The following is a 72,089-nucleotide window of genomic DNA, read 5'->3' as shown; positions in this document are numbered from 1 at the left end:
GCAACTTTTTGCGTTCAAAAAAGTCCCTGACCCTTTCCAAATAACACGCCGGCTGAAAACGCGGAAATGTGAACGTGTCCCATAGGAAATCATGTTAAATGGCCTGTAGTGCGTTTCTGGAACACGCGTAGGTGTGAACCTGGGGTAACAGTTCTGAGATTGAAGATGTTTTCCAGGCTGCGTTCTAGTTATAAAGACAGTGGTGTAGCAGAGCTCAGCATAGTCGGCTTCTCTGTCTTCAGTTCAGTCTGGCACTTGACATCCACAATATTGTAGTTTATGTTAGGCATATCACACAAGTATTTTGCCTTTTGACAAATTAGTTTTATGAATGTAGCTGTCAACATGCAGAATCCTAAAGGAACACGGTCAGTTACGGTCAGTTACCCAAAAAACGTTTGGTGCAGAAGAAGTAATCTACTCACCTCTTGTTCTATTTGAGTGCTGCAGCCTTCATCAGACACGTCAACATGGTCGCCTCTGTCCTACGTTTGTCTGACCAAAGCTGCAGAGCTTGAACACCGCACTGAGACAAACGCCTTCTCTGAATTTACTATTCCTAATCCTACTTAAGGAAGGGGCCTATTCTTCTCTGATGTGGTCAGGCTACAGGTTAATGTCTAACCCTGCTTTGAAGAATGATTATAGTGGTATCTTAGCAATGGAATGATTACTGTTCTTGTCACACTCCGCTTTTCTCTGGAAACCTTTGCAGTGTGTGTTTGCTTTTCCCCCTAATTTTCCCATTTTGTTCAATAAATTTGCAGTGGAAGGTTTAGGTTTGCTTATCGTATCATTTTTGTTGGTTAGTTTTTTTTTTTGTATTATATGTGTATTCTTTTTTTTAAATGGGAGCCAGAACATTGACATGGTCTGTGTCTGACACTCTAGCTTGTGGGTGTTATTTGTACTGGAGAGTACAAAATCTGGTGCACCCCTGCACAGAAATCGGCTTCCAGATATTATTATTAAAGCTTAATTGAACAAACTAAAGTTAGAAGCTAATTGGCTACCATACACCACATTTTGCACTCTCCAGATTTAGAAAATCAACCCCATGGTCTCCCAGCAGAGATTGCATACTGGTGTCCAATGACACAACCTTGTATTTTTTTTACATTCATCGGCTGCAATGTTGGTTGCTACTAGATTTGCAGCCTCAGAAGCTGAGAAACTTTGTGTGAGGTCAACCAGACAAGAGGATGGCAATGGAGTTCAGATGACTAGGTGACTTTTGATTCCTGCCACTTCTCATTAAGTGTCAGGCTCTGGAAAAGAAGGCTAGATCATGAAGGTAAGTATAAGTCTTCAAACTAGGCGTTCAGATTCCTGTTGTGACTGGGTCTTTTTAGTGATGTTACCTGCAAATCTCCATAACTACGTTTATCAGTTGCCTAAAAACCCTTGAAGGGTATTGCTTACCTAAATAGCAGTGTTAGAGGTGCAGTCTGACTATCTGCATTGCTGTGAGTTACACTCTATGGCCGAACATGTGTGGACACCTGACCATCACACCTCTATTAGCTTGTTGGACACCTCATTCCAAAACATGCCCATTACTATGTAGTTAGCCCTTTTTTGCTGCTATAACAGCCTTCACTCTTCTGGGAAGGCTTTCCAAAGGGTTTTGGAGTGTCTGTGAGACTGGTTGAGAAGGACCTAGCATGCAATGGATGTTCAAGGTCATCCCAAAGGTCTTCAGTAGGGATGAGATCAGAGCTCTGTGCAGGCCACTCAAATCCCTCTGCACCAAACTGGTCAAATTATGTCTTTATGGAGCTGGCTTTATGCATAGGGGCTTAATCATGCTGGAACAGAGGTTTTTCCCCTAAACTGTTACCACAAAGTTGGAAGAGAATTATCTAAAATGTCTTTCTATGGTGCATTATTAGTCATATCCTTCATTGGAAACACCTGAACCCCATCATTGAAAGGAGTAGCCACATACTTTTGGCCATACAGTGTAGATCATCTTGGTGGCAGGGCATGCTTAAGGCTTTTATATTCTTATTTTCAAGAATACTGTTACCCTACATAAAAACCCAAATGCACTAAAAATTGAGATTGTAGGATGAGCTGAGTAGATTGCTATGTACAGTGAGGGTGTCTTTGCAGGAAACCAGAATAAGCCTTTCCAAAAAGAGAAATCGCTCTGTCAGTGCATACTGATTTCACTTGGTACATCCCTGTGGAACCATCGCATATCTGTTCTGTTTGGCATATAGAGTCCATGTGCTTTGACTCTATTGGCCTTGGGGAAAATATACACAAAAAAACCTACTAGAACTATAGGACACTACTGTCACCGAGAGCCACCACTTAGTGAGTATGTGTAGGTAATGTACAGTGGGAGGATGAAGATGAGGGGGTTAATGTGCAGGATAAGGGAGGTGAAGATGTTAACATACAGGTCACTACAGAGACATAATGGAGATAAGATTTTTTTGGAGGGGGGGTGACAGGGTTAAAAAAAAAAATATTCCCAATCATTATTTTAATAAAACTGCAAATTAATCTGCTACAGCCTATGGTTCATTAATTCAGTCATCCTTTCACCACTTTCTGCTTTGTGAGAGGAAGGCTCTCAAATGTAAACAGTATTAGTGTTTACATTTGTGATTACTGTCATTGGCCATCACAGCAGTCAGAAGGCACAGAGTCTCTTTTATTGGCTCTGTACATTTTGCCTGTGATCTGAGCTAATGACAGCCCAATCAGTCATGTGCACTGTCCAGAAATTAAAGTCCACCACTTCACTGTTTATGAAAATACATCCGTAGAAAAGTGGTTAAAGAAATGCTATGTCCAAACACTATCAGCAGTTCCAGCTTTAGAAATATATTTTCATTTATTTTAGAAGTATAGATCTGCATTATCCAAAATCACAGCTGATAAATAACAAAATATCTTATTGGTTGAACAGGAAGATGACACTGTGTGAGCAAAAAAAAAATATATATATATATCGGTCATATGCAAACCACCCTATGCAACTGGAAGAGTGATGGACTGCCACTGGAAGCTGTGGTTTGGGTGGAGACTGGACGTTAAACTGACAGAATTCTTATAACCAAAGTACCTGTCTTGAGCACAGAGCAGTACTGTGTGAGTTGTTTTCTGTTATCTATTGTCAAGTTTTAAAAAATGTATGAAAAATCAGCACCAGGTTTGTACACTGACCAATCACCAGAGGCAGCCGTTTTGCATCCAAAACCATCTTTCCTGAGAAGACTAAGATCTTGAGGAATCCCTCTTATCAACTGACAAGGAGCCGGGTACTTCTTTGTTCTCCTGACAAGTAGTTACAATAGAATTAAACCTGAACTGAATGACATTTAGTTTGATAAAGCACAGTGTATCATAAACAACTGCCATGTTTTATCCTTTTTCCCATCTCAGTTCTACTGATTGCCTCTGACTTCTTTCAGCCACTTCATGCACCCGCTCCAGCATCTGCTATACAACATTGCACTAGACTGGCTTCCTGACAGTGGCAATGGTGGATCATTCTGTTTCATGAGTGTCAGCTTGTAGTCTCCACCACGGGTACATGTTACAAGGTGAGAGCTGAGTTGTTACCTCATAACAGGAAGTGTCTGAACAAGGTCCTTCATGGCAGGATCACCAGGGATCATTTTAATGAAATCTGCAGATTTAAGAAGATTGAACACAACTTTTGAAATGACCTTGACATGTTAAAGCTTGAATGAGATTTTAGTGCTTGGGTTTAGGGATATCTCTTGATAGTGACTATGTCAAACCCCTTTGTCTTTTGATAGAAGCCATGTCCCTAACCTTTATCAAGTGATTACAGTTATGTTCCTATGGGGAACTAGGGAGAGGTCAAAGTACCAAGTCTAAGGACCAAGAAGTGTGGGGAGACATCTAGGCACCATTGAGTAGCCCCTCGCCTCTTTAAAATGGCAAAAACAAAGTGTTGGATGTTCCAACCAGAAATTTTTCCCTTTAGCATACCCCCAATCAGACCCAATCAACTGGGGGGCAGATTGAGCCATGGCTGACGTGACACTGCCAGTTCATACCACGTTTTCCATTATGATAGACCTCCATGGATGGTTGGGCATGCAAACCGTCAAACCACAGAAAAAGATCTTCAGCAGATTTGCATATAAACATGCATGTGCAAAAACTCTTCTTATGTAGACCTTTGAAAGGAAGTAAGAATTGGCTCAGTTGGACATCTCCAGCCCCAACCTATCTCAGGGAAGCCAAACGCACCTGGACAAGGTTTTTTTAAACTATATGATCAGTGTTCCCTCCTGAAATCCACAAGTAAGGACTTTGTGGTGGCCCATGGCCATGACACTGTTCATATAAACTGGCGAAGTGTGGGGTCAACCATGGCTCAATATGACCCCCAGTTATTGGGCTATAAAATTCAATATCTTTTCAACCATTTGATCTAGTTGGAACTTGTTGGAGGGTCAAACTTATGTTTTTGCTATTGTAGAAGGGGAAGAAGCAGCTCACTGATGCTCAGATGTCTCCCCACACTTGGTTCTCAGTTAGACCTATCTATGAAAACCCTTAGGAACATTATTTGTAATAACTTGATAAAGGTTGGGGACAATGCTTCTATATAAAAAACCAATGGGGGTTTAGACATTAGATACTATCCACTAAGAGATGCAAAGTTTTTTATGTTGATTTATTTACTATTGTTACAATCAGTTGACTAGGCCCTGGGATTATCGCCAAGGAATTGTTTTCAGTTTGAGGGTCATTCCTTAGCGATGTGTCTAGTCTTGTCACTTGCTAGAAGAGATATCCCTTACTATAGCCACCAGTAACCCCAATATTTGTTTAACCTGCAAAATGGCTGCACTCTTATTTATTCAGTAGGTGGGAACACCTTTAATGGATTTATTACAATATCTCTTATTGTGATGTGTACTCTTTAATTTATTATGTGAATAGTTGTGAATATTTTGATTACAGATAATGTAACTGGGGTATAGGTTTTGTCCACATGCCAAGGATTAATATCTTCACACAATATCGTGGGTTAGCGTTTAATCGGGGAATGCTTGTTTATATTCATACAGATATTCTGCTTCTTGCTGACTGAGGAGTGGATTTGTACATTTTGTTTCTAATTAAATCTGACCTTTTAAATCTTGGTTTGTGTTTTTCTTTTTTAAGAGAAATCCTTTCTGGTTGAGAGGTGGGAATGTGTAGGACAGGGTTACTCCAGAGGTTGCTCGCTGTTCCTTGAGCAATGAGTAGTTTCTGCCTCTCAGTTAAGTTCCCATTGACATCATTGATCTTTATAGCCATCTGTAAGGGGGTAATTCTTCCAAAAGACCACAAGTGTAAGGAGCGTTCTTCCCACTGACCATCACACTAATGTATCATGAGCTGTAGATATAATCGTTTTTAGCGGTTTCCTGAGACCACCAACTTATCTGGAGGGTTCTTCTGTGATGAAAAGGTTGAGAGAGGCTGGTGTAGCACTTTGAGTAAATTAATTTCTTGAGTGAATCCAGAAGTCCACCTGTAAAACATAAGTTCTCTACTCAGTTATGCTCCTTAACCACTTGCCCTCCAGAGGATTTACCCCCCCCCCCTTCCTGACCACACCATACTGCGCTGTTACTTTTAGCTGAAAATTACACAGTCATGCAATAATATACGTAAATTAAATGTGTCCTTTTTTCTCGCACAAATAGAGCTTTCTATCAGTTGTATTTGATCGTCTCTGCGGTTTTTATTTTTTGCGCTATAAACAAAAAAGCCCGTCCATTTTGAAAAAAACAAAACAATATTTTTACATTTTTGCTATAAAACATTCAAAAAAAAAAAATCAAATTTCTTCATAAATTTAAGCCAAAATGTATCCTGCTACATCAGGGCTTGACAAATTTGCCTTGAATCTAGGAGTCCGCTAAAAAAGTTAGGAGCCAGGTGGAGGGGCAGCGTGATGGGGGGGAGCAGTGGGACAGGAAGGGAACAGCAGGACAAAAAGAAGGCAGCGGGATAGGAGGGGGGCAGCAGGACAGAAGGAAGGTAGCGGGGCTGGGGGGGGACAGAGGGACAGGAGGGGGAGTTGTCACGGGAGGGGGGCAGCATCACAGGAGGGGGGCAGTGTCATAGGATGGGAGCAGTGGGAAGCAGTGTCCAGGAGGGGGCAGCAGCACACAAGGGGATTAGTGGGACAGATGGGGGGCAGAAAGACAGATGGGGAAAACTCTCACCTATCCAGCAGTGGCTCCTCCAGATGTCTTCCTGGTTGTTGTGGTCGGTTGGGGGGGTTGGTGCCGTGCTGGAGGTGGGGCTGTCTGCTATTGAACAGGTGGTGGGACTTGCTGGTAGGGAGCACTGCCACAGTTAAAGGCAGCATTTATAGGCTCCATGGTGTGGACGGGGCAGTCGGTGCAGGAGGCTGCCGCCTCCTCCACTCCATGGGAAGGGGGGGGGGGGGGCTGCAGTGTTCTCCAGGGGGCTAGCTTTCCTGGAGCTGTGCAGCTTTGTGTTCTGCCTGTGCACAGAAGGGATGAAGGAGACTCCAGAGGTCCAAGAATGCTGGGTTCCACTCTGTGGGGCAGGGGAGAGGTGCTGGTTGAGGATGTGAGGTGGGGGACAACAGAGTAGTGTGGGCTGACGGGGGTCCAGGTGCCAGTACGCTGTTTCTGATCGCCATGGTGACCTGGCACCTAGGAATTGTCGAGCCCTGTGCTACATGTATTTGCTAAAAAAATACCGATAAGTGTATATCTATTGGTTTATGTGAAGGTTATAGTGTCTAGAAATGGCAGTATATATATATATATATTGGAATTTTTTTTTAACACGCACATGTACACACGTACACACACGTAATGGCGGTGACCAGTGACTTATAGCGGGACTGCGGTGAGCATTTTGACACTGGATGGGAACTGACATCCCCAGTGACACTAATACAGTGATCAGTGCTAATAAAAAGTACTGACACTGTATTAACCACTTGCCTACCAGGCACTTATACCCCCTTCCTTACCAGGCCAATTTTCAGTTTTCAGCGCTGCCGCACTTTGATTGACAATTGCGCGGTCATGCAACATTTTACCCATATGAAATTTTTATCATTTTTTTCTCACCAATAGAGCTTTCTTTTGGTGGTATTTAATCGCCACTGGGCGCTTTACTTTTTGCGCTATAAATAAAAAAAGTGCAAAAAATTTGAAAAAAAAAAAAAAGTTTGTTTCTTTTATAAAATTTTTCAAACAGGTATTTTTTCTCCTTCACTGATGTGCGTTGATGAGGCAGCACTGATGGGCACTGATAGGCGGCACTGATGGGCACTGATAGGCAGCACTAAAGGGCACTGATAGGCAGTACTAATGAGGTGGCACGGATAGGCGTCACTGATAGACAGCACTAATTAGGGGTCACGGATAGGCGGCACTGATATGCAGCACTGATAGGCGGCACTGATAGGTGACACTGATTATGGGTACTGATAGACGGCACTATCTGGCATCACTGCTGGGCACTGACTGGCAGCACTGACTGGCACAACCCCTGGGCACTGACTGGTGGCACTGACTGGTGGCACTGCTGGGCTGCACTGGTGGATGGCACTGCTGGGCGGCACTGGTGGGCACAGGTGGGTGGCACTGGTGGGCACAGGTGGGTGGCACTGGTGGGCACAGGTGGGTGGCACTGCTGGGCACATGTAGGTGGCACTGCAGAGTGGCACAGGTGGGTGCACTGCTGGGCACGGGTGGGCGGAGCTAGTGGGCGCACTGCTGGGCGGAACTTGCGGGTGTCGCTGCTGGGCACCGATCATCAGGGCACTGATCATCAGTGCCCTGATGATCGGTGCCGATCTCCGCTCTGACAACTGCCGGTTCTCGGCAGTACTTTCCTCACGATCTGACAGCGTGAGGAAAGTGCAGCCGAGAACCGGCACTTGCATTTCCCTGTGATCAACGTGTCATTGGACACCGCTGATCACGTGGTAAAAGGCCGGTATGATCGGCCTTTTACCACATCTCGTGATCAGCTGTGTCCGTAGGACACAGCGATCACGGAGATCGCCGGGTGCGCGCCCCCTGGGGCGCGCAGGAGAGCGCGTTCTGGGAGGACGTCATATGACGTCCACTCAGAACTGGCCGGCCGCGGTGATGCCGTCATTCGGCTATGCGCGGTCGGCAAGAGGTTAATGACACTGGGCAGGAAGGGGTTAACATCTGGGGCGATCAAAGAGTTAACAGTGTGCTGTGAGTGTTTTACTTGGGAGACATGCTGTGCAGAGAGATACAAAGCAGCATGTCCATGCAGACAGGAGAGAGATCTGTGTTGTTTACATACAGATCTCTCCCCTCTCAGCCCTGCTAACGATCACTGAGTCCTGGCTGGGCCCCCTACCTGGAAATGCAAATCACATATACATACGTGATTTTGAGCAGCCGTGCAACCCTGTAGCAGTACTTCTGCTATAGGGCAGAGGGCAATTGGTCAACGCTGAATTCCAGGTATGGGGTTTTTTGTTTTTTCTTCCCCCAGCTTGGACCAATGTAAGTGCACACATTCCATATCTGACCAATCTCAGTGGAAGTGGAGAATCACTGCAGTAGCCACCTCCTTTACAGTGATACTTGCTGACTTCCACATCTCAATTGAAAATAGAAGTTTGGGAATTAAAAAAAAAAAAAGCATAAATAACAGTGCATGTCAGAGCATTAGCCATGAAGTCCAAGGAATTGTCTGTAGACCTCTGAGGCAGGTTTGTTTCAAGGCACAGATCTGGGGAAGGGTACAGAAAAATTTCTGCAGCACTGAAGGTCTCAGTGAGCACTGTGGCCTCCATCATCCGTAATCAGGCCTGTATGGTAGAGTGGCCAGATGGAAGTCACTCCTCAGTAAAAGGCAAATGGCAGCCCTCCTGGAGTTTGCCAAAAGGCACCTGAGGGACTCTCAGACCATGAGAAACAAACTCTCTGGTCTGATGAAACAAAGGTTGAACTCTTTGGCCTGAATGCCAAGTGTCATATCTGAAGGAAACCAGGCACCGCTCACCACCTGGCCAATACCATCCCTACAGTGAAGCATGGTGGTGGCAGCATCATGCTGTGGGGATGTTTTTCAGCGACAGGAACTGAGAGACTAGTCAGGATTGAAGGAAACATGAATGCAGCAATGTACAGAGACATCCTTGAAGAAAATCTGTTCCAGAGCGCTCTGGACCTTAGACTGGGGTGACTGTTCATCCTTCAACAGAACAACGACACAGCCCACATAACAAAGGAGTGGTTACGGGCCAATCTGTGAGTGTCCTGGAGTGGCCCAGACTTGAACCCGATTGAACATCTCTGAAGAGATCTGAAAATGGCTGTGCACCGATGCTCCCCATCCAACCTGACGGAGCTTGAGAGGTACTGCAAAGAATAATGGGAGAAATCTCCCCAAAATAGGTGTGCCAGGCTTGTAGCATCATACTGAAAACGACTTGAGGCTGTAATTGGTGCTAAAGGGGCTTCAACAAAGTATTGAGCAAAGGCTATGAATACTTATGTACATGTGATTTTTTTTTTTTTTTTTTAAATAAATTGCAAAGCTTTCAAAACTAACTTCTTTCACATTGTCATTACGAGGTATTGTTTGTAGATTCTTGTGAATTTAATCCATTTTGGAATAAGGCTGTAACATAACAAAAAGTTAAGTGCTGTGATTACTTCCTGGATGCACTGTACATTATACAATTTTCTGGTTCATTTTCCTTTAGATTTACCTTCAACTTTGTAATGGAAGGGCCTGCCTGATTCCATACAAATTGAAAGTGTTTAGATTTGACCTCGTATTATATGGTTTTAGTCAATCTAAAGGAAAATTTTTATAATGTATGGCCAGGCTATCATTTGTAAAAGCTGGATCAATGTACAGTGAAGGAAATAAGTATTTGATCTCCTTCTGATTTTGGATGTTTGCCCACTCACAAAGAAATGATCAGTCTAAAAATCGAATGGTAGGTGTATTGTAACACTGAGAGACAGAATAGCAACAAACATTCAAAAGATATGCATGTCTAACAAATTATGCACTGATTTGCATGTTCATGAGGGAAATAAGTATTTGATCCCCTATCATTCAGCAGGATTTCTCCCTACCAGGTGTCTTTCATACAGGTAACAAGCTGAGGTTAGAAGCAGTCTCTTAAAGGGAGTGCTGCTAATCTAATTCTGTTACCTGTATAAAAGACACCTTTCCACAGAAGCAATCAAACAATCAGATTCCAAACTCTCCACCATTTCAAAGACCAAAGAGCTGTCCAAGGATGTCAGGGACAAGATTGTTGACCTACACAAGGCTGGACTGGGCTACCAAACTATCGCCAAGCAGCTTGGTGAGAAGGTGACAACAGTTGTTGCAATCATTCACAAATGGAAGAAACACAAAACAACTGTCCGTCTCCGTAGGTCTGGTGCACTATGCAAGATCTCACCTCGTGGAGTGTCAATGATCATGAGAACAGTGAGGAATCATCCCAGAACTACACGTGAGGATCTTGTCAATGATCTCCAGGCAGCTGGGACCACAGTCACCAAGAAAACAATTGGTAACACACTACGCCGACAAGGATTGAAATCCTGCAGTTGCCCGCAAGGTCCCTCTGCTCAAGAAAGCATATGTCCAGGCCCGTCTGAAGTTTGCCACTGAACATCTGAATGATGCAGAGGAGGACTGGTTTAATGTGTTGTGGTCAGATGAGACCAAAATCGAGCTCTTTGGCATCAATTCAACTTGCCGTGTTTGGAGGAGGAGGAATGCTGCCTATGACCCCCAAGAACACCATCCCAACTGTCAAACGTGGTGGAAACATTCTGTTTGGGGGTGTTCTGCTAAGGGGACAGGACAACTGCGCCGCATCAAAGGGATGATGGATGGGTCAATGTACCATCAAATCTTGGGCGAGAACCTTCTTCCCTCAGCCAGGGCATTGAAAATGGGTCGTGGATGGGTGTTCCAGCATGACAATGACCCAAAACACACAGCCAAGGCAACAAAGGAGTGGCTCAAGAGCACATTAAGGTCCTGGAGTAGCCTAGCCAGTGTCCAGACCTTAATCCGATTTAAAATCTGTGGAGGGAGCTGAAAGTTCGAGTTGCCAAACATCAGCCACCAAACCTTAAAGACTTGGAGAGAATCTGCCAAGAGTAGTGGGCCAAAATTCCTCCTGAGATGTGTGCAAACTTGGTGGCCAACTACAGGAAACGTCTGACCTCTGTGATTGCCAACAAGGGATTTGCCATCAAATACTAAGTCATGTTTTGTGAAGGGGATCAAATACCTTTTTCCCTCATGAACATGCAAATCAGTGCATAATTTGTTAGACATGCATTCCTTTTGAATTTTTTGTTGCTATTCTATCTCTCACAGTATATCTGTTACAATATTATTATACAGTATTTATTATACAGTATTTATATAGCGCCAGAAAGGTTTGCTCAGCGCTGTAAATTATAGTGGGGGACAGAACATGAGACAATACAGTAACAAGACAATACAGGAGGGGTTCGAGGGCCCTGCTCTTTCGAGCTTACAATCTAGGAGGGAGGGGAAAGTGGTACAGGAGGAAGTGGCTGTGGGGGATGGAGTGGTAGGAGCAGTGGAGGAGATCGGCTGTTAGGTGAGGGTGGGGTAGGCTTCCCTGAAGAGATGGGTTTTCAGGGTGCGCCTGAAGGTGAGGAGGGAAGGTGACAGTCTGATGGATTGGGGTAGAGAGTTCCAGAGGATGGGAGAAGTCCTGCAGTCAGGCGTGGGAGGTGGAGACCAGGGAGCTAGAAAGTAGGAGGTCCTGTGAGGAGCGAAGATTACGGGTTGGGTGGTATTTGGGTATCAGGTCGGTGAGGTAGTTTGGGGCAGCGTTGTGAATGGCTTTGTATGTCAATGTTAGTAGTTTAAATTTAATGCGTGGGGCGATCAGGAGCCAGTGGAGGGAATGACAGAGGGGGGTGGCAGAAGAGGAGCGGTGTGGGACTGATGGTGGCGTTGTTGGTCATGATGGAGAGGGGGGGGCGCGGGCTGGGGTGAAGATTAGGAGCTCGGTTTTGGAAAGGTTCAGTTTGAGGAAATGGAGCGACATCCAGTCTGATATGTCGTTCAGCAGGTGGGTGATACAGGCGGAGACTGAAGGGGTGAGGTTAGGGGTGGAGAGGTAAATTTGCTGTCATCGGCGTAGAGGTGATAGTTGAAGCCATGGGAGTGTATCAGTTTGCCGAGGGAGGAGGTCTAGATGGAGAAGAGAAGGGGTCCAAAGACAGAGGCTTGGGGGACCCCAACAGAGAGGGGGGAGAGAGGGGGAGGTGGTAGCATTATAGGTAACGCTGAAGGAGCGTTGGGATAGGTAGGAGAGAGTGGAGTCTCTGATGCCGAGGGAGTGTAGTTTATTAAGGAGGAGGGGGTGGTCAACTGTGTCGAAGGCCGCAGAGAGGTCAAGGAGTAAAAGGACTGAGTAGTGGCCATTAGCTTTGGCGGTTAGCAGGTCATTAGTGATTTTGAGTAGGGCGCTTTCAGTGGAGTGTAGGGGACGGAAGCCAGACTGTAGTGGATTGAGGAGGTTGTCAGTGAGGTGGGCGCTTAGGCGATTGTAGACTAAGCACTCAAGGAGCTTGGAAGTAAATGGCAGCAGGGAGATTGGTCTAAGGTTGTTCAGGTTGGTGGGGTCCAGGGAGGGTTTTTTGAGTTTGGGGGTGATGTACGCGTGCTTTAAGGGGGAGGGGAATGCGCCAGTAGAGAGGGAGAGATTGAAGATGTGGGTGAGGGAGCGTAGGATGGATGAGGAGGGTGCCCGTAGGAGTTGTGTGGGGCAGGGTCAAGGGGGCAAGTGGTGAGGTGGGCTTCTGAGAAGACCTTGGTGACCTCAGTGGTGGCAAGGCTGAAGGAGTGTTGGGGAGGTAGTAGTGTGCAGGATGTTAGATGTGGTGGGTGGCAGGGCGGATGCGAGGTCAGAGGAGGGGAGAGTTGGTGGGGTTATGGTGGGAGGGAGGCTAGGTGGGGAGGTAGGTTGTGCATTGGTGATGTCCTTACGGATTGCATCAATCTTATTTTGGAAGTGCTTGGCAATCTCGTGGGAGGTGAGTGAGGTATTGGGTGGGGGTGGGAGAGAGTAGCGAGTTGAAAGTGGAGAAGAGCCGGCGAGGACTGGAGGAGAGGGTGTTGATGAGGGTTACAAAGTAGGCTTGTTTGGCGGCGTGGAGGGAGGAGGTGTAGGTGAGGAAGGAAGATTTGTAGAGGGAGAACGCTCAAGGGGATCTGGTTTTGCGCCATAATCGCTCCAGCGCATGACTGCTTCGTTTGAGGTTTTTAGTGTGGTCGTTCTGCCAGGGTTGAAGCGGTCGGGGTCTAATGCTACGTGTGGTTAGGGGTGCTAGGGAGTCTAAGGCAGCTGACAGCGAGTCGTTGTACATAGTAGTGGCCAGGTCAGGGCATGACAGTGGAAGGATACTGTCGTACAGACGGTCAGCTGCAGAGTGGAGAGGGGCTGGGTTCAGGTTGCGGAGGTTACGGCTGGTGATGGTTTGACGTTTGGGGGGGAGGTGTTAGAGGATGGGGAGATGGAGAACGTAATGAGGTTGTGGTCAGAGAGAGGGAAAGGGGTGTTAGTGAGGTTGTGGAGGGTGCAGAGATGGGAGAAAACGAGGTCCAGGGTGTTCCCGTCGATGTGGGTGGAGGACTGTGTGCACTGTGAGAGTGCAACAGAAGAGGTTAGGTGGAGGAGTTGGGATGTAGCCGGGTTGTTGACATTGATAGGGATATTGAAGTCGCCAAGGAGGATGATGGGTAGCTTAGAGAGGAAGAAGGGCAGCCAGGTGGAAAAGTCGTCAAGGAAGCTGGATTTGGGTTTAGGAGGCCAATAGATTACTGCAATCCTCAGAGGGGTGGGGGAGAAGAGTCGGATGCAGTGGGCCTCGAAGGAGAAGGATAGAGAGGGGAGGTTTGGGAGGACCTGGAAGGTGCTCAGTGGTGACAAGAGCATGCCGACCCCACCACCTCTACGACCGCTCGGTCCCCTGCGCCGCAGGGGAGGTGGAGTCAATACACCTACCATTCGATTTTTAGACTGATCATTTCTTTGTGAGTGGGCAAACATTCAAAATCAGCAGGGGATCAAATACTTATTTCCTTCACTGTATCTATGCAAACAAACTCATACCTGGAATATAGCTTTAACCCTGACCTAACAAACAGAGAGACATGTGGTGTTGGATGCAAACATACCAGAGGCAGCCATCATTGGATTGAAATACGTATGCATCTGTGGAGGAGGAGGCTGGGATTGTGTAGCTCAGGTCAGATTAGGGGAAAGGGTATCCTTTAAATGTATTCATTGAACCATGCAGCAGATTGTGTGTCTTGGGGTCCCTAGCTGTGACAACTCCCTTGCTGTGATGGTGAGGTCTGGTGTTGGCCCCACAGAGTAATTTCACTGCAATCCCAACCAACTTTTGGAAAAACACCCAATATGAATGAAACAAAGCTGTGAAGTGGGTGGGGTGGTGTTATTAAAATCTGGTTGTAACTGGCTAAAATTGCCCTGTGCGGTTGGATTATTATGATGGTCTGAAATAAAGTCTGTTTCAGGGGTCAGCAACCCATAAATCACGCTCTACCAGCAGGTCGCGGCTAGGTGACTGGTAGATCGAGGTCTGGGCTTCCTGACCCGCCATCCCAGCGCATCAAACAGAGTGCAATGCAGAGGGACTACTTGTATTATTGAAGCTGTAGTAGGGAGCAAGGGCTGCATAAGTCGAGGGCTGGCTCCTGTCCCATGCCAAGTGATACCAACTGCACTCCACCTCTTATCCCGGCTAGCGGTCTGCAAAGTGGTGCCAGCAGCAGGAAAGAAGAGATCTTCAGGTCAGTGTGAAGCAATACACTGGGCATAATAGTATAGGGCTGTTTTCACACTGATGGGCTGCGGTTTACCCACGCCGCGGGTGCAGTGCAGTCTACCTGCGGGTTTGCTGCGCCTAGCCATAGACTTCTATTATATCTTGTGGGTTTGGTGAACTTTCTGAAAGTGCACCAAAATGGCTGAATGAAGAAGTTTTGGTGAGCTTTCAGAAGGTGCACCAAACCCAGAAGATATAATAGACATCTATGGCAAATTGTAGCTAACTATGGAAAGTCACAGATACACTGAGCTCCACCCATGGCACAGGTAAACCGCTGTACATCAGTGTAAAAGCAGCCTTGTAGGTGGTTCAGAACAGTAAGGGTTCTTTTATATTGGCAGTTTGGTGGTGGTAAAACACTATAATTAGGATGTGTTTTTACCGCTCCAACTGCACCCCTTGTAGCTGCAGTGGCCAGGGGTGTACACATGTCACAGCCGCAGCAGGAGTTATACACCCTGTCATGGTTGGTGGGTTTAGCACCTGACTAGTATGAACCATTCAAGTGAAGCATGAAATCAAGCAACTCAACCGCAGGGTTTTACCACCCCCCAACTTTACGTGTAGAGGAACCCTTGAAATAATTTTAAAATGTATATACTGTATATGTCATTTTACATTCGTAAGATCAGTAAGTTGTAGAATGGTTTAATTAAAATAAATGAGAAACTAGCATAATTAAGAGTGTTTGACACCCAGAATGTAGTATTTTTTAAAACTCCCCTGTTCTACAGTACATGACAACAATAAATACACAATAATGGCCAAAAAACAAATACAAACTGATAATTATAGTGTCTCCTTTGGTGATTGATGGAATAATAGCCACTTGTATCGGTAATCCGTGTAGAGGTGACCCCTTACATTTGTGGTCAGTGTAGGTTGTCACTGATCCCTGCTGTAGAAACACCCAGAAACCTCTGGAGGAACCCTGATTTAGAGAGTATAACAAACTGAATGATGGGCGGTTTGTGTAAGCACACCCTCTCTGCAGTGTTGGCTTTTGGGATTTGAGCTCAGCTGTCATTTCACAGAATTAAAGACCTATAATTTCAACTTCAAAGTCTGTCCTTGTATGCAATTACATCCCCTGCTTTGTCTTCCTGTCATGCGGGATTAATCCATTCTCTCTATATTTACCACTAATCGGAAGATAGAAAATCATTGCTAGAAACTGTTCCCCTTCCTGCAAACTGTGAATGTAAACCACCTCGCCACCTTTCCTCGTACAGCCTAAATATATAACTCCAGGAAGCTCTAAAATACACTTAGGCTCCATACACACTGGCGATCTTTTTAAGCTAAAAAAAGCTGGGAAAAAACAGTGTTAATAGTGGGTTGTTTTTGTAGCATTTAGGAGCGTTAACATTTTATTAGCATTTTTGCAGTACATGTAGAAAAAAAGCTATAAAAAGCGGTTAGGACTGTTTTAGTAGTGTTTAGTAGCATTTAGTATTTTTTTACTGCTTTAAAAATGCTTTAAAAAACCCTACAAAAACAATTTTTTTTTCTGCTCCTAGATGCTGAAGCTCAAAAAACGCTAATAGCCTAAAGTAGTGTGTATGGACACATAGGATAACGCTATATAGCTTCTAGGAGCAGAAAAAAACACTAATAACAGCTTCTAGGAGCTTAAAATAAACGCTAGTGTGCATGGAACCTAATAATGCAACTCTGTATTCGTTAAGGCATCCCTACATGTACTATTTAAGTGACATTTGGGTAAGCACCCGAATGTGACTTGATATCAGTTCAGTTGTTAGCATATTGCATAGTTACATAGTTAGTCTGGCTGAAAAAAAGACAAAAATCCATCCAGTTCAATCACAGAAAAAAAAAAAAGTTATAATCCTATATCCACAGTTGATCCAGAGGAAGGCAAAAAAACCCAGCAAAGCATGATCCAATTTGCTCCTGCAGGGAAAAAAATTCCTTCCTGATCCCCCGAGAGGCAATCGGATATTCCCTGGATCAACTTCACCTATAAATGTTAGTATCCAGTTATATTCTGTGTATCCAAGAAAGAATCCAGGACTTTTTTGAAGCAATCTACTGAGCTGGCCAGAACAAACTCTTGAAGGAGTCTATTCCACATTTTCACAGCTTTTACTGTGAAGAAACCTTTCCGTGTTTGGAGATTAAATCTCTTTTCCTCCAGACATAAAGAGTGCCCCCTTGTCCTCTGTGATGACCTCATGGTGAATAGCTCTACACCGAGTTCACTATATGAACCACTGATGTACAGTATTATACATGGAGATCATATCCCCCCTTATGTATTATACATGGAGATCATATCCCCCCTTATGTATTATACATGGTGATCATATCCCCCCTTATGTATTATACATGGAGATCATATCCCCTCTTATGTATTATACATGGAGGTCATATCCCCCCTTATGTATTATACGTGGAGATCATATTCCCCTTTTGTATTATACATGTTGATCATATCCCCCCTTATGTATTATACATGGAGATCATATCCCTCCTTATGTATTATACATGGAGATCATATCCCCCCTTATGTATTATACATGGAGATCATATCCCCCCTTATGTATTATACATGGAGATCATATCCCCCCTTATGTATTATACATGGAGATCATATCCCCCCTTATGTATTATACATGGAGAGCATATCCCCCCTTATGTATTATACATGGAGATCATATCCCCCCTTATGTATTATACATGGAGATCATATCCCCCCTTATGTATTATACATGGAGGTCATATCCCCCCTTATGTATTATACATGGTGATCATATCCCCCCTTATGTATTATACATGGAGGTCATATCCCCCCCTTATGTATTATACATGGAGATCATATCCCCCCTTATGTATTATACATGGAGATCATATCCCCCCTTATGTATTATACATGGAGATCATATCCCCCCTTATGTATTATACATGGAGATCATATCCCCCCTTAATCTCCTCTTCTCAAGAGAGAATACATTCAGTTCCTCTAATCTTTCCTCATAGCTGAGCTCCTCCATGCCTCTTATCAGTTTGGTTGCCCTTCTCTGTACTTTCTCCAGTCCCCCAATGTTCTTTTTTTGAATTGTTGCCCAAAACTGGATGTCCCGGTGCAACAGCCCTCAGATTGGGAGAGGAAGGGCAAGGACTGGGAGTCAATCAGGTATGCTGCATTGAAATGTGCTGAAAAGAACATGCTGACAGGAGCGGAGAGCAGAGGAAAGATCTCACTGTCTATTGAGATGACTGGAGATGGACAGACAGCACTAACGCTGTTAGCTAGAGCAATGTGAATAAACTGATTACACTTAAATTCAGTAATATCTTAAAAAATTTTGCCTTGTCTTGTGGTGGGACTGTGCTGGATTAGCCTGGTGTGCAGTGCAAAAAAGTACTGCATGCACTATTTTGTTTCAGAGCAGTGCAGTGTGAAGCAATCCACTGCGTTGCATGGTACTGTGGCTAATAGAAATTAATGAAATTACATTTCATTAAAATGTGTTTAAAAATAAAAGTGAACAGTGTGATGTTTTGCATCAGCACTGCTGTCATTCTACCGCATTCTAACAGCCACTCTCCTCCTCTCCAGGCCACCTCCAATATTGGGTTGTGTCCTCTCTCCCCCTTCCTGCCAGTGCAGTGCTCCTGTATTCCTGTAAACACAGCTGCTTGTTTCTTAATATCGGAGTGCTGTACTGGCAAGAAGGGGAGAGAGAGCACAGCCCACACCTCCTCCCGGCTCTCTTCTCCTCTCCACTTCCTGAACTGGGCTGGCGAGAGTGGTGATGTTGTCGCTACTCCTGTAAGCCTTGTAACAGAAGGAACTCATGGTGCCCTATCCCTACAATAAACCGCTGTGCCCAGGGCTGTCACCCTTCCTGCCCCCCCCCCTTTGCTCCCTGTCCTGGCCTTGGCTTTTGTAATAAAGACTAGTCACTGCTGCTCCCTCTCCTTGTGCAGGGTGACTGATCTTGTCTCCGCTCCCCCATGAAGGTGATCTGTAGTGGGTGGAGCCTGCTGGGCCCATCCATAGCTCTGCTTCCTGCACAGGCTATGTACAGCACAGTCATGATGTCACTTCTACTTTTACAAGGCAATATCTGGGTTTGTAATACCGTTTAATGAACACAAATTTGTATCCCTTGTAGCTATTGAGGAATGTTTTCAAATTAAGTTTTATGCGCTTGGGGTTCTCAGCTGCTGGGATTGGTGGTTTCGGGTTTGCAAGCTGCTGAGCATGAAGTATTCAAGGAGAAAAATATCAATTATCTTTTCTTTTTTTTTTTTTTTTTACAAAGCCTTAGATGTTAGTAAACTGTCATTTACTCAAATCATTTAAAAACCAAAATGGACTTCCGGTTTCGGCGTCGTGTGAGGATGGAGTGACCTGTCGCCGCTGCCATCCCCGCTGACACCCGCATCTAGAAACCACGCCAACGCTCCGGTTCACTGGGTGGACTGTCTCCCTCCAAACTCAGGGGACTGGATGGACCGCTTTTTGGAGAAATCTGCTCCCCGATCATCCCAGGGGTCCCAGCGGGATCCCGACACATAGCCGGAGGTGACATCCAAGATGGGTGCCGCTACATGGCATGAACAGCATGCGGATGTCCATCCTCAGCCACCTTTGAAGCAGGCATAAGACACTGAACCCATGCATGCCAGGATCGCCCAGGCTGTGGCACACATACTCACCCCACTGATCTCAGAGGCGGTTGACAAGGCAGTACAACAAGGCATGGAACAGCTACGACAGGAGATCCACAGTCAGACACATAGGCTGGAGGAAGCAGAGCGACGTATATCATCTGTAGAGAAGCAACTTCTCCAGGTGAACACGGCCATCACTACACAAGGGGGGGTACCCCCAATCTCTGACAAAATCAATTTGGAGAACAGATCTCGTAGGAATAACCTACGCATTATAGGACTTCCAGAATCTTATAAACCGTTATCTTTAATGGAGCTATGCAGCCACCATATTCCTGAGGTTTTGGACCTTCACTATCCCTGTGTTGTTGAACGAGCCCATAGAGTGGGCCCACCACAAGAAAAAGACCAACAACTTAAGCCCCGACCAGTCATCGTCTGCTACCTAAATTATGTGGATAAACAACTCATTCTGCAATTCTATCGCAAGGGCGGGAGATTCTCCATGGACAATCACAAGTTACTATTATTTGATGACTATTCTGTGGAAGTCTCAAAACAACGCAAGTCTTTTGCTCCGACCTGTTCTCTTCTTTACCAACATAATCTGAAATTGTCTCTAGCCTATCCGGTGACTCTGCATCTGCAATCCCCTGAAGGAGACCAGCTGTCCTTCACTTCTCCTGTGGCGGCTAAGCAATATGTGGAATCCATGCTGGCTGGTGACCTGGCCTCCACTTATCTTATGGACTATACAATGGTTGAGTCACCCGCTGTAGGAATCAATGCCACCAAACATCAAAGCAGTCCCATGAAGCACCCATCCAAACGTGGACGCTATGCAGCCAGCCCCAAGAAGCGGGGCGATACTTGAAAATGGGAGGTTGTACCACCTCACCCCAAGGAGGGTATGCTCTCCTTAGCTTTTACGGTGCCTTGTGCAACATGTTTACCTTGTTCACCATGTTTAATGCATTCACCATGGCGGTATCCTTCCTATTTATATATTTCTCCAGTTGGAGAACTCTGTCGGGCCTATAGTAATATGATAATATAATAATATGGTATTATATGATATAATACAGTATTATTATTGTGTTTTATCGTCTTGCATAGCACCCTGTAATAGGATGCAGGGCTCAAAATTACTAGCTTTGCTGTCAAGGGGCGGACACAACGCTCCACAAAATCTCTTTACCGGCGCTCTGTTGGCCTCGCATTTGCGAGTTTCTCATCGGCAAGGGGCTAGGAAGCTAGATATTCTGGTTGTAATATATTTCTCACACGGAAAAAAGTCCATAGTAAAATTTGGATTCTGGGTTATTGCTTTACCTGTTTTGTTTTTATTTTTGTTTTTCTGTGTACCAGCTTTTTTTATTTCTCTGTTTAGCTCTGTGTTGCTTACTATACTACCTTGGATACATATTCCAGGGGAAAGAAGTAGACTGTGATCTTATATAGCCTGCCGTTGTATTTGTCTGTCACAGGCTACCCGCTCCCTGCGGATTTCAGAATCTTGTGAGTTTCCCCCACTCCACTTCCTCTTACCCGTGACCGATTTCTCTGACAAACACATAATTTAAATACCCGGCACCATGCGGGTTATATCCTGGAATGTTAAGGGACTTCGTTCCCCAGGTAAGAGGATGAAAATCCTACGACATTTGAAGCGCTTAAATGCAGACATTGCCCTTCTACAAGAGACACACCTGTCAGAGCCTGATTTATATAGTCTCAAGAAACTGTGGGTGGGGGAAATTGTTGGCTCCTCAGCAGTGGGCCGCAAGGCTGGTGTGGCCATCCTCCTGCACAACCACTTATCCTACTCTATTCGCTCGATAGATAGAGACCAAGAGGGTCGCAAACTGACAATTCATCTAACTTTCGCATCCAAAGACATAGCACTTACAAATATCTATGCTATAAACTCTCCAGGCATTCTGTTTTTCCAGGATATCACCTCATGGGTCATGAACACCCCTGAACCTGTCCATCTCATGGGTGGAGACTTAAATAGTTTAATGCATATCATTGAGGATAAAGCCTTATCACCCTAGGCCCGACCCAATCTCCAGACACCATTGGTACTCCTCCTTGGCAGACACTATTTATCACTTACACATGGTGGATGTTTGACACCTTTCCCACCCTACAGATAGGGAATATACTTTCTATTCACCACCACAGGACACCCTGTCATGTTATGATTACTTCTTTTGTTCATCCTCACTTCTTCCTGCAGTACGACACTCTGAGATTTTGGAAATAGCTATCTCAGATCATAGCCCTATTGTGGTCACCATAGACAACTTCAAGCCACATGAAACCCCTCCCCCATGGAGGTTCCCCTCATACCTTGCAGATAACGAAGATATCCACCATGCTATTCTCAGTGCTTGGAATGATTATGCCCTCAATAACATGGAACATGTCGCCGACCCTAATTTATTTTGGGAAACAGCCAAGGCGGTTATGAAAGGCAAAATCATATCTTATGTTTCCCAGTACAAGAAGCACTCCTTGGAACAGTTCTGTCAGGCCAGTGATGCCCTTCAGAAAGCCCAATAAGAATTATACCAAAACCGATCCCTGGAAGCGAGACGAACATGGCAGGAGGCCAAGCGGTGTTTCGAGTTGTGGGTGGACCAAAGGGAAAGGATTAAAAATTCTTATAGATCCTCACAATTTCACAAATATGGTAACAAAGCTGGAAAACGTTTAGCCAATCTCTGTCGTGGACCCTTCACCCCCACCCATATCATGGCACTCAAAGATACTAAAGTAAATAATACAACCTCTTCACCAGAAATAACATCTTTACTGATGCAATTTTATCAACAACTATATTCGGAGGAACCGGTGGATATGGACAAGGCAGAGTCACTCCTTAAGTCAATTCACATGCCCCATTTGTCGCAGGCCCACTTAGACGTGCTAAATGCCCCTATCTCCTTGGAAGAGATTCTGACCACCATCAGAAATCTATCCAACAACAAGGCCCCAGGCTCAGATGGCTATACATCAGAATTCTGCAAATTGTCCCAAGAATTTGTACCTCAAACCCTACTCCATGTTTATAACAATATATGGCAGGGCGGACCCTACCTCCCTACGGGATCCACGGCATTCATAAAACTACTGGCCAAAAAAGGCAAAGACCCTATTCTCCCTGGTTCATACCGTCCTATTTCGCTTATCAACGTTGACGCTAAGATATTATCCAAAATTGTTGCCTCTTGTTTGGTGGGTATCCCTCCTAGCCTCCTACACCCAGCCCAAGCAAGGTTTGTCCTGGGCAGGTCGGCCGTTTTACATGTCCGTAAAGTTATTATGGCCCTAGAACATGCTAAACTCTACCCTGACCAAGACACGGCCATCCTCTCCCTCGACACTGAAAAAGCTTTCGATAATATCAGTTTACAGTGGTTATTTCTGGTGATGAGGAAGCTAGGGTTTCAGGGACCGATTACAAATTTATTCCACTGCATGTACTCATCCCCTACTGCATGCTTCGGTACCTCAGGTAACGTTTCAGCCCCTGTTCATTTACAAAAGGGAACACGACAAGGATGCCCCCTGTCCCCATTACTGTTCAATTTGGCCATCAAACCTCTCTCCAGGTTACTCAATTTTCACCCCCTTCTGTCAGGAATCAAAATTGGCACTGCCACTATGAGGGCTGCTCTTTTTGCAGATGATATCCTTATTTTCTCTTCAGCGGTACCCTCCGATTTTCTTATTATTCAAGTTCTTTTTTCCACCTTCCAGCTTTGCTCTGTCTGGTCTTCATATCAACTTCACCAAAAGTGAAATCTTCCTGCTAAATTCGTCATGCTCCTGGTCTTGGGTGAAATCCTCCCTACTCCGGGTAGCCTCCCACCACATCACCTATCTGGGCATCAAGATAGGGAGAGACCCTGCATCACTTTATCGTCTTAACTTTCCCCCAATTTTTAATAAAATCATCCGCGAACTGGAGGTATGGGCCTCACTCCTCATTTCGCTCTTCGGTAGATGTCATCTTTATAAAATGGTGTCCTTTGCGAGACTACTATATCCTCTACAGACGCTACCTTTATTACTTAAACATGAGGATATCCAGATCCTACATAAATCTCTACTAAAATTTTTGTGGCGATCTAAATGCTCCCACATTGCCCTCCTCACGTTACATCTTCCGAAGAGCGATGGGGGAATAGGTTTACCCAATATACGTCTATACAATCTGGCATGTCTTCTCGGACAGGGGATAGACTGGTTGACTCTCATAAATCTATATATTCCAACTATACTTTGGGGACCGCCTTGGCCCACCCCTTTACTTTATCTGCGGTTTTACATGCACCACCTAAAACGTTACCCAATCATCTGAAACATAACTCGCTCATCTGAGACACTGTGATAGCATGGCGGGAAATCTGTAAGTTGATTGCTGTTCCTTTCACTATCTCTAAACATCTTCCCATACTGGACAACCCACAGTTCCCTCCAGGACTGACCCATGAAGCCTTTATTTATTGGTCCTCCAAAGGGTTAACGGATGCTGCATCCTTACTAAATCCTAGCTCAGGCACTCTTCTCTCATACGGAGGTGTCTCAACAGTTTCATCTACCTCCACATCACATCTTCTATTATTTTCAACTGGGAAACTTCATTAATCACAGCTAAGGGGAGACAGAATGAACTTGGCACACCCAGTGATTGACAGTACAATAAAACAGAATTGGTAATCTATCTCTTCACTGTATCCTCAGCTTTTGTACCACAACTCCTCCCCAGGAAAGGACCTCCTCTATAAGGGCTTGTCTAAAGACATCCCGGAATTAGAGGGCACTACTAAAATTTTGGAAGGTTACAATAGGATCCGTAAGCTCATTGTTAATGAGCAATGGAGGGAGACCCAGTTTAAACTTATCCATAGGGCTTTTATACCGACTATGATGGATGCCTCAATCCCATCCTCAGCTGTCTGTTCCTGGTGTGGGGTCCCTAAACCCATCCTCTTTCATCGGTTCTGGTCGTGCAAACCTATTCAGGTTTATTGGAACCAAATTATCCACTATATTCTTGGAATTACTAACACTAAAATACCTAATGACTTGCTGATTTGTCTATTTAGTGTTACTACACCCATGGCCACAAAAGCCCCTTGTACGGGACAGCCTAGGTCCCTGCCCCCGTGGATATGCTTGTGTCTTTTAACTGCCAGGAGAGTTCTATTGAGAGCATGGATCTCCCCACAAAGTCCAACTTTAGCGACTGTTAAGAAAGACCTGAAATCACTTCTGTACCTGGAGAAATTGGATGCAATGGTACAGAATTTTATCAGCAGGTCATTAGGTACTTTTTTGCTGAGTGAAATTCAGCACCTAACGACTACATTTCAGTTTACTGCTTGGTATGCCAAGTCCAATGTGGCAAACACCCTCGGCAAACTTAGAATACCTGATTCTCCTCCTGCTGTTGGGAATGATCCCCCACATCCCGAGGGGATACTCACTACACCCATCTGGTAAAACATTTTAGAGCGTGTCAGGAATTGACCTCTCACCTGTAAATAGTCCTCAAAACTTTCTTTCCTCTTTCCCCCTAGGGCATTATCTTATGGGCCAGCCTGCATACTATATAGCGACCTATACGGCAACTGTCCCATATGTGAGATTGTCTTGGTCATTGCTATGAAATAATGTACCGCATATGATTACTTTGGACGGATGCGGGGTCCCCAGTCCAGGAATTTGATATTCCCAACATATCTTCTACCAAACCCGGAGAATGAGACTATGTTTTGAATGATTAGTTTGGTAAGCAACACTGTATACTAGTGCTATGATATGTTACTATCGTAAGACCAATTCTCATTTGGCGTTATGCCTTTAAACATGTTATTCGTGGTTATTGTTCACAAACCTGGAAGATGTCATATCAAGTCCGCTTGATAGTTATGAAAAAAGTGTTGTATTTGGAAATGTGAAAATATGAATAAAAATTATTATTAAAAAAACAGAAATAAAGTGAATGTATTGATTTCCCATTATTCAGAAGAATGATTCAGTTTATAAAATGTTTTTTTTAATAATTGCCCTCAGCTGTATACACAGGTACTCTAGAGCCTTGAGAAGACCGGGGCTGATGATAATGAAGTGCCCTGTAATGAGTGTATGCAGTGATTCTTCTTTGTACTCTAGGACAGAGCAGCATCTATATTAGCTGTGGATATGTGGTGTGCACTACCTTTTTAGTTGATGCAGATGCTTGTGAGTGCAGGCCTTCTAGGAAACTGTGTAACATCCCCACTCAACTGCCATGTCCGGAGCCCATAGGAGTGAGAAAAGTGACCTCTTCCCTTCCGCTGCCTTGTCTTCTGCCTCCCTGAAGAGCAAAATCAACCTGATCCACAGCAAGATGTCTGCAAAGGGACAGAAAAGGAGCCACACTGAGAATGTCTGCCAGGACTGCAGGTAAGTGCCACCTACAAGCACCCAGTAAGGCTCCATTGCGGACATGCTGTGGCCCCTCAACTATTGTATTACTTCAGTTTGTAGTATAGAGGCTCCCAAGGTGATGTGACCTACATGACTCTGTCTGTCTGTCTGGGGAGCAAGATAAGGCTGTTTAACCAATGTAGAACTACAAGTCTTAGCATGCACTGCTCAAGCTGAGCATGGTGGTAGCACCATATGTCCCAGCATGCCTATTAGTTATCGCATTTTGTAACACAAATTCTGCCAGGTCCCTATATTTTTATTGTTTATAGTTTCTTTTTTCTATCTATTTTATATCCTCACTCCAGTGTAAAATGCAACATAGTAAATCCAACTTTCCCATGTACGTAATATTATTTAACTGCTAGGTAGCTATGTAGGTAGAAGCAACAGTATAAATGTGTGCTTTTTCATGGCCAATATCCCTAAATATTTGCAGATGTTTTTTAAATGGTTCCATAGATTGGACCAATGTTTTGGTTCCTGAAAATTAGATTTTCTCTTTGGCATAGAAACTTCAATGCAAAAACGATCAGAACTGGATGGCTGATCTCCACTGCAGAATGTTGATCCAAGGAGTATCCGATTGCCTTTGGGGATGAGAAAGGAATTTTCTCCCTTTTAGAGCAAATTAGATCAAACTGTATAAGGCAGCCTTTCTCAACCAGGGTTCCATGAAACTGTAGGGTTCCTCCAGTGGTTGCTGGGGGTCCATTGATCAAGGAGCGACTTCTGCCTCTCAAATCAGTTCCCATTGATACCAATGTTCTTTTTAGCTAGCTGTAAGAGGGGTGTTCTTCTCATTGACCATCTCATTAATGTACAGTGAGCTGTAGATATATTAATTATTAGCACCTTAGATTGTAAGCTCCTTGAGGGCGGGACCGATGTGAATGTACAATATATGTAAAGCACTGTGTAAATTGACGGCGCTATATAAGTACATGTAATAAATAAATAAATTAGCAGGGGTTCCATGAGACCGTAACATTATTTCAAGGGTTCTTCCATGTCAAAAGGTTGAGAAAGGCTGATATGAGGGTTTTTTGCTTCATTTTCTATCCCTGGCAGGTTTTGTGTCCTCAGGAAACAAGAGTTCTTTGTATATATTTTTGTCATTTGGTTAAGCTCAATGGCTGTGTGTATTCTATTTTTTTATGGAACTATTTATTTTCAAAAAAAGCAAGCCAATTCCCCATCTTCTGTTATTATAAAGATATTTGCTTTCACCTACTTTTGCTGTGGAGACAGTTGATAGCTGGACTCCTGAATCTGTTGGTTAAGGTGAAATAATAAAGTTTTTTTATTTTTGAAATGTTTATCAACCAAGTCTAGTGTGACACTTATAAGAGAATACCCTTTTATGTATAACTTCCTAGGTACACACCTCCATGTATGTTTGGTAGCAATGCAACCGTCCGAAGAATACTGGGGGCTTGTATGGTTTCCCTGCTCACTCTTCTCGGTTCCATCACCATCGATTTACGAGACTGTATAATAGAGTGGAGGAACACAGAAGCAGCCCTTCGAACCTTTTCATCTTGCACAGATCTAATAGCCATACAATTCATACAGTTCCTTCAAGACCAGAGGACCTTCTGCTGTTGGAACCACATGAATTTGACAGGCCGTCAAACCCTGTTATTGAATAACATGGGATTGTTTTGTGACAAGGCTCAGGATTTATATGCAGAGAACTGTGAGGACACAGCTGAAGTTAGTCGTATCTGTGAAATTTTAATATATAAAGTACTATTAAAGTCCGAAAACATTATAGAAGTTGACTTTAGGGATTGGCTGTCAACAATAATTTCTGAGATTTTGGACAAGTTTATTGACCTAAATGAAGACCTAAACATCATGAAAACAAACCATGGTTGGGCGGATGTGCTATCATTGCATATTCTGATAAGAGCCAAAGAAGAGATACTACGCACAAATGGTTCTGCTCCATGGTCTTCTATGGATCTTCAACCACTAGAGATCGAAATTCGTACTATGCTTAATTATGCCTTGTATACCTCAGATACTCTATGCAGTTGCTGGATGGATAGCTACAATATATCTAGGTTTTTGATCAAGTTCCGCAATATAAACTTTTTTATGCCGTTCCTAAATGTATCAGTATTTGGCCATCATGCCTTGGTTGATGGTCTAGTGTCTCTTCAAGAATGTTTTTATCGGGAGGGTTATAAAAAGCTCAGCAACAAATCCAAAGACATCTTGTCTACCCTTAGCCTGAAGGTGACTCTCCTGACTGTATCGTGTCTTATATACCCCATTGTCCTAGTGTCCTTTAAACAGATGACTGAGTGGATTCAGAACTATGCTCAGAACCTCAAAGAAAGGACAGAAGACCTGAAAAAAGAGAGGCGTTTAGCTGAGGAGCTTCTCCATCAAATGTTGCCAAAATCTGTAGCCAAGCAACTTCGAAAGAAAAAGAATGTAGAGGCTGAAAGCTACGATCAGGTAGGTGTATGAAAAAATGGGCAGCTCTTCAAGGGCAAAGTATAGTTTGTTTCAAAAACTAACACACAGGTAGATAAGGCAAAAATATATCATTTTACAGTATATCAAAGCAATAACTTTCAGTGAGTTACTGAAAGTGTTAAAAAAATATAAACTTTCAGGAATACTAGGGAAAAAAAATTTAAATGGTTTTAAACCCAGACACAAATACAATGTAATATATTGCAGCTTACCAGTTCTTAGATGTGGTGGCTGTATTAGTTTTTTCCCTTTATTTAAACATGGTGATCTGGCTATGAAGTCTGTTGTTCTTCAGCTTCCTTTACCAGACCAAGCTGTCCAGCAAAAATGGCAGTTAAAGTGTTAAAACAAACTATTTAATATTGACAGGGATGCTAACAATGGTCAGCTTTTATTTTTTATTATTATTATTATACAGGATTTATATAGCGCCAACAGTTTGCTCAGCACTTTACAATATAACGGGAGACAATACAGCAACAATACAGTTCAATACAAGAGGGAAAGGAGGGCCCTGATCCTGGGAGCTTACAATCTAGGAGTTATTTAGGTAAATACTTTATCCCAGAAAGAAAAAACTTGCTGTAACTGCCTAAAAGGTGTTCGGCTTTCATTTGTTGGTCAAGTCTGTCTAAATCTGATGGGCTTCACAGTGGCTAAGTGGTTTGCCCTTCCGCCTGGCAGCACCAGGGTAGTTGGTCTGCATCCCAACCATGGCACTACATGCAGAGTTTGTTCTCCCTGTACCTGTGTGGGTTTCCTCTGTGTTCTCCGATTTCCTCCCACGCTCCAATGACATAATGGTAAGTTAATTGGCTCCTGTCTAAATTGTCCCTAGTATGTGTATGTATGAATGTGAGTTAGGGACCTTAGATTGTACACCCCTTGAGGGTTAGGGACTGAATGTAGAATATAGATGTAAAACTGACAGCACTAGATAAGTACTTGTAATAAATCAATACATAAATAAAATCTGCTAGTCTAACATTTCCCCTGAACCCAGACTGATGATTCTGCTTTCCAAAGGTGTCTCTGTTCCTCCATCCAGAGTGGAGATACCCTTGGACAGGAAGTCTGTTAATGGATCACTATGTGAAAATAAATGGAAAATCGAATGCAGCCACCACATTAAAGAATTGTTAAGCTGCAGGATATAACATTTTTAGTTTTGGAGTGTAATTCTGCTTTAAAACCTATGAATGAGACACAATCTATGAATGGAGGGTAGGCAGGTGATTGAAAGGCCCACCCCCTCTAGAGATTCTTTCACATTCATAGAAGCTGTAGCATTGGCTTCTATTAATAAAGCAGCTGGACAGATAGGGCAGGCATAGTTGGGCACCCCTGATATGAGCCTGTGATGGATTCCCACAGCTCTATGAACCCCTGCTGCATTAGTAGATTATGGCAGTGGCACACTAAGAGGCTGAGCCAGCTGATAATCAGGCAGCTGGACAGATCCCAACATTGCTGTCGGAATCCCTGCAGAGCCTGGACTGGCTTTGACCATACTTCTCCTTTATGTGGCAGAATAATAAAAAATATACAGATTCTAAACATAGACCTTGTATAGAGATAGAATGTAAATAGGACAGTAACAAATTAACATTTATATCAGTCAACAAATTGACCCAAAGATTCGGAGGGACACTCATGATCACTGCAATGTGAATGTTTGATTATGCTCTTGTTTGATGTTCCTCATACCAAGTTCCTCATATAATTCAGTATACATATGCTGTCATAAATCCAATTTCCAAGTTTAAATCTTATTGTAGTTGTAACATTTCAATAAATTCCACCCACAGATTCTCGTCTTGTGTTCAGATATAATATTAATTTTTTATAAAGCACTTTTAAAGTGTTACTAAACCCACAACAGTACAATCAGTCTGTATATGCAGTAAAGCATGCTTGTTATACTCACTGTGGAACCTAAGGGGTTAATCCTCCGCATTGTGTAAAAAGGTTGTTTGATCCAGTCTTCTCTGATCCTCCACTTGTTCCACTGTCCTCAATCCATCTGCTGATAGAACAGAGCCCTGGGGGCAAGCTGTACTTGCTCAGTTTGGTGTGTATTGCTAGAGAGTTTTTTTTACTTTGGAGAGTGCTTGTGATCAACACAGGGCCAACCAGCACTGTCCAGACAGAGGGTTAGAAATTTTGTAGCCTCATAGGACAATCAGGAGAGAAGGAAAACTCCTCCTACAAGCTGTAACCAGTGCTCTGCTGAAAACTGATAGAAGTCACAAGACTGCTATATACTGCTGGTGAGAAAAGGTATTTAGCAGTTTATATTTACTAAAATAATTGCATTTCTATGTTGTGTGTACTATGGGAGACCAGATATAGTGAATGCAGGGTCCGGGGAGACCAGATATAGTGAATGCAGGGTCCGGGGAGACCAGATATAGTGAATGCAGGGTCCGGGGAGACCGGATATAGTGAATGCAGGGTCCGGGGAGACCGGATATAGTGAATGCAGGGTCCGGGGAGACCGGATATAGTGAATGCAGGGTCTGGGAAGACCAGATATAGTGAATGCAGGGTCCGGGGAACCGGATATAGTGAATGCAGGGTCCGGGGAGACCAGATATAGTGAATGCAGGGTCCGGGGAGACCAGATATAGTGAATGCAGGGTCCGGGAAGACCGGATATAGTGAATGCAGGGTCCGGGGAGACCGGATATAGTGAATGCAGGGTCCTGGGAAACCGGATATAGTGAATGCAGGGTCCGGGGAGACTGGATATAGTGAATGCAGGGTCCGGGGAGAACAGATATAGTGAATGCAGGGTTCGGGGAGACCAGATATAGTGAATGCGGGGTGCTGGGAGACCAGATATAGTGAATGCGGGGTGCTGGGAGACAGGATATAGTGAATGCAGGGTCCGGGGAGACCAGATATAGTGAATGCAGGGTCCTGGGAGACCAGATATAGTGAATGCAGGGTGCTGGGAGACAGGATATAGTGGATGCAGGGTCCGGGGAGACTGGATATAGTAAATGCAGGGTCCGGGGAGACCAGATATAGTAAATGCAGGGTCCGGGGAGACCAGATATAGTGAATGCAGGGTCCAGGGAGACCAGATATAGTGAATGCAGGGTCCAGGGAGACCGGATATAGTGAATGCATGGTCCGGGGAGACCGGATATAGTGAATGCAGGGTCCAGGGAGACTGGATACAGTGAATGAAGGATCCTGGATTTAGTAACACTTAAAGTGTTCTTTGCTGTTGTCTGGTATGCTGCTGGAGTAAGAGAGAGGAACCACATTAAAATGCTGGAATCTAAAATTGTGGACTCAGGACTGATACACACTGGTGCATGAGATCCTGATGTTACTATTCACTGCACCACTAGGGAGGGAGAGACTTCCAGCTGATTGACAGCCTCAGCTCTGATCACGTAAGCTGTGTGTGTAGGGGGGGGGAGCTTCTCTCCAATCAGCTCTCAGAGCTCTTCTCTCTGCATTCACTATATCTGGTCTCCCAGGACTCTGCATTCACTATATCGGGTCTCCCAGGACCCTGCATTCACTATATCTGGTCTCCCCGGACCCTGCGTTCACTATATCTGGTCTCCCACAGTACACACAACATGGAAATGCAATTATTGTAGTAAATATAAACTACTAAGTACATTTTTTCATCAGCAGTATATAGCAATTCAGTATACATATGGTGTGATAAATCCAATCTCCAAGTTTAAATCTTATTGTAGTTGTAACATTTCAATAAATTCCACCCACAGATTCTCGTCTTGTGTTCAGATATAATATTAATTTTTTATAAAGCACTTTTAAAGTGTTACTAAACCCACAACAGTACAATCAGTCTGTATATGCAGTAAAGCATGCTTGTTATACTCACTGTGGAACCTAAGGGGTTAATCCTCCGCATTGTGTAAAAAGGTTGTTTGATCCTGACTTCTCTGATCCTCCACTTGTTCCACTGTCCTCAATCCATCTGCTGATAGAACAGAGCCCTGGGGGCAAGCTGTACTTGCTCAGTTTGGTGTGTATTGCTAGAGAGTTTTTTTTACTTTGGAGAGTGCTTGTGATCAACACAGGGCCAACCAGCACTGTCCAGACAGAGGGTTAGAAATTTTGTAGCCTCATAGGACAATCAGGAGAGAAGGAAAACTCCTCCTACAAGCTGTAACCAGTGCTCTGCTGGAAACTGATAGAAGTCACAAGACTGCTATATACTGCTGGTGAGAAAAGGTATTTAGCAGTTTATATTTACTAAAATAATTGCATTTCTATGTTGTGTGTACTATGGGAGACCAGATATAGTGAATGCAGGGTCCGGGGAGACCAGATATAGTGAATGCAGGGTCCGGGGAGACCAGATATAGTGAATGCAGGGTCCGGGGAGACCGGATATAGTGAATGCAGGGTCCGGGGAGACCGGATATAGTGAATGCAGGGTCCTGGGAAACCGGATATAGTGAATGCAGGGTCCGGGGAGACCGGATATAGTGAATGCAGGGTCCGGGGAGAGCAGATATAGTGAATGCAGGGTTCGGGGAGACCAGATATAGTGAATGCAGGGTCCGGGGAGACCAGATATAGTGAATGCGGGGTCCTGGGAGACCAGATATAGTGAATGCGGGGTGCTGGGAGACAGGATATAGTGAATGCAGGGTCCGGGGAGACCAGATATAGTGAATGCAGGGTCCTGGGAGACCAGATATAGTGAATGCAGGGTCCTGGGAGACCAGATATAGTGAATGCAGGGTGCTGGGAGACAGGATATAGTGAATGCAGGGTCCGGGGAGACCAGATATAGTGAATGCAGGGTCCAGGGAGACCAGATATAGTGAATGCAGGGTCCAGGGAGACCGGATATAGTGAATGCAGGGTCCGGGGAGACCGGATATAGTGAATGCAGGGTCCGGGGAGACCGGATATAGTGAATGCAGGGTCCAGGGAGACCAGATATAGTGAATGCAGGGTGCTGGGAGACAGGATATAGTGAATGCAGGGTCCGGGGAGACCAGATATAGTGAATGCAGGGTCCTGGGAGACCAGATATAGTGAATGCAGGGTGCTGGGAGACAGGATATAGTGAATGCAGGGTTCGGGGAGACCAGATATAGTGAATGCAGGGTCCAGGGAGACCAGATATAGTGAATGCAGGGTCCAGGGAGACCGGATATAGTGAATGCAGGGTCCGGGGAGACCGGATATAGTGAATGCAGGGTCCAGGGAGACTGGATACAGTGAATGAAGGATCCTGGATTTAGTAACACTTAAAGTGTTCTTTGCTGTTGTCTGGTATGCTGCTGGAGTAAGAGAGAGGAACCACATTAAAATGCTGGAATCTAAAATTGTGGACTCAGGACTGATACACACTGGTGCATGAGATCCTGATGCACCACTAGGGAGGGAGAGACTTCCAGCTGATTGACAGCCTCAGCTCTGATCACGTAAGCTGTGTGTGTAGGGGGGGGGGAGCTTCTCTCCAATCAGCTCTCAGAGCTCTTCTCTCTGCATTCACTATATCTGGTCTCCCCGGACCCTGCGTTCACTATATCTGGTCTCCCCGGACCCTGCGTTCACTATATCTGGTCTCCCACAGTGCACACAACATGGAAATGCAATTATTGTAGTAAATATAAACTACTAAGTACATTTTTTCATCAGCAGTATATAGCAATCTTGTGACTTCTATCAGTGTCCAGCTGAGGAATCTTGTAGGAGGGATTTTGCTTCTGCTCTGACTGTCCTATGAGGCTGCATAACCCCTGACCCTCTGTTTTGACAGTACTGATTGGCCCTGTGCTGATCACATGCACCCTCCCAAAGGAAAAAAAATTCTCTAGCAATGCACACTAAACTGAGCATGTGCAGAGTGACTCCTAGAGCACAGCAGATGGATTGGTGACAGTAGAAGAAGGGGAGGATCAGAGAAGACAGGATCAAACAGCCCTTTTACACAATGCAGATAATTAACTGCTTAGGTTCCAAAGTGAGTATAACAAGCATGCTTTACTGCATTAAACAGACTGATTTTACTGTTGTGCGTTTAGTAACACTTTAAAGGATTACTATTTTCCACCTGTTTCTGTGACAACTGTAAAATTTTAGACCTCCCCATCACATTCTGTCCTGGAGACAAAGGTAACAAGGACAGAGAGGGTCAGTCTCACCAGAAGGGACACCTTCCACATTCCATCCAAAACTGAAAACTAAAAAAAAGTTTTTTGTTTTAGATACACTTTATAAGGTCCATGACACACTCCCGCACAGCTGCAAGGAAACTCGCCACATTCTGTGTTATGTAATTATCTCCTCTGATTGTATGCGCCATCTAGTGGCCATAATGCAGTTTTTGTTTTTAAATACCTCAATCAGGTAAAAAACAATGTGCACACTAGATGGCGCTCATAATCATAGAAGATAACACAGACTATGGTAAGTTTTGTTTGAGCTGTGCATTTGTGGGTCACATTCGTTCAGCAGACTTTTTATATATAGAGCCCTGATTGATGAGTCTATATGGACAAATGGTTGAATTCAGCTCATAAATACATGCCCTACTTGCCTTTGTGCAGTTGTTCTGTAACAAATGGTGGAGCATCACTTTAAATAAAAACTTCAAGGGAATCACCATCTGTTTTTCTGCCACTTCAGATAATTGCTCACTCCCACCCCTGGCGATATTTCCACAGTGCGCCGTGTTTGTGCACCGCGGTGATCGTAGCTGGATGACTGTATGTGTAATTGCCAATAATCAGAAAACAATGTGCAGCACAAGGCTCAATGCTCACATCTAATGACAAAGCCTGATTAGCACTCCTCTGAGAGACACTTCTACCATACACGGGGAATGGGACAATGAGCTGTTCTAGGAAGTAGATGTAATTAGCAATCGATATTGTAAATTGGCTGGATTTTTAAAGCTGACCTCCAGCCTTCCCTTCAGTCTTGCACAGTTGTAGCGGTTCCTCTCCTGGACTGAAATTACTTACTCTGATTTCACTGCACACTGTGAGCCTCTCATAATATACATTAGAAGCTGCAGTAAGTCAGAAAGAGTTTGTCTCATTTCTTCTACGTCCAGCACAGGGGTGGACTGACAACTCATGGGGCTCCTGTGCAACAGGGGATCATGGGGCCCCTGTATCCTCGCCCACACTCAAACCACACCCAAAAAAGCCTATGAAAAGGTACCAGGGCATCTCATGGGGCCCCCTACTGATCCCGGGCCCTCGGGCAGTGCCCGAGTTCCCGAATGGTCAGTCCACCCCTGGTCCAGCATCATCTATCCCCCCCAGCCTAACTATCCCTGGCCTATCTCTTTCATTCATTGGATTTCAGTTCTTTCAATCATAGAGGCTCAGCATCACATATATTTCTTTTTATTTATTTCAGGTACTTATATAGCTGTCAATTTACACAGCACTTTACATATATATTGTACATTCACATCAGTCCCTAACCCTCAAGGGGCGTACAATCTAAGGTCCCTAACTCACATTCATACATACACATACTAGGGACAATTTAGATAGCAGCCAATGAACAACATATGGGTGTTATCTAGGGCTGTCTGCATGGTGTCACCCTCCCCGTTATGCAGTGTAGAATTACAGAGCCTTTCGGCAGGTAAAGCAGATCACAAGTCTGTGTATTATCTGTACATTTAACTGTTTACCTGGAGTTCTGCTTTATATTTTGTTTTCACTTTCATGCATTAAATATTCGGTCTTTCTTGCCCCCCTAGGTTACCATATTCTTTTCAGATGTCGTGGGTTTCACCTCCATATCGGCCTCGTGCACCCCTCTGCAGGTGGTAGAGATGCTAAATAATCTGTATGTCTGCTTTGACACCAGGATTGAATCGTTCAATGTCTATAAGGTGTGCCAAAACATATAACCATCCTAAGATACATTGTATAGGGAACCTGCTTTAAAGGAAAGGTCAATAAGATGCTATATGCACTAAAGCTGAGGTTCTCAACCACCGGGCCGGGGCTTCCCTTCTTCCGGCCCTCCAGCCAACTGCAAATCCCTTAACCTCCCACAGTGCTTCCAGCTCCCATAGTGGCCCACAGTGCTACAAGGCCCTCTGAGAACCCTCAGCCTCCACAGTGCCTTTCCCCAAACCTCCTACAGAGCCACCCAGCCTCCCAGCGTATCATCAAACCTCCCATAGTGGCCCACAGTGCAATGCGGCCCTCTACGAGCCCTCAGCCGCCACAATGCCCCCCCCAACCTCTCACAGTGCCACCAAGTCTCCCATAGTGCCCCCCAGCCTCTCATAGTGGCCCACAGTCTTCCAAGGCCTTCTAAAAACCCTCAGCCTCCACAGTAACCCCTAACCTCCCACAGTGCCACCCAGACTCCCATAGTACCCTCCAACCTTACATAGTGGTCACAGTTCTACAAAGCATTCTGAGAGCCCTCAGCCTCCACAGTACCCCCCACAGTGCCAACCAGCCTCCCATAGTATCCTCCAACTTCCCATGGTAGCCCACAATGCTACAAGGCCTTCTGAGAGCCCTCAGACTCCAAAGAACCTCCCCCCAACCTCCCACAGTGCCACCCAACCTCCTATAGTACCCTCCAAACTGCCATAGTGGCCCACAGTGCTACAAGGCCTTCTGAGAGCCATCAGCCTCCACAGTACCTCCTCAACCTCCCAAAGTACCACCCAGCCTCCCAAAGTACCCTCTACCTCCCATAGTGGCTCACAGTGCCACAAGGTCCTGTAAAATTCTTTAGCCTCCACAGAGCCCTCAAACTTCCCACAGTACCCCCCCACCCCCAGCCTGTTACAGAGCCTTCAGCTCTCCAATGTCCAATAAAGTCCCACAGTGATCCCCTCCAGCAACCGTATTACAAAGATAAGTTTATAAACAGCATGGTAGACAAGTGGTTAAATAAAGCTCACAACTGCCACTGCATCTGTGAGATTGGTATCTGCTGTAAGAGCTGGTGAGGAGCTTTTCTAATAAAAGTTTTTTCCCCAATCCTGGGACTAATGACCCCTGAAGCAATGTATATTACATCACTTCCGAGGGTCACAGGTGTCATTTCTTGGCTAGTGTAGCTAAGGATGCAGCTATTCAAACATGACCTGTGCCTGAATAGCTGCAATGAAATACAGGGGAGACATTGGGGTTCTAATAAACCCCCAATGTTTCCATAAAGAGTACCTGTCACCAGCCTATGCTATCACTTCGGGGGCTTGTTGGTCCCCTTGTAATAGCATTAAAGTAAAATAAATAAATAAAGATTGAAAAATTGTTATGGCCCCTCATCACCCACGCACACATGTGAGGTATTGTTGTGAACATTGGAGTCAGAGCTTTAATTCTAGGTCCACAGCACACAGTTAACTCTAAACTGATGACCTGTAAAGGCTATTAAACACCTATGGAGAATTTTGGAGCTTTTTTTGGTGATTCCACAGGCATGCACAATTGTAAGACTTGACATGTTTGGTATCTATTTACTGGACTCAACCCCGTGTTTTATATTTTACTAGCAATTGGGTATAATATTGTGTTTGTTTACATTGAAATTCATTTTAGTGTATTTTTCCTGAAAAAATATGAGCTTGATAAATAACTGGGCAATTATCATGCGACAGAAAATTGCAATTACCACCAGTTTATTTTTCGTTGTCTCTACTTTCAGAAAATATATACTTATTTGGGGGGGTTTACAGTATTTTCCATCAAAAATGCATATTTTAGTATTGTAAAACAAATTGTAGTGAGCGCTCTTAAATAAATGCAGCAGCTTGAACACTCCAGGTAACCACAATACCTTTAAAATATGTATATATAAATGTAAATAATAACAGTGCAGCGCTAAAAATGAATTAAAGGCAGTATAAAGTCAATGCGATATCCGCGGTGTTGTCTGGATTTGATGAAAACTTCCAGAATTTTACTGCTTCAAATAATAGCAATGCGCACTCACCAGAAACGCATGGATTATGCGCATGTAGGAATAAACATCCCAGATGTCAGATCCATCAAAGACCAGGTGGTGGGCATCCCTCTCACGGTGGGTCATCAAGGACTCCAAATCAGGTCCAGAGGTCCCCTTAAGGTCAGTCAGGTAATCCACACTGATGGTAATGATCCCTCCTCTGGATGGTATAGGCACCTTCTCTGTGGGGGTAATAGCTCCACATAGGAGCCCCAAAAAACAGGTGCCAGAGATAGTGTAGTATGTTCTTGAATAAATTTTATTGGTCAATAACAGAACAGGGCAGTATGCACATCACAACATTGATTAGAAGTGAAAAACAGCAGTACTGACCCCAATAAAGATGGCCGCCGGGCCTCCTCGTGGCTCCGGCGGCGAAAAGACGTCACGCTCTGCACAGCTCCTCCTTAGGCCTTTCGTGCTACAGGCACATCATCTGGTAGGCAAGTGGTTAAAGCAGTCCTAAAATCCCATAGATTTTTCTATATTACGGCCATGGCTGCTAAGTGATGTGTCACTGTAATGCTTCCAGGTATTTGTTACCTCTCTTATTAGTGTTGCACTGCTATTTTATATTTTGATTATACGAGCACCGCACTGCTATTTTTATATTGTACCTGCAATATTGTGCTAGCTGCTTTCTTTTATGCCATATTGGTGCCCTAGCAGGATTATTTATATATTTATTACCTCTCAGAGAACACATTACTCCCCCTGACAATGTCTTCACCTTTTTTTTGCTCCAGAAGGATGGCACCATCTTTGTTGGGGCATCATCCGGGGTCATCACTTACTTCCTGGGCTGAGATGCTGGCTCAGAGATGACACAGTCATGTAAATCCTGGTATCTGTGCAGTTCTTGTTTTTACAAATGTCTGACACAGATCAGCCCCTGCTGCAGCATCTTCTCTTGTGACTGGCTATAAAGTTGCAATGTACAGTCTGATTACTGGGGGGGGAGAGGAGACTGAGGAAATGCTTCCTTTTGCCTGCAGTAGACTGCTGACATCATCTAAACCACAGGTGTCAAACTGATGGCCCTCCAGCTGTTGCCAAACTACAAGTCTCATGAGGCATTGCAAGATTGACAGTTACAAGCGTGACTCCCAAAGGCAGAGGCATGATGGGACTTGTAGTTTCGCAACAGCTGGAGGGCCACCAGTTTGACACCCCTGATCTAAACCTTGGCAAAGTCACTGGACTGGAGCTCAAGGGCAGCTTTTGAACAATAAAAGGTGGCACACTTCTACAAAATGATACTATTACTGTATATTGTGACATGTTGGGAATTTCTGCAGACTTCTAAAGCCAATGAAAGGTCCACTTTTTAGATAAATGCATATTGGCTGTAAGCTTCTTTCACAGTTCAGTAGTGATTTATCATATGGCCAGTTTAGATGCAAAGAAAGTTTAGAGGATCCATCAATATTCTCTTTTCCTGGCACAGGTAGAAACAATCGGCGATGCTTATATGGTGGTCAGCGGTCTGCCGGAGAGAAGCAATGACAAGCACGCAGATGAAATAGCTAAGATGTCCCTGGACCTGGTGGCTGCCGTTAGGCAAGTGATCATCCCGCACATGCCAAATGAGAGGCTGAAGCTGAGAGCTGGAATCCATACGGGTATGTGTGATGAGTATAACAAATGGAGCTGAGCTGCACTGTGCCAGCCAGGATTTATAGAAGGGAGACGTGTACAGGAGACGCAGCCAGGGGAGAGCCGCCAGATACGCCCGTGTGTCAGAAACGTAACCACACATCATCAATCTACAATATTCGGAAAAACCTGTCCATACTCAGAAACATTTACAATATTAAAGGAAATTTCAGAGAATTCCTCTGGAAATTACCTGTACTTGGCTATCATGCTGATCTAACGGCTTCAGTTTTTATTCTGAGCTGCAGATCCAGAATGATTATGAAGGTTAGAAATTTTGTATTTCATATTGTAATTCCTATTCTGGGGCAGTTACTCAGAAATGTTTATAGCCAGGGCCCAGGGGCAGCCAATTAGCAGTCAATTAGCAGTCTCCAGAAAGGGACCAAGAATGGCATTCTCAGCATTTCTTGCAGCGCAGGTTCATTTTAGTCTGCAAAATAAAAAATGACATATATGATACAGTCTGTCAACAGCATATTCACAACAAACTTTGTTTTCCTGAGCACCCCGGTCCCCTTGAAAAAAATGTATTATCTGATGTCTTTCTAGTAGGTTTGTTATTATTCTAATTCCTGCAATAAACCCAGCTGTCCAGAAAATGTGACAATCACATTCACATCTCTCCATGGGATTGGGAATGCTCTGCCCTTTTCTTTTCCTTTCCCTTTCTTTTCCCTTTCCCTTCCCTTTTTCTTTTCCTTTCCCTTTCCATTCTCTTTCATTTCCTTTTTTGTTTTCCCTTTTCCTTTTCCCTTCCCTTTCCTTTCCTTTCCTTTTTCTTTTCCTTTTTCTTTCCTTTCCATTCTCTTTCATTTCCTTTTTTGTTTTCCCTTTTCCCTTTCCCTTCCCTTTCCTTTCCTTTCCTTTTCCTTTCCCATTTTCTTTCCTTTCCTTGGCAAAAAAAAAAATTAAATATATGATACAGTCTGTCCGCAGCATAGTTGTTTTCCTGAGCATCCTGTATTACCTGATTTCTTTCTAGTAGAACACTGTTGACATAAGAGCACAGATGTTCCCCAAAGAAAATGGTGAATAATGTCAACTGTCATCAATGATATAAACTCACTGCTGCCATAGTAAAACACATAAGTGTATCACCCAGTATTGACAAGAGCCAGGCGTTGTGGAGTTTGTGATCATATAAAACACCTTGTATGGAGGTGTGCCTGTAATAAAACATCACAGTGTAATATGATAAAAACACAAGCCTGTGGCTTTAAGACGCCAAGTTTCCAGATGGACGGCCCATCCGCTAAGAGGGGAGCAGTGGCGGAGATGAACTCCTGTCAGAGCAGGGACCGCGTGGTCCTGACGTTCCAGAGTCCCGGGAGAAGTCACCGCGATGTCAGGGAGACGAAGGGGAGGAACCCACGCTGGAGCCGCAGCTTAGGAGGAGGAGGCCAGTTGCCGGTATAACATGTTTTGGCGCATGCATTTTTTCAGGTTTCTTTCTAGTAGGTCTGTTATTATTCTACATCCTGCAATAAGCCCAGCTGTCCAGAAAATGTGACAATCATATTCACATCTGTCCATGGAATTGGAAATGCTCTGCCCTTTCTCTTACATGCACTTTGGCTATTTTCTTTCCCTTTCCTTTCTCTTTTCTCTTCTTTTTCCTTTAATTTCCCTTTCCTTCCCTTTTCCTTCCCTTTCCTTTCCCTTCCTATTTCCTTTTTCCTTTCCCCTTTCCCTGTTCCTTTCCTTTCTCTTTCCTTAGCTTTCCTTTCCCTTCCTTTTCCTTTTTCTTTTCCCATTTCCTTTCCTTTCCCTTTCATTTCCATTCTCTTTCCTTTCCTTTTTTATTTTCCCTGTTTACTTTTCCTTTCCCATCTTATTTCCTTTCTTTGGCAAAATGAAAAATTAAATATATGATACAGTCTGTCCGCAGCATAGACACAACAGACTTTGTTTTCCTGAGCACTCCGTATTACCTGATTTCTTTCTAGTAGGTCTGTTATTATTCTGCTTCCTGCAATAAGCCCAGCTGTCCAGAAAATGTGACAATCACATTCACATCTGTCCATGGAATTGTTCTGCCCTTTTTCTTACATGCTCTTTGGCTATTTTCTTTCCCTTTCCTTTCTCTTTTCTCTTTTTTTCCCTTTCCTTTTCTTTCCATTTCATTTCCCTTCCCATTTCCTTTCCCCTTTCCTTTTTCCTTTCCCTTCCCATTTCCTTTCATCCTTTCTCTTTTTCCTTTCCTTTCCCATTTCCTTTATCCTTTCCTTTCTTTTCCTTTTCCTTTCCCTTCCCATTTCCTTTCCCCTTTCCTTTCCCATTTCCTTTATCCTTTCCTTTTCCTTTCCTGTCCTTTTTTATTTTCCTTGCTTCCTTTTGTTTATCCTTTCCTTTATCATTTTCTCTGTTTCTGTAACGGACCGCCTGACAGCACCTCTATCAGTCCCCCGGTAGAGCCTCCCCAGAGTGCGGAGTCTAAGCACCGGAGCACTTGTTCACCAGGGCCTCTGATGGTGGGGATGGACTTGGAGCGCTCCGGTACTAGGTCGCAACTACCAGGTATCTCCAACAGGGGTAGAGGAGTCTGACAGGGGCTCCAGAGAGCTAGGAGTCTGATGTAAGGGAGCCTAGTGATCCCTGCGGGGTGGGTGGATGGATGAGCTAAATCAGAGTCATGCAGGCCGGGTCGGTAACTAGCGGATCGGTTACAAAATGGTAGGCAAAGGATAGTCGGGTCACACGCAGGGTCAATACCAGGAGGTCAGATCTAAACGGGAACATCCAGGAGCAGAGTCAGGCAAGCCAAGGGGTCAGGACGGGAGAAGACAACAAGGTCAAACCAATCCAGATCAGAAGTACTCACACACAGGTAACAGGATACAAAGACCATTCGGCAACAAGTGTCTGTGCAGGGCTAGTTTAAATAGCTCGCCCTGCACCTGACAGAGGTAGCCTGGGTCCCAGTGCCTGCCTAGTACTGTCCAGACGACGGGTGCGCCTGGGTCCTAGTGCCCTGCCACCTATACGTCTCGGCAGACACCTATGCATGTGTAGACCCATGCGTCGCGATGGTTCCTGACAGTTTCCTTTTCCCTTTCCTTTCTTTTTTTTCCCTTTTCCTTTTCTTTTCCTTTCCTTTTCCTTTCCTTTCCTATTTCCTTTATTCTTTCCTTTCCTTATCCTTTTCCTTTCCTTTATCATTTTCCCTGTTTCCTTTCCCCTTTTCCTTTCTTTTTTCTCTCTTTCTTTTCCTTTCCTGTCCTTTCCATTTCTTTTCTTTTCCTTTCCTTTCCCATTTCCGTTTCCTTTCCTATTTCCTTTATCTTTTCCTTTCCTTATCCTTTTCCTTTTCCCTGTTTCCTTTTCCGTTCCTTTCCTTTCTTTTTTTTCCCTTTTCCCTTCCTTTCTTTTTTTCCCTTTTCCTTCTTTTTTCCCTTTTCCTTTTCTTTTTTCCCCCTTTTCCTTTTCTTTCTTTTTTCCCTTTTCCTTTTCTTTTTTTTCCCTTTTCTTTTTCTTTCTTTTTTTCCCCCTTTTCCTTTTCTTTCTTTTTTTCCCCTTTATCTTTTCTTTTTTTACCTTTTTCTTTTCTTTTTTTCCTTGCCTTTTTATTTTTCTTTCCTTTCTTTGCCTTTTTCTTTTTATTTCATTTCATTTCCTTTCATCTAACCTTTTCTTTTCTGCTGCCCTTTCTTTTCTCATTTCTCTTTACTCTCTCCCTGTCTTGCTCTCTTTATATCTCCCTACTCTCTCTGTCTCTCTTTTTATCTCTGTCTCTCTCTTCTCTGCTCTCTCTCTCTCTGTCTCACTCTCCCTCCCCTCTTTCTCTTTCTCTCCTTCTCTCTTCCTCTTTATAAAAAACTTTAACCCAATATATAAAAACACTTTCTCTGGATCTTCTTTTCAGGAGCCTCTGCAGCTCTCAGAAATTTATTAATAGGATTTTTTTTGCCTGAACGGTTTCTCGATCATTCTCCTGGCAGGCGAGGTGGCGGTGGCTGTTATATGAAACCTGTGTGGATTTATAATATATCCATCTCCTGGATCCTGTTTGTGCTGGTATTATTCTGCTTACGTTGCAGGCTGTCATTGTTCCCAGCCAGTTTATGCAGCCTGTCCTGCACATCGGCTACTGCGTGTGCCCCTTTCTTAGTTAGAAGCAATAATGTCTGTCTTTAATTTGCATATTTCAAGAAAGCACAGCAAAATTCCACATATTCCAATCTTAGTGTGAGTTATACCATTTTGGTAATTTCTCTTAAAGTAAAGAAAATCCTAGCAAAGAACTAGTGAATATACAGTTGGGAGTGTTTTGTATTATCTGCTCACTAGGTGCAACAAAATACTTGTTGGTTCTGCCCAGGGGCAGACTGACAACTCATGGGGCCCCCAGGCAATAGGGGATCATGGGGCCCCTGTGCCCTTGCCCAAACTCAAAAAAGCCTATGAAAAAGGTACCATGGGGATCTCATGGGGCCCCCTACTGACCCCGGGCCCTCGGGCAGTTCCCGAGTTTCCAAATGGTCAGTCCGCCCCTGGTTCTGCCAGAAATCCAGTGAGCTGATTACATTTGGTGCTCTCTGCAGCTCTTCCTTTTTCACTCTGTGGACTACAGAACACCTCTCTCTTATGCTATGGAGATAGAAAGAGGGGAAGGGGCTCTATCATCCTATCTTAGGCCCCTTTCACACTGCTCTGGTGCAATTTTCCTGCAGCGAAGGAATGATTGACAGGGCTCTGTCCCGTCCTAAAATAAGGAGTAATCCTCTTATTTGTGGGATAAGTGATGGAATGAGATATGTTAATACCCTCTGCTTAAAGAAGGCTTTACCGTGCTATACTATGTTTAAAAATATATAAATACATTGCAGGTATGTGGAAACATTTTTATGAAAAGAAAAAAACCCTTTTGAGAAAAAATACTCAAATGAAACGTGATCTCAACATGTGGCCGGTATTATATTAAAAAGATATAATGGAGAATTATCACGGATCCTCATCATTATATTTAGCACTCTTATGTATTGTATATTTTATATTTAGTCATGAAAAATGATGACAATGCGCTTCTCTTTTTAGGGCCCTGTGTGGCCGGTGTTGTTGGGCATAAGATGCCGCGCTATTGCCTGTTTGGAGACACCGTGAACACGGCTTCTCGGATGGAGTCTACCAGCCTACGTATGTCTTTTTATACACAATGCCTGTGTATGAAGCTTCAGGCAGAAGCTGCCTGAAGGAATGAGCAAAGTTGAGAAATTTTATTTACCAAAATTATGTGAAAACTGTGAGATTTTAGGGAAGGCAAAATTAAAAGAAAAGTGGGGAATGTAAAATAACAAACATACAAGCCTAGATGGTTGCAGCATTGATCCAATGCTGTAGCTGTCCCCCTCTGGTTCTACACTGAGAACTGAGCGATCAAAGATCACTGGCCGCTAGTTCTTGGGTCTGCTCTGAGCTCTAGTATTTGGCTCTCTGCCCTGCCCCTTCAACGCTCACTAGAGCTCCAGATTGTGTGTGTGTGTGTGGGGGGTGAAAGGAGTGACTGGCTCACGTGATGAGAGGCTGAGCCAATTGCCAGTCAGGCATCTGAGTGAATCCCTACTATATTGTTGGGATCCCTGCAGAGCCTGGACTGGCTCTGTGATATCAACCGACAGTGGACTTTAGCCCACTGTCTGCTGAATCAAAGAGCTTTGGCCATACATCTCCTAAGGTTTTTTCTGTTATGGCATTTAGGGGTACAATGCAGTTTAAAATGGTGGCTGTTGTTTTGACACAGGTAAAGGATAGGTGGAAATAGGCTTGTGTGACACTCAGGAGCCATTTTAAACCCCATTGTACCCCTAAATGCCATAACAGAAAAAAACTTCAGAAGAAGTATGGCTGATTTAGTGTGGTTGATCATTATTTCATTTTTTTCACAGAAAGAATAAAACAAACAGTTAAAAAAAAGAAAAAGGACATACATAAATAAATAATCTAATCAACCACACTAAATAAGGGAAAAAAATACAAAGAACACAAAAGGTTGATTTACACTAAAGCCTTGAGATGACACATATAAAATGCATTACTGCATTGTGGTGCCATTCTCCTGAATGGCAGATCAACACACTAAGGAACATGCACCTGTGTTGTAGCACACAGTGGTGCATTATTGTTCAATATGAATTTATAGGTTAATTTATTTGCAGATGATTCACTATAGGAACGCCATATACTGCGAGTTATATTGGGTTAAGCACATGTTTGTGTGAAATACAGCTGCTGGAGAGTGGGGGATTATTTTTAGAGCAGGTGTCAATGGTTAGAGGTAACTGTGTAACTACGTAACAATTCACCATGATGGTTTTTACTTAGTAATTGTTCTGCTCTACAGCACAGAAAATCCACATCAGCTCAGTTACCTACCAGGCGCTCATCATCGACAACGCCTACGAGATTGAGCCTCGCGGAGAGATTGAAGTGAAGGTGATGTAATCTATTATATATTCCACAATGTGCCCATCACTTTCCTTAACCTAATATTTAGACAAGAAAAGGTCCTACAAAAAATCTATACTAATAAAACCCAATTAGCAGTAGTGAAAAAAATAAACATCTCTTAATCTGTTTCTGGCGGCCTTATGCATAGAAATGTGGCACCTGGGCCTTAATGCCAAGCCAGAGCACATATGCATCCATGAGGCAGATTTTCTATGCGGAGAGTGCTCACTGTGCATTCCCAGTGTTCAAGCTGTCAATCTGATGACAACCAATCCCAGTGATCACACAATTGGGAAGTCCTCCTCCTCCCGACATTCAGATCTTTGAGGGCCAGTGGCAGTGGTGGAAAGGGGTTAAGGCTTCATTTACTCAATCCTCTGACAAGGACTTGCGCTTACTGCATCCTTTTGCAACATGCTGAAGGAACTTTTCAATTAAATATCCAGTCTCTGAAGATGGGAAGGGACCCTTAATTTGGGACAGGATGATATGCCTGTTATTGATGATAATTGGTAAGTGAGAGGCGATGTCAGGTAGAAAGTAGTGGTGTCAGACAGAAGAGTGGTGTCAGACAGAGGAAGAGCATTGTCAGGCAGGAGAGGAGTGATGTTGAGCAGGCAAGGACGAGGTGTTAAACAGGAAGGAGAGGTTTCAGGCAGGAGAGGAGTAACATCAAGTAGAAAAAGAAATATGTCAGGCAGGTGTGAAGAGGAGTCCAGCAGGAAAGCAGTGGTGTCAGGCAGGCAAAAAAAGATTGTTTGGGTTTTCTGGCAGGTGAGGAGTAGCGTGGGCAAGATAGGGGTGGTGTCAGGCAGGAGATGAGATTTGTCAGGCAGGTGAGGGGTGAGATCAAGCAAGCAAGGAGTGGTGTCAGGCAGGAAAGAGGGGTTTCAGGTAGGTGAGGAGCAGTGTCAAACAGGGGAAGTGAACTGTCAGGCAGGAGAGAAGCGATGTTGGCAGGCAAGGAGTGGTGTCGGGTGGAAAGGCAAGGTTTCAGGCAGGACAGTCAGGCAGGAGAGAAGCGATGTTGGCAGGCAAGGAGTGGTGTCGGGTGGAAAGGCAAGGTTTCAGGCAGGACAGGAACAGTTTCAAGCAGAGGAAACAACTGTGTCAGACAGGTGTGAAGTGTAGCCCAGAAGAAGAGACGTAGTGTCAGGCAGGGAAAGAAGAGGAAAGGAGCTTTGGCAGGAGAGGAGCTGTATGGACAAGAAAAGAGTGGTGTCAGGCACGGGATGAGAGTCATCATACAGGAGAGAAGTGATTTCAAGTAGGCAAGGAGTGGTGTCAGGTAGGAAAGAGTGGTTTCAGGAGAGGAGCAATATCAAGCATGGGAAGGCGGGTGTGAAGTGATGTCAGACAGGAGTGTTTTCTGGCAGGAGAGGAGTGGTGCAGGTCAGGGGATGAGAGTTGTCAGGCAGGGGATGAGAGTTGTCAGGCAGATGAGTAGTGTAGAAAGGAGTGGCTTTAGATAGGAGAGATGTAGTGTCAAGCAGAGGAAGAAATGTGTCAGGCAGGTGTGAAGTGGTGCCAGGCAGGGAAAGAGTGTTATCTATCAGGAGAGGAGTGGTGTCAGGCAAGGCGGGGAGAGATGTTGAGCAAGGGAAGAATGGTATAAGGCCAGAGGACAAAAAGGAGGAACATCATGATGGAGAGGAATCCTGTCAGGTAGGGGAAGAGTGGAGTCTTGGGTTGAGGGGGAAACTAGAGTTAAAAGGAAAGTTGAGGGAGTTTGGAAGGAAGGTGGATGTAGAACTGAGATACACAGGGCATATGTATAAGGTATATTAGGAAGCTCTGAAAATTGTTTTCCCGAATAAAATATATACTGGAACATGTCATAAATGATGAATACTACGGCATAAAGGGGTCATCTGCCTTTTAAGCTGATAAAACAATTCTGATCCCCATTGTCACCCCTTACGTAACCCTCTGCTTGTCATGCAGGGTAAAGGGAAGATGAAGACCTACTGGCTGCTGGGAAACAAGAACTACAGCGTGCAGAACGATAGCTTGGTCTGCCACTGGAACCCCAACATGTCCCGCAGGAAGAAAGTGGACAGCAGTCTGGGCTCAGGGCTACAGGTGGGGACTACTGGATAGTACACTACATGGGCAAGTGTCTGGGGAACCTCCTGACCATCACACAATATAAAGAGGATAACATACAACACAACATAATAGTGCAGCAAATAAGCAATGATTTACAATATATGTGCCTGTAGAATGTGACGTGTCAGAAATGGGATAATCCCTATTTGTGAAATATCTCATAAATGTCGCAATTTGTGCACCATATACAATATATTGCAAAAGTATTGTCCCCGCCCTCCAAATCATTGGATTCAGGTGTTCCAATCCCCTCCATTACCACAGGAGTATAAATCAAGCCCCTAGGCATGCAGACTGCTTCTACAAACATTTGTGAAAGAATGGGTCGCTCTCAGGAGCTCAGTGACTCCAAGCGTGGTCCCGTGATAGGTTGTCACCTGTGCACTAAGTCCATCCGTGACATTTCCTGGCTACTAAATATTCCACGGTCAACTGTTAGTGGTATTATAACAAAGTGGAAGCAACTGGGAACAACAGCAACTCAGCCACCAAGCAGTAGGCCACGTAAAATGACAGAGCGGGGTCAGCGCATACTGAAGTGCACAGTGCGCAGAAGTCACCAACTGTCTGCAGAGTCAATAGCTAAAGACCTCCAAACTTTATGTGGCCTTCAGATTAGCACAACAACAGTCCATAGAGAGCTTCATGGAATGGGTTTCCATGGCCGAGCAGCTGCATCCAAGCCTTACATCACCAAGTGCAATGCAAAGCGTCGGATGCAGTGGTGTAAATCACGCCGCCACTGGACTCTAGAGCAGTGGAGACATGTTCTCTGGAGTGACCAATCATGCTTCTCTGGCAATCCAATGGACTGTCTGGGTTTGGCTGTTGCCAGGAGAACGGTACTTGCCTGACTGCATTGTGCCAAGTGTAAAGTTTGGTGGAGGGGGATTATGGTGTGGGGTTGTTTTTCAGGGGTTGGACTTGGCCCCCTAGTTCCAGTGAAAGGAACTCTTAAAGTATCAGCATACCAAGGCATTTTCGACAATTTCATGCTCCCAACTTTGTGGGAAGAGTTTGGGGATGGCCCCTTCCTGTTCCAACATGACTGCACACCAGTGCACAAAGCAAGGTCCATAAAGACATGGATGAGTGAGTTTGGGGTGGAGGAACTTGACTGGCCTGCACAGAGTCCTGACCTCAACCCCATAGAACACCTTTGGGATGAATTAGAGTGGAAACTGTGAGCCAGGCCTTCTAGTCCAACATCAGTGCCTGATCTCAATTGAACAAGCTGAAGCTAGAAGCTGATTGGCTACCATGCATAGCTGCTCCAGATTCTGAGTGCTCCAGTTTTAGTAAATCTTCCTTTCTGCGTCATGGCCCAAAGTGTTCTTGATAGACTATGTCTCTTTCTAATGTTTAGATTTATTAGGTTTTGTGTGTTTTTCCTCTTCCAGTCTTTATCCAGCAATGTTCTATCCGAAGCCAGCCGCGTGAACACACCTCGGATCCCGGAGGAGTCCACTCTGGAAGATGGTGTCACTGCACCTCCAGGACTGTCTACAAAGATGGAGGAAGCACTGCGCGATGCTGAAAAAGGGGCTACATTGGACAATATCCAGCAACCAATCCCTGACCAAATCCTGACCCTGGAATTACCTGAGAAGACAGACCAGGAGACATCCAGGAAAATATCTCTGGAGAAGGCTCTCCCTCTTCCTGGGTTTGTGGAGGAATCTGTCTGAGGTCCTTCAAGCTCTGAGAGAGGAACAGAACACAAGTTTTGTCGAGAGAGGAACAGATTACGTTTTATATAACAATTTTTCAAAAACTTGGCCTATGAAAATACTATACTGAGGCCAGACAGAGGAGTCTTTGTCAGGCAGGACAAACAGCGTTTTATGGGGCACACCATTTAAAAATCACATTTTAGTGTTTGATAAGCGATGCTTATATTTTGTATTCCCTAGTACACCCCCTCCCCCGTCAACATTCTACTGACACTTTTTAATAAAGCCTTTCTGTTTCCATTATATACCTTTTTTTAGACCTTGTGATGCCATCGCTGTGCCTCTGTGCTTCTCTATGCAGTGCATGCAGATCATGGACTGGTGGGATCGGCTGGCAGGGTGCTGTAGATAGCTTCCTGAAAACATCACAGTGTCCTGCCTCAGTTCTTCTCTCAAGAGCTCCCAATTCTGATGCAAACAGTGATGGGTATTAGTCCGGAGAAGTGGGCATTCCTAGGCAGGTAGTTTTTGCATGCAGTTTGCCCTAGCTAATGCCCCAATGTAATGCTGAGACTCCATGATTTAAATGAAAACTAATAAATGAAAGGGGTAGGCCAGGGACAGTCAGGACGAGGAAGAAAGGGTGAGATGATGCTGGATGTCCTCCAGTCAGGAAATGAGGTGGGCTCCATCTGACTTGTGCAGCTTCTAATGCACATGGTGAGGAGCTCACAGTGTGCAGTGAAATCAGAGTAAGCAATTTTAATCTAAGAGAGAAGCCTGTACAAATGTGCAAGAGTTTGGCTTTCAACATCTTATATGTCCTATAGACTGCAGTGGTGAGGTCTCCGCACTTGAGATTCTGGGTGTGCTGTGACCCTTATGAGGGGCTCCCACCCTCTCCACTAGATTTTATTTTTTTTGGAGAAAGCAAAAAGAAGAGCACAAAAAATAAACTAGTGAAGGAGCAAGTAAATAATTTTAGAATACACAACCCAAAGTCAGAGATTTAGTGGAAGTAATGAAGTCCATCCAAAGGTAAAAGATAACATAACCCAATATACCAGATGAAGTCTATCCAGGGCTAAAGCGTTACTAAACCCCGGACCCTGCATTCACTATATCTGGTCTCCCCGGACCCTGCATTCACTAGATCTGGTCTCCCAGGACCCTGCATTCACTATATCTGGTCTCCCCGGACCCTGCACTCACTATATCTGGTCTCCCCGGACCCTGCATTCACTATATCTGGTCTCCCAGGACCCTGCATTTACTATATCTGGTCTCCCCGGACCCTGCATTCACTATATCTGGTCTCCCCGGACCCTGCATTCACTATATCTGGTCTCCCCGGACCCTGCACTTACTATATCTGGTCTCCCCGGACCCTGCATTCACTATATCTGGTCTCCCCAGACCCTGCATTCACTATATCTGGTCTCCCCGGACCCTGCATTCACTAGATCTGGTCTCCCCGGACCCTGCATTCACTAGATCTGGTCTCCCCGGACCCTGCATTTACTATATCTGGTCTCCCCGGACCCTGCATTCACTATATCTGGTCTCCCAGGACCCTGCATTCACTATATCTGGTCTCCCCGGACCCTGCATTCACTATATCTGCTCTCCCCGGACCCTGCATTCACTATATCTGGTCTCCCAGGACCCTGCATTCACTATATCTGGTCTCCAAGGACCCTGCATTCACTAGATCTGGTCTCCCCGGACCCTGCATTTACTATATCTGGTCTCCCCGGACCCTGCATTCACTATATCTGGTCTCCCCGGACCCTGCATTCACTATATCTGGTCTCCCCGGACCCTGCATTCACTGTATCTGGTCTCCCACAGTACTCACAACATGGAAATGCAATTGTTTTTGTAAATATAAACTGCTAAATACCTTTTCTCATCAGCAGTATATAGCAGTATAATGACTTTTATCATTGTCCAGCTGAGCACTGATTAAAGGTTGTAGGAGGAGTTTTCATTCTCCCCTGATTGCCCTATGAGGCTGCATCTCTATCTGGACAGTGCTGATTGGCCCTGTGCTGATCACATGCACCCTCCCAAGAAAAAAAAAACTCTCATGTGTAGTTTGCCCCCAAGGCTCTGTTATATCAGCATATGCATTGGAGACAGTAGAATAAGGGGAGGATCAGAGAAGACAGGATCAACAAGCCTTTTTATACAATGCAGAGGATTAACCCCTTAGGTTCCACAGTGAGTATAACAAGCATGCTTTACTGCATATACAGACTGATTTTACTTTTGTGGGTTTAGTAACATTTTAATATGGAGATGAATGTCCATCCACTAAGAGCATCCTCTAATTAGAAACGGAAGCAGCTTCCAGTATGCATGTAGAAAGAAAAGATGTACAGCCAAGTATAAAAGGATTACTGGCTCTGCAACTGCATTCCTGGGAGTCTGGGGCATTCATGCTCTTCCTGCTGAAATAAAATACAGAGAGAGGGAGAGGGGCGCCTCTAAGTGTAGACATTCATTGCAATTTTAATATTAAAGACAATTGGCAACTGACATAGAAGTAGGTACATGAGGCACATCTGAAGATGCCATCGACAAGGGGTCACGATGACCAATGGCGTCTTTAGATGTGCCTTATATATCTACTTCTATGTCAGTTGTCAATTGTCTTTAATATTGAAATTGCAACAAATGTCTACACTTAGAGGCGCCCCTCTCTCTCTCTATTTTATGTCAACAGGAATAGCATGAACGCCCAGACTCTCAGGAATGCAATTACAGAGCCAGTGATCCTTATATACTTGGATGTACCCCTGGATGGGGGCAACCTTTGCACCAGCTCTGTTAAAATGCTAATTTTTGGGCTGCAGGGGCGTGCTTGAGCTGTGGCCAGGTAAATGAGGGCCTGACAGATTCCCTTTAAACCAGCAGCTAGACGGCTGTCCCCTCTTATTTTTCGGATTATCACAGGACAGGAGACCCCGCTCACTGAACACAAGGCTCCTTTCATCAGCATGTTAATTTAGCAAATTACAGAAAATTGCTTTGTTACCATGAGGACACTAATTATCCGGATCAGACAATACCGACTGGCTGCGGCTCGCGCTGTGAACAGAAGGAAATTCTGGATTAGTCTGTTCTGTATGCAGCAAATGGACAGAATCTCTGTTGGGTATCTTATAGCTCAGGCACTGAGCGCTGTTTGCCGAGCGGCCGATCATATCACGGTAATGTCATTGAAAACGGCAACATTTCTAGGATAACAACCCCGCCTCTATTATACATGGGAGTGGTAAGGAATGCAGTGACCTCTGCTTATGGTGAAAGGTTTTAAAAGTTTGGAAAAGTTATGAATTAAAAGAAAGGATTAGAAAGCAAAGTGAATAATTATTATATTATTATTATATAGGATTTATATAGCGCCAACAGTTTGCTCAGCACTTTACAATATAACGGGAGACAATACAGCAACAATACAGTTCAATACAAGAGGGTTAGGAGGGCCCTGCTCCTTGGAGCTTACAATCTAAAAGGGAGGGGCTAGTGGTACAAAAGGTAGTAACTGTGGGGGATGGACTGGTTGGAGAAATAGAAGATTCCATTATTAGCTGAGGGTAGGATAGGCTTTCCTGAAGAGATAGGTTTTCAGAGATCACCTAAAAGTGAGCGGAGTAGGCGATAGTCTGATAAGTTGGGGTAGACAGTTCCAGAGGATTGGGGACGCTCTGGAGAAGTCCTGGAGATGAGCATGGGAGGAGGAGACAAGGGAGCTAGAGAGCAGGAGGTCGTGCGAGGAGCAGAGAGTACGGTTTGGGTGATATTTGGAGACAAGATTGGTGATGTAATTTGGAGCAGAGTTATAAATGGCTTTATATGTTATTGTTAATGTTTTGAATTTTATTCGTTTGGCAATGGGAAGCCAGTAGAGGGATTGGCAGAGAGGGATGGTGGACACTGAGTGAGGCCAGTGGAGGGATTGGCAGAGAGGGATGGAGGACACTGAGTGGAGGCCAGTGGAGGGATTGGCAGAGAGATATGGCAGATATGGAACGGTTAGTAAGGTGGATGAGTCTGGCAGCGGCATTCATGATAGACTGAAGAGGGGATAGCCTGCGATGAGGTAGGCCAATGAGGAGGGAGTTACAATAGTCAAGGCGAGATATAACAAGGGAGTGAATAAGTTGCTTAGTAGTTTCCAAGGTTAGGAACATGCATGGAGATCCTCAGTACAAGGACCTGATCTCTTAGTCAAATCAGGAGGGTTTTAAGCTCCACTCCTGGACAGTTGCCACGTACAGGGGTGGACTGACAACTCATGGGGCCCCCGGGCAATTGGGGATCACGGGGCCCCTTTGTCCTTGCCCACACTCAAAACATACCCAAAAAAGCCTATAAAAGGTACCAGGGACATTTTATGGGGCCCCCTACTGACCCCGGGCCCTCGGGCAGTGCCCGAGTGCTCGAATGGTCAGTCTGCACCTGGGCACGTAGGATCTCCAAAACAGAAATATTTACACAATAAAGCCCCTTTCTGGCTGCTGATCCTCTGCTGAGCAGAAAGTTCAGATGACAGGTTCTGGGTCTGCACCGCATATGCAGAGCGGACACGGACACAGCTTACTCTGCTCTATGGCCAGTCGGATGTAAACGGACCAGCTGTCCATTTACAGCAGGCTGCCGGATCAGATTGGAGGTAGCTAGGTGTACATGGACACAAATCAGACAGGTGGATCCGATTGGACCGCTCATAAGAAAGGGGCCTAACTTATTGACTTTAGAATGTACACAAGCAACACATCAATCATTACAAGAGATATTCATTTCTGTTATTTCGGAACAGCAGTGAGAAAAAAAATCCAAAGGCACAGGGTGTAACATTTCTAACAGTGATTGTGGTTTTGGTTGGGGAAAGTTCATTCATTTTAAAATCAAATATTAAAAGCAATCAACATTTTGATGTACTTTTGAACAACATCTGTCCAGTATATGGGAATATTGGTTTATAGCAACTAGCAGAAACTGTAGGTTAGTGCCATCTGCTGAAAGCATCTGAAATAGCAATCTGTGAAAAAAGAATCTCAGTCTAAGCCCTGGTTCACACTGATGCGGTGTGGAATTTGCAGCCAGGGGTGGACTGACAACTCATGGGGCCCCCGGGCAATAGGGGATCATGGGGCCCCTGTGTCCTTGCCCAAACTAAAAAAAGCCTATGAAAAAGGTAACAGGGGCATCTCATGGGGCCCCCTACTGACCCTGGGCCCTCGGGCAGTGCCCGAGTTTCCAAATGGTCAGTCCGCCCCTGTTTGCAGCGTTTTCTGTGCGAATTCTACACCACATCAGAATCACACCCTGTTCATATAAACTGCTGCAGGTGTGTATGTTAGGTTAACAACAACCAGAAAGCAGTCCGCAAAACACGGTGCAATGTGCAGAACCGGATCGCATAGGCGCGAATACTTATGCGATCCGATTCTAGTGCGGACCCAAAAAAAAGGTCTTACACCTTTTTGGTGTGGGTGTGGTGCGATTAGAGCCATACAAAATGTGTGGCTCCAATCGCACTGCAAACAAATCGCATGTGATTTGCATAGGAATGTGGTGTGGTTCCTGTGTGAATCACATGCAATATACTGCACCGTATATATGTGAACCCAGGCTTAAAGTGTTACTAAACCCAGGACCCTGCATTCCCTATATCTGGTCTCCCAGGACCCTGCACTCACTATATCTGGTCTCCCCGGACCCTGCATTCACTATATCTGGTCTCCCCGGTCCCTGCATTCACTATATCTGGTCTCCCTGAACCCTGCATTCACTATATCTGGTCTCCCAGGACCCTGCATTCACTATATCTGGTCTCCCCGGACCCTGCATTCACTATATCTGGTCTCCCCGGACCCTGCATTCACTATATCTGGTCTCCCAGGACCCTGCATTCACTATATCTGGTCTCCCCGGACCCTGCATTCCCTATATCTGGTCTCCCAGGACCCCGCATTCACTATATCTGGTCCCACTGGACCCTGCATTCACTATATCCGGTCTCCCCGGACCCTGCATTCACTATATCTGGTCCCACTGGATCCTGCATTCACTATATCTGGTCTTCCAGGACCCTGCATTCACTATATCTGCTCTCCCCAGACCCTGCATTCCCTATATTTGATCCCCCCGGACCCTGCATTCACTATTTCTTGTCTCCCCAGACCCTGCATTCACTATATCTGGTCTCCCAGGACCCTGAATTCACTATATCTGGTCTTCCAGGACCCTGCATTCACTATATCTGGTCTCCCAGGACCCTGCATTCACTATATCTGGTCTCCCAGGACCCTGCATTCACTATATCTGGTCCCACTGGACCCTGCATTCACTATATCTGGTCTTCCAGGACCCTGCATTCACTATATCTGCTCTCCCCAGACCCTGCATTCCCTATATTTGGTCCCCCCGGACCCTGCATTCCCTATATCTTGTCTCCCCAGACCCTGCATTCACTATATCTGGTCTCCCAGGACCCTGAATTCACTATATCTGGTCTTCCAGGACCCTGCATTCACTATATCTGGTCTCCCAGGACCCTGCATTCACTATATCTGGTCTTCCAGGACCCTGCATTCACTATATCTGGTCTCCCTGGAATCTAAATTCACTATATCTGGTCTTCCAGGACCCTGCATTCACTATATCTGGTCTCCCAGGACCCTGCATTCACTATATCTGGTCTTCCTGGACCCTGCATTCCCTATATCTGGTCTCCCACAACCCTGCATTCACTATATCTGGTCTCCCCGGACCCTGCATTCCCTATATTGGGTCCCCCTGGACCCTGCATTCCCTATATTGGGTCCCCCTGGACCCTGCATTCCCTATATCTGGTCCCCCTGGACCCTGCATTCCCTCTATCTGGTCTCCCCAGACCCTGCATTCCCTATATCTGGTCTCCACAGACCCTGCATTCCCTATATTTGGTCCCCCTGGACCCTGCATTCCCTATATCTGGTCTCCCAGGACCCTGCATTCCCTATATCTGGTCTCCCAGGACCCTGCATTCACTATGTCTGGTCTCCCAGGACCCTGCATTCACTATATCTGGTCTCCCAGGACCCTGCATTCACTATATCTGGTCTCCCAGGCCCCTGCATTCATTATATCCAGTCTCCCCGGACCCTGCATTCCCTATATCTGGTCTCCCCGGACCCTGCATTCCCTGTATCTGGTCCCCCCGAACCCTGTATTCCCTATATCTGGTCTCCCCGGACCCTGCATTCACTATATCTGGTCTCCCCGGACCCTGCATTCGCTATATCTGGTCTCCCACAGTACAAAGAGCATGGAAACACAATTCTTTTAGTAAATATAAACTGCCAAATACCTTTTCTCATCAGCAGTATATACAGTGGGGATCGAAAGTTTGGGCACCCCAGCTAAAAATTTGTATTAATGTGCATAAAGAAGCCAAGGAAAGATGGAAAAATCTCCAAAAGGCATCAAATTACAGATTAGACATTTATAATATGTCAACAAAAGTTAGATTTTATTTCCATCATTTACACTTTAAAAATAACAGAAAACAAAAAAATGGCGTCTGCAAAAGTTTGGGCACCCTGCAGAATTTATAGCATGCACTGCCCCTTTTGCAAAGCTGAGACCTGTCAGTGTCATGGATTGTTCTCAATCATCGTCTGGGAAGACCAGGTTATGTCAATCTCAAAGGTTTTAAATGCCCAGACTCATCTGACCTTGCCCCAACAATCAGCACCATGGGTTCTTCTAAGCAGTTGTCTAGAAAACTGAAACTGAAAATAGTTGACGCTCACAAAGCTGGAGAAGGCTATAAGAAGATAGCAAAGCGTTTTCAGATGTCAATATCCTCTGTTCGGAATGTAATTAAGAAATGGCAGTCATCAGGAACAGTGGAAGTTAAAGCAAGATCTGGAAGACCAAGAAAATATCAGACAGAACAGCTCGCAGGATTGTGAGAAAAACAATTCAAAACCCACGTTTGACTGCACGATCCCTCCAGAAAGATCTGGCAGACACTGGAGTTGTGGTACACTATTCCACTATAAAGAGATACTTGTACAAATATGGTCTTCATGGAAGAGTCATCAGAAGAAAACCTCTTCTACGTCCTCACCACAAAAATCATCGTTTGAACTTTGCAAACGAACATATAGACAAGCCTGATGCATTTTGGAAACAAGTTCTGTGGACCGATGAGGTTAAAATTGAACTTTTTGGCCGGAATGAGCAAAGGTACGTTTGGAGAAGGGGCACAGAATTTAATGAAAAGAACCTCTGTCCAACTGTTAAGCATGGGGTTGGATCAATCATGCTTTGGGGTTGTGTTGCAGCCAGTGGCACAGGGAACATCTCACGAGTAGAAGGAAAAATGGATTCAATAAAATTTCAGCAAATTTTGGATGGTAACTTGATGCCATTTGTGAAAAAGCTGAAGTTAAAGAGAGGATGGCTTCTACAAATGGACAATGATCCTAAACACACCTCGAAATCCACGGGGGATTACATCAAGAGGCGTAAACTGAAGGTTTTGCCATGACCTTCACAATCTCCTGACCTCAACATAATTGAAAATCTATGGATAGACCTTAAAAGAGCAGTGCGTGACAGACAGCCCAGAAATCTCAAAGAACTGGAAGACTTTTGTAAGGAAGAATGGGCAAAGATACCTCAAACAAGAATTGAAAGACTCTTGGCTGGCTACAAAAAGCGTTTACAAGCTGTGATACTTGCCAAAGGGGCAGTACAAGATATTAACTCTGCAGGGTGCCCAAACTTTTGCAGACGCCATTTTTTTGTTTTCTGTTATTTTGAAAGTGCAAATGATGGAAATAAAATCTAACTTTTGTTGACATATTATAAGAATGTCTAATCTGTAATTTGATGCCTTTTGGAGATTTTTCCATCTTTCCTTGGCTTCTTTATGCACATTAATACAAATTTTTAGCTGGGGTGCCCAAACTTTCGACCCCCACTGTAGCAGTCTTGTGACCTCTATCAGTGTCCAGCAGATCATATGTTAAAGCTTGTAGGAGGAGTTTTCATTCTGCTGTAGGAGGATGCAGAACCCCTGGCTCTCTGTCTGGACAGTGCTGATTGGCTCTGTGCTGATTACATGCACTCTCCCAAGAAGAAGAAAAAAATCTCTAGCAATACACACCAAACTGAGCACGTGCAGGGTGTCTCCACATAATATGTCTTATCAGGAGATAAGAGGGGGGAACTGGAAGAAGGGGAGGATCAGAGAAGGCAGGGTCAAACAGCCGTTTTTCACAATGAAGAGGATTAACACCTTAGGTTCCATAATGTGTATAACAAGCATGCTTTACTGCATACACAGACTGATTGTTCTGTTGTGGGCTTAGTAACACTTTATTTTGGAACATTTTGGAACACTGTTTTCTACAGTAGTGAGAAAAAAAATTCGAAGGCACAGGATGTAAAATTTTTCTTAAAAAAATTTCTAACAGTGAATGTGGTTTTTATTGGGGAAAGTCCATTCATTTTAAAATCAAATGTTAGAAGCAAACAACATTTTGAAGTACTGTTGAACAACATTCATCAAGTCATTGAATGTACTAAGAATTTTCGTACAGATGTTCGCACAGACATTCGTTCAAAAATCTACTAGAGTATGACCAGACTAACGGTCTCTTCCCATTGCACAACAAGACATTTCAAGGATCTGGGGAACAACAAATGTTCCAATTATATCTTTCTACAAAGCCACTCTAGCAGGCGAACCTGTTAGTACATAAAGAGCCTAACATTGGCATATAAGCACTTAAACGGTTCTTCAGTCATTGTTAGAAGATTCAAAAGTCAGCAGCTAAAAAAACTGTAGCTGCTGACTTTTAACAATAAGACGCTCACCTGTCCCAGGATCCAGCGCTGTCCTCACCCGGTTTCCTCCTTCCCCTGCACCGGCATACTAACTGTGGGCAGCCGGCTGTGTCTGCTTGCAGCTTCACAACTGGCTGCTCACTGCGCATGCACAAGCTGCATTACGCTATCTGAATGGTCCCGCAGCTTTCTGGGACCTGTGACATGTCCCAGATGGCTGCAGGGGAAGGGGGGTGAACTTCTGCTTGGGTCACAGTGATCCGACCGGAAGCAGGGGAGAGGGTACCTGTCAAAACCAAGTACCTGCTCTCCCCCCCCAAAAAAAAACGAAATCAAGTTTCGCTCAAGTAATCTCTAACCACTTGCCCTCCAGAGGATTTACCCCCCTTCCTGACCAGACCACTTTTTGTGATATGGCGCTGCATTACTTTAAATGACAATTGCGCAGTCATGCAACATTGCACCCAAATGAAATGTACATCCTTTTTCCCCCACAAATAGAGCTTTCTTTCGGTAGTATTTGATCACCTCTGCATTTTTTATTTTTTGCGAAATAAAAAAAAACTGACAATTTTGAAAAAAAGACTATATTTTTTACTTTTTGCTATTAAACATGTCCAGTAAAAAAATGTAAAAAATCAAATTTCATCACAGATTTAGGCCAAAATGTATTCTGATACATGTCTTTGCTAAAAAAAATCCCAATACGTGTAGATTAATTGGTTTACATGAAAGTTATAGCGTTTACAAATGGTGGTATATATACTGGGATTTTGTTTTTTTTACTAGTAATTGCAGCAATCAGCGATTTCTAGCGGGACTGACACTGGGTGGAAACTGGCTTTTTTCTTTTTTTTTTTACTAGTAATGGCAGTGATCAGCCTGGGGGGAACTGACTTGGTGTCATTGACATCCCCATTGACACCAATACAGTAATCAGTGCTAATAAAAAGCACTGACACTATACTAATGACACTGGGCAGGAAGGGGTTAATATCTGGGGCGATCAAAGGGTTAACTGTGTGCTGTTTTACTATGTGGGCTGTGTGTGCTTTACACTGTAAGCTATGCAGAGCCATATAAAGCAGTGTGCTGGAGCTGACAGGGGAGAAATCTATATTGTTTACATACAGGTCTCTCCCCCGTTGGGAATACTGGGAGATCGCTGAGTGCCGACGGGGAATCACCGGCCGGGACCTGGTGATTGACAGCCGAGGACTTGAATGGGTAGGGCAAGCACACAGCAAGCGAGCCCCCAGCCCAGAACTGCGAAATCATGTATTTATACCTGATTTTGCACACCCGTTCCACCCTGTAGCAGTATTTCTGCTATAGGGCGGCATGGAAGCGGTTAATCATTAGTAACACTTTATCACTTAAAATCTCTTTCTCCTGTATCCTGTCTGCCGTCTCTGACCATCTCCTGTATCCTGTTCACAGTCTCTGACCATCTCCTGTAGTATGTCAGCAGATCCTGATCATCTCCTGTATCCCGTCTGCAGCCTCTGACCTTTTCCTCTATCCTGTCCTCAGTGTCTGACCTTCTCCTGTACACTGTCCGACATCTCTGACCATCTCCTGTATCCTGTCCACAGTCTCTGACCATCTCCTGTATCCTGTCCACAGTCTCTGACCATCTCCTGTATCCTGTCCTCTATCTCAGACTATCTCCTCTATCCTGTCCACAATCTCTGACCGCCTCCTGTATTCTGTCCGCAGTCTCTGACCGTCTCCTGTCCACAGTCTCTGATAAACTCCTGGAGATGGAGCTCTAAGAAGAAGAGGTGGAGCCTAAAGCAAAAGGGGTGGAGTTTACAGATGAAGAGGTGGATACTAAACAGGAAGGGTTGGGACAAATTTAGATTGGGGGGGCACAATTTTAGTCTTGCCTAGGGCAGCACAAAACGAAAATACACCACTGCATGCATGCCCATGCCATCACACTGCCTCCACCATGTTTTACAGATGACGTTGTGTGCTTTGGATCATGAGCTGTTCCAAGCCTTCTCCACACTTTTTTCTTCTCATCATTCTACAGATTCATCTTAGTTTCATCCATCCAAAGAATGTTTCTCCAGAACTGGTCTGGCTTTTTTAGATGTGTTTTGGCAAAATCTAATCTGGCTTTTCTATTCTTCAGGCTTATGAATGGTTTTGCACCTTGTGGTGAACCCCCTGTATTTGCTCTCGTGAAGTCTTCTCTTGATTGCAGACAATGATACGCCCACCTCCTGGAGAGAGTGTCCTTCACTTGTCTGGATGTTGTGAATGGGTTTTTCTGTACCATAGAGAGGATCCTGTGATCATCCACCACTGTTGTCTTCCATGGATGTCCATGCCTTTTTATGTTTCTGAGCTCACCAGTGCGTTCTTCTTTCCTCAGAATGTACCAAACTGTTGATTTGGCCACTCCTAATGTTGCTGCTCTCTCTCTGATGGATTTGTTTAGTTTCTGAAGCCTTACAATGGCCTGTTTCATTTGCATGGACAGCTCCTTTGAACGCATGATGTAGGTTCACAGCAATAGATTCCAAATGCAAATCCCACACTTAGAATCAACTCCAGATCTTTTACCTGCTTAACTGATGAAGATATAACGAAGGAGTAGCACACACCTGGCCATGAAATAGCTTTTGATTCAATTGTCCTATTACTTTTGGTTCCTTGAAAAAGGGGGGATGGCTACTCTTAACAGCTGTAATTCCTAAACCCTTCCTCCAATTTGGATGTAAATACCCTCAAATTAAACCTGAGAGTGAGTACTTTCAGCCTATATCCATTATATAACTATAACTTGAATATGTTTTGGTAAATACCTGAAAAAACTAAAATTGTGCCTGTGTCCAAATATATACGGACCTAACTGTATAGATCAGACCAAAATGAGGGACACATGAGGAGGAAAGAGGGACAGAGAGACTTTGTTCCCAATGAGGGACAGTCCCTTGAATTCAGAGACAGTTGGGAGCTATGGAAATGCATCCAAAGCAGGGGCGGACTGACAACTCATGGGGCCCCTGGGCAATAGGGGATCATGGGGCCCCTGTGTCCTTGCCCATTCTCAAAAAAGCCTATGAAAAAGGGGCATCTCATGGGGCCCCCTACTGACCCCGGTCCCTCGAACAGTGCCGAGTTTCCAAATGGTCAGTTCGCCCCTGATCCAAAGTGAGAGAATCCTTGATTGTCACTAGGGTCATTAGAATGTGTCACCATTGGAAGATTTTCCCTCTATTCCTATTGAGGTGACAACCCATAATTTGGGATTTTATTTAACTTTCACTCTCAGCGATAATGGTGAACAGGACAGAGAGGGTGAATCTCCCTAAAGGGGGTACAGACAGCAATAAAACCTCACAGGGGTTCTAATCTCTCTCCACTCTATCGAAAACTTTAAAAAAAGTTTTGCCTTTAGTTACACTTTAAACTGTTACTAAACCCACAACAGTAAAATCAGTCTGTAGAAAGATATAATGGGAACAAATTGTTGTTCCCCAGATCCTTGAAATGTCTTGTTGTGCAATGGGAAGAGACCGTTAGTCTGGTCATACACTAGTAGATTTTTGAACGAATGTCTGTGCGAACATCTGTACGAAAATTCTTAGTACATTTAATGATTTGATGAATGTTGTTCAAAAGTACTTCAAAATGTTGTTTGTTTCTAAGATTTGATTTGAAAATGAATGGACTTTCCCCAATGAAAACCACATTCACTGTTAGAAATGTGTTTGTTTAAGAAAAATACATCCTGTGGCTTCAGATTTGTTTTTCTTTTCTCACTACTGTTGAAAACAGTGTTCCAAAATAACAGGAATTAAAGTGTTACTAAACCCACAACAGTAAAATCAGTCTGTATATGCAGTAAAGCATGTTTGCTATACTCACTGTGGAACCTAAGGGGTTAATTCATTCTCTGATCCTCCCCTTCTTCTACTGTCCCTTCTACTGTCTCTCAGAGTGGGAATGCACCTACAATGTGAATTTCAGACTCCTCCATGATTTTTAAGTGGGAGAACTTGCAAAATCGCAGGGTGTTCAAATACTTCTGTTCCTCACTGTAGTAAATGCAAGGTCCGGGGAGACCAGTTACAGTGAATGCAGGATCCTGGGAGACCAGATATAGTGAATGCAGGGTCCGGGGAGACCAGATATAGTGAATGCAGGGTCCGGGGAGACCAGATATAGTGAATGCAAGGTCCGGGGAGACCAGATATAGTGAATGCAGGGTTCGGGGAGACCAGATATAGTGAATGCAGGGTCCTGGGAGACCAGATATAGTGAATGCGGGGTCCGGAGAGACCAGATATAGTGAATGCAGGGTCCGGGGAGACCAGATATAGTGAATGCAGGGTCCTGGGAGACCAGATATAGTGAATGCAGGGTCATGGGAGAGCAGATATAGTGAATGCAGGGTCTGGGTAGACCAGATATAGTGAATGCAGGGTCATGGGAGATCAGATATACTAGTGAATGCAGGGTCTGGGTAGACCAGATATAGTGAATGCAAGGTTCAGGGAGACCAGATATAGTGAATGCAGGGTCCTGGGAGACCAGATATAGTGAATGCAGGGTCTGCGGAGATCAGATATAGTGAATGCAGGGTCATGGGAGAACAGATATAGTGAATGCAGGGTCCTGGGAGACCAGATATAGTGAATGCAGGGTCCGGGGAGAGCAGATATAGTGAATGCAGGGTCCAGGGAGACCAGATATAGTGAATGCAGGGTCCTGGGACACCAGATATAGTGAATGCAGGCTCCTTGGTTTAGTATCACTTTAAGATTGAGATTCTCTTTTTTCACAGATTGCTATTTCAGATGCTTTCAGCAGATGGCACTAAGCTACAGTTTCGGCTAGTTGCTATAAACCAATATTTCCATTAGATGGCGCTGTTGGTTGAATTACCCTCCAGGGTCTAAACATTGAGCTGGAAAACCTTTCCCAAGCCAGTGTCTGTGGAGTGGAAGGGGATTTTGTTGCATTGCTGGGTGTTAGCTGTCTTCTCAGCTCATCTTCTGTAGTATTTTGCTAGCGGCTTACAAATGAGAAATGTGCAATTAATGATTAAAACAGAAACATCATTACACAGCTTCCATCTGTCCTTCTTTTGGACTCAGCCCCTCTCTCCTTCCCATTACCACCATCGCTCTTTTGGGTAGAATCAGGGAATAAATGGGGCCCTAGGCACGAAAGCAGCTTTGCCCCCACCTCCCCGCCCATTGCTTCCATTGATAAAGAGGCCTTTTACATCAGACATCTACTGCCTTGGGCTGGGTTCACACTTTTGCAGTGCTTTGGCGTGCAATACTTCACTTGCAACATGCTTGTTGCTAGGGCAGCTCATTCTTTTGAACACACCAGAAAAGCATGCACTCCTATTTGGAATGCAGAGCACCACAATGCACAATATTGCTATGCTTTGCCTTGTGGTCCGCCGTAACCCATGTCTGTTTCTCGGTGAATTGGGGTGCTATTAGGAATGATGGGCACTGCAGCACCCCAATATACAACTCTTTTGCTCTTTTGTGTATTGTGGTAAGAAGTGCATTCCAACAGCGCAAAAGTGTGAAACGAGCCTACGGAAGTTACAGGCAGGTGCACAGAATTGATCGTATTCATTGTCCCCCTGGTGTACTGTAGGAGTATGAAGGTTGTAGCGGGACCCCTTGAACGTCCATCCAGCCCTAGACTCCGGCCTAGATTGCCTCGATGAACATTTGGCTCTGGGTAAGACTAGACATGCGCAGTTTGTTTTGTTACAAATTGGAATTTGGATGACATTTTCGTTATTCTGAGATTTGGATGTGTCTAAATCAAAATAGAAACAAATTTAAACAAATGAAAAATAACAAAACAAAATGTTGTCCAAAATAACTTTTCGAATTTGAAGCAAATTTGAATAAAATTCAAAAATGAATTTGAAAACAAATTCAAAATGTAAAGATATTGCTCACTATTGTTGATTTTCTTCAAAACCTGTGTGTATTAATGTTAGAATATAGCTATCTTCTGAAATTCGAACTTCAAAAAGAATAGAAAAGAATAGAATAAAACAGAATGGAAAATAAAGGAATAAAATAGAATAGAACAAAATAGAATGGAAACTAAAGGAATGGAATAGAATAAAACAGAATAGAATAGAAAATGAAAGAATAGAATAGAAAATAAAGGAATAGAATAGGACAAAATAGACTACAATGGGAAATATAGATTTTATTAGAACAGAATAGAATGAATATAGACGTCTTCTGAAATTTGAATTTTGAAAATCATATTTAGGATAGAATAGAATAAAATAGAATATGGCTGTCTTCTGAAATTCGAATTTTTAAAAGAATGAAACAGAATAGAATGGAAAATAAAAGAATAGAATAGAAAGGCATAGAATAGAAAGGTATAGAATAGAAAAGAGTAGAATAGAAAAAATAGATTAGAATAGATTAGAACAGAATAGAGTAGAAAGAATCTAGCCGTTGTCCTTAATTTGAATAGAATAGAACCAGATATTCTGCACAATGGATTCGGATCGATTCCATATTTTCATTTTGAATTTGATTAGAATACATTGAATCTATTGGAAAAATGTACATCTGGTCAAAAACGAATACGTGAATCAAAACTAAACGAAACAAAATTAGTAACTTAACAAACTGATCCGAAATGAAACACATTTTTTAGTTCTGAACATGTCTAGTTAAACCCTTCGGTGTCGATCGCCCCCCGGCCCTTTGAGGGTTCTAAAAGCCAGAAGGTGGAGTTGGGCCTTTGGGTCATGTGACTACTGTGATTGGCAAGTATGGAGCAGGAGCTTACCAATCACCGGCGGCTACCATTCATTATAACAGGGCCATATATATGTGGCCGCTCGGCGTTAAGGCCCACACCCCGAGTGCCCGCATATATGTGTGTGTCTGGCATCAAAAGGTTAAAATGGAACTTCACCCAAGTACGGTCAGTTTTCTAGCTGCGCTGAGAACTCAACTTACTCTACTGATCAGACTTGTCCTGATACTCTCCCCCCCTGCACAGCCATTCACTGGGAAGATCAGGGTACTGTTGTTTTTCCTCCCCCAGTTCTTATGCAGCTGAGAACAGAGAGAATATCGTCACTTATAAAAAAAGGGAAGTAAAAGGTACACAATACAATATAATAATAGATATAGATATGGTGGGAGATCCTTGGAAAAGGGATTTACTGGTACCACGCCCCTTGATTGAAACACTGTGAATATGACCCTAACCAAAAAAAGCTACTGTAGTTTTGAAGGTACCATACCATACATTAGAAAAAACTCAGCAAAAATATGATTACTTTTATTAATTAAATTAATTTTAAAAAGCCACCATAATGGAGGAACATAGCATTAGAACACATAGGGCATATTGGGCCCAAAGACAAAGACAAACTATACTACAAAGCAGGGGCAGACTGACAACTCATGGGGCCCCCAGGCAATAGGGGATCATGGGGCCCCTGTGTCCTTGCCCAAACTCAAAAAAGCCTATGAAAAAGGTACCAGGGGCATCTCATTATTATTATTATTATACAGTATTTATAAAGCGCCAACAGTTCGCTCAGCGCTGTACATTACAATGGGAGCCAATACATGAGACAGTACAATAACAATACAGTGCGATACACGAGGGGTTCGAGGGCCCTGCTCCTTGGAGCTTACAATCTAGGAGGGAGGGGGTAGTGGTACGGGAGGAATAGCTGTGGGGGATGGAGTGGTAGGAGGTGTGGAGGAGATCAGCAGTTAGGTGAGGGTGGGGTAGGCTTCCCTGAAGTGATGGGTTTTCAGGGTGCGCCTAAAGGAGAGGAGAGTAGGTGATAGTCGAATGGATTGGGGTAGGGAGTCCCAGAGGATGGGTGACACCCTGGAGAAGTCCCGGAGGAGGGCATGGGAGGAGGAGACTAGGGAACTAGAGAGAAGGAGGTCTTGTGAGGAGCGGAGAGTGCATTTTGGGTGGTATTTGGATAGCAGGTCGGTGATGTAGTTTGGGGCAGTGTTATGGACAGCTTTGTACGTCAGTGTTAGCATTTTGAATTTGATCCATTGGGCAATCGGAAGCCAGTGGAGGGATTGGCAGAGGGGGGTGGTGGAAACGGAGCTGTTAGTAAGGTAGATGAGTCTGGCTGCAGTATTCAGGAGAGACTGAAGCGGGGATAGCCTGCGGTGAGGTAGGCCAGTGAGGAGGGAGTTGCAGCAGTCAAGTCATGATATGATGAGGGAGTGGATGAGTTATTTAGTGGTTTCCGGGGTTAGGAACGGACATATTTTGGAGATGTTGCGGAGATGGAGTCTGTATGAGTTTGTCAGTGATTGGACCTGGGACTGGAAGGACAGATTGGAGTCTAGAATGACACCAAGTACTCTGGCTTGTGGGGTGGGACTGATGGGTCTCATGGGGCCCCCTACTGACCCCGGGCCCTCGGGCACTGCCTGAGTTTCCAAATGGTCAGTCCGCCCCTGCTACAAAGTGCAGCCTTCTAACACATGAAACAGATTGAAGGCCAAAACATATTATAGATATATAACCAGTACAATACTCAAGAAATGGAATAAAAAACTGTCAGCATTTGCCGGTCAGTAATATTGATGACTATAATATCAATGTGCAGCGCTAATAAAAATGTGTGTTATAATCAATGATGACCAATGTGATAGTAAAAGAGAAAGGAAACATCATAAAAAAGAAATAGAGAATAGTGAATACTCCAATGAAGAAACAAAATGGAGGGTATAACAAATAACAAATGAAAATATATAAGTCCTCTAAATACCATAATAGCCCCAAAAATAGTGATGTGATCAAATAAACAAAATGTAGTGGCTTCTGTGACGTCTGCACTGCACCTCCACCATAATGCACTCACCAGAAGTAAGTAGCAAGCAAGCCCAGAGCAGCATGACACTAAGGGGTGTTCCTGCTTGTTCCTCCTGCCGGTGACCCGGTTGAAGGTGGGATCTCTCTAGAAGCCAGTAATACACCGAATGAGCAATCAAAAGTAGAGTAGCCAAGTCCACAAGGTTTAGGAGTGTGTCTATGAGAAGGTTTGACCATTCTTCCATTTGTGAGGTCAGGCACTGATGTTGGACGAGAAGGCCTGACTTGTAGTCTCCGCTCTAATTTGTCCTAAAGGTGTTCTGTCGGGTTGAGGTCAGGACTCTGTGCAGGCCAGTCAAGTTCCTCCACCCCAAACTCCTCATCCATGTCTTTATGGACCTTGCTTTGTGCACTGGTGCGCAGTCATGTTGGAACAGGAAAAGTTGGGAGCATGAAATTGTCCAAAATGTCTTAGTATGCTGACGCCTTAAGAGTTCCCTTCACTGGAACTAGGGGGCCAAGCCCAACCCCTGAAAAACAACCCCACACCATAATCCCCCCAAACTTTACACTTGGCACAATGCAGTCAAGCAAGTTCCGTTCTCCTGGCAAACGCCAAACACAGACACTTCCATCGGATTGCAAGACAGAGAAGCGTGATTGGTCACTCCAGAGAACCCATCTCCTCTGCTCTAGAGTCCAGTGGCGGCGTGATTTACACCACTGCATCCGACGCTTTGCATTGCACTTGGTGATGTAAGGCTTGGATGCAGCTGCTCGGCCATGGAAACCCATTCCATGAAGCTCTCTACGGACTGTTGTTGTGCTAATCTGAAGGCCACATGAAGTTTGGAGGTCTTTAGCTATTGACTCTGCAGACAGTTGGTGACTTCTGCGTACTGTGCGCTTCAGCACGCGCTGACCCTACTCTGTCATTTTACGTGGTTTACCACTTGGTGGCTGAGTTGATGTTGTTCCCAGTTGCTTCCACTTTTTTACAAGCCCACTAACAGTTGAGTGTGGAATATTTAGTAGCCAGGAAATGTCACGGATGGACTTATTGCACAGGTGACAACCTATCACAGGACCACACTTGGAGTCACTGAGCTCCTGAGAGCGACCCATTATTTCACAAATGTTTGTAGAAGCAGTCTGCATGCCTAGGGGCTTGATTGTATACACCTGTGGCCATGGAGGGGATTGGAACACCTGAATCCAATGATTTGGAGGGGGGCCCAATACTTTTGGTAATATAGTGTATGTATAGTTCTTGTTAATATAGAAGTGCGTAGTGAACTTAAACTTCTATTGGACCTGTGTGACCAAACAGGTGAATCCATTCGTGCTCCCCCTCCACAACCGCACTCACCACAATTATTTGGCCTCTTATAATAAGCTCAGGGTGAAGCTCTCCTCTCCTTTGGATTCCCAGTGTTATATAGGTAGGATATCGTCTGATCCAATAATCCTTTCCCAGAAAAATTCCTTCTCTCCTCCTCCATTCGGACCATGCAGTATAATATTAGTAGATGGAAGCTCCCATAGTGTCATGCCATTTATTAAAGCAAATTTTTGGTCCCCGTTCCCCCCCCCCCCCTAAAAAAAAAAGTCAGCAGCTACAAATACTGTAGCTGTTGACTTTTAATATTAGGGTATTTATTTGTCCAGGGATCCAGTGATGTCCTCACCCCAAGATGATTTTTCAATTGGCTGTTGGGTGCTGACGCCGCCATCTTGATTAATGGAAACCAACAGCTAGTTTCCTACTGCACATGCTGCACTTTGTGAATGGGCCACAGTCTTCTGGGTCCTGTGAAGTGTCCCAAAGAGCTGCGGGGTAGGTAGGTGCCTCAGTAGTTTGGCACATATACATAGCATCATCACTCTTGGTGGATCAACACCGCTCCACCAGCTGTAAAGAGAGCCGGCATGGATAGAACAGTGATAGAACGGCGTTGATCCACCAAGAGTGAACATGCTATGTATATGCAGTGGTGTATTTAGGTTTTGTGCTGCCCTAGGCAACACAAAAATCGGCTCCCCCCCCGAGAGAGCCTGACACCAACAAACACCACCCCCTGCCCTCCAACCGAGAGAGCCTTCCACTACCACCCCCCATACACTGGCCGCCGAACCCCCCCTCCCCTTCCCCATGGAGAGAGAGAAAAATCTGCACAGCTCCGGACATCCCCGAGAACGAGAGCCAGGGCTCTGCATACACCGTCGCGCAGCCTCTCTCAGATCTCACCTGATCCCCATGCCACGTGTGACCCTTTTTCCGGGGTCCCCCCATAAAAAATGTCGCCCTAAGCAAATGCCTTGTTCGCCTTGTGGTAAATACTCCCTTGTGTATATGTGCCAAACATTTCTGGCACCTACAAATGTGAGTGAGATGTTTTATTTTATTCTAGTTAACAAAGAAGAGTTTTTAACGTTTTACACGATGAGTCCCCCTTTCTGTCCCCCTTTTTTATGAGCCAAGTATATCTGAGTTCCTTCGTATAAGCCATGTGCACCTGAGTCTGGAGGGTTGAAGGTAAAAGGCACAGTCCTCCTATTGAAAGCACTTTTTGACCAGGCTGTTTAACGGAGAGCGCAGCGGGTGCTGGATTTCATTTCAGCGGAATCAGCGGAGCACTTTTAAATGAAGAACACATTTAGAAACTGTTATTTTATTTTTTTCCCATTTTTTCCCTCCCAAAATGAACTTTTGGTGAAGTGGACTTTGTTCTTTCTCATCTCATTTAGTGTTGTTTGCTGATATAATATCTATACACTGTTTACATTTATGCGATCTTTTTCAATCTTTTATTTGTTTTAGTGTTTATTGGTATAATATTTATACACTGTTTGCACTTATGCAATCATTTTGATCAAAACTAGCTCATGTCCACTGCAATAGAATTGATCATGTGGTCTCTGTAGAGCGGTTTTTATTTGCCAAAGAATGCATGACCAATGGTTTCATGGCATTGGGTTAGATCAGGGGTCTCAAAAAAGTCTCAAGGCCAACATCAGTAAGAATAAACCAAGTCTCAGGTGTGGTGTTCAG

General features: G+C 44.4%; 2 protein-coding genes across 2 annotated transcripts in view; both read left to right on the top strand.

Annotated features, from left to right (window-relative positions):
• The window catches only part of KIAA2013 (KIAA2013 ortholog), a 20,966-nt gene extending 15,826 nt beyond the window's left edge, over positions 1 to 5,140 (top strand). The window contains exon 4 of the mRNA XM_089691249.1: positions 2,924 to 5,140. Coding sequence (XP_089547375.1) covers positions 2,924 to 2,941 — 18 coding nt within the window. The 3' untranslated portion in view covers positions 2,942 to 5,140. The remainder of the gene's footprint in view (positions 1 to 2,923) is intronic.
• Positions 5,141 to 27,374: 22,234 nt separating this feature from the next.
• Positions 27,375 to 50,661, top strand: LOC149450917 (uncharacterized). Its single transcript, XM_089691244.1, has 7 exons — positions 27,375 to 28,499; positions 36,253 to 36,387; positions 39,919 to 40,093; positions 45,165 to 45,263; positions 46,468 to 46,559; positions 48,519 to 48,656; positions 50,084 to 50,661. Exons 1-7 carry the CDS (start codon positions 27,426 to 27,428, stop codon positions 50,369 to 50,371), a joined length of 2,001 nt encoding a protein of 666 aa, XP_089547370.1. The 5' UTR covers positions 27,375 to 27,425; the 3' UTR covers positions 50,372 to 50,661.
• Positions 50,662 to 72,089: the final 21,428 nt, after the last annotated feature.

The sequence above is a fragment of the Staurois parvus genome, unplaced genomic scaffold (genome assembly GCF_062004578.1).
Source record: "Staurois parvus isolate SC_StPar_1 unplaced genomic scaffold, SC_StPar_1.0 ptg000558l, whole genome shotgun sequence".
NCBI classification, from domain to species: Eukaryota; Metazoa; Chordata; class Amphibia; order Anura; family Ranidae; genus Staurois; species Staurois parvus.
Note: the sequence above shows the minus strand (reverse complement) of the source record. Positions and strands in the feature narration are given on the sequence as shown.

Bases quoted from the DNA above. Each gene is read 5' to 3' on its own strand.
- LOC149450917 (XM_089691244.1), top strand. From the start codon at position 27,426: ATGTTTGGTAGCAATGCAACCGTCCGAAGAATACTGGGGGCTTGTATG. The intron at 36,388-39,918 runs GTGTGCCAAAAC...TTCCTGGCACAG, and splicing joins AATCGTTCAATGTCTATAAG to GTAGAAACAATCGGCGATGC. The intron at 40,094-45,164 runs GTATGTGTGATG...TTCTCTTTTTAG, and splicing joins GAGAGCTGGAATCCATACGG to GGCCCTGTGTGGCCGGTGTT.